The sequence below is a fragment of the Rhinichthys klamathensis genome, unplaced genomic scaffold (assembly GCF_029890125.1).
Source record: "Rhinichthys klamathensis goyatoka isolate OS25496 unplaced genomic scaffold, OSU_Roscu_1.1 h1tg000134l_1, whole genome shotgun sequence".
Lineage (NCBI taxonomy): Eukaryota > Metazoa > Chordata > Actinopteri > Cypriniformes > Leuciscidae > Rhinichthys > Rhinichthys klamathensis.
In genome coordinates this window covers 262005-332572 of record NW_026606669.1, presented here as the reverse complement: position 1 = coordinate 332572, position 70568 = coordinate 262005, and the positions used below count along the sequence as shown (strand labels likewise).

Below are 70568 nucleotides of genomic sequence, written 5' to 3'. Positions count from 1 at the left end.
AAGGTCTGGATTATTGTGCGTTGTGTTTTTTGTTTTCTTTTGAAGCATTTTATGAATTTGTGACATAGAGATGTCTCAATGAATTGTAAACTAATAATACCGTACAAATGCTAATTTGCAGTAAAATGCTCACCAAGGCTGCATTAATTTGATCAAAAATAGAGTAAAACAGTAATATTGTGAAATATTATTAAAATTGAAAATGTCTATTTTTTTACGTTTTAAAATGTAATTTATTCCTGTGATGCAAAGCTGAATTTTCAGCATCATTACTCCAGTCTTAAGTGTCACATGATCCTTCAGAAATCATTCTAATATGCTGATATGATGCTCAAAAAAACATTCATCATTATTATTAATGTTGAAAACAGTTATGTACAATTTGTTTTTCAGGATTCTTTCATGAATAGAAAGTTCTATTTCATTTATTTGAAATAGAATATTTTGTAACATTATAAATGTCTTTACTGTAACTTTTGATCAATTTAATGCATCCTTGCTGAATAAAAGTATTTAAGATTTTTAACTTTTAATTTAAGATAACCCCTTCCCCTAAAAAATATATATATTGGCTTGAATTTTATAAATATATATAAAAATTCACAGATGCAGCAGTAGAGAAAATCCCTCTTATCCCTGGGAGAGGTGAAATCATCATCGCAGACAACATTATCAAGTAAGTTACGTACAAACTAAACAAAACATCAGTCAAGCCATCATAGTTAGCTACTTAGCATTTATGCGTTTGTGTAATCCTCAGTACCAAAGACCTATTTGTTTATTTTTCTGAATGTGGATGTCGTGTCTGACCAGCGTATCATCGGTGTTTCAAGTTGAGCTGTATCCTTTCATCCACAGGTTTGAACACATACCTTTAGCGACGCCCAATGGAGACATTCTCATCCGTGACTTGTCTTTTGAGGTAACTGCTCCATAAATAAAATGTTTTTTAGTCTAAATTTGTTTTTTAGATTGTATAACAGGGTTTTGCGATCTGGTTTTGGTAATTGCCATCTTCCCTCCTTGCATTAAGGTGTCATCTGGGACAAATGTGTTGGTCTGTGGGCCCAACGGCTGTGGGAAGAGTTCCCTCTTCAGGGTTCTGGGAGAGGTCAGAGCTGTTCTTCAGCAGAATTATGTGTCTTTACAAACCTCAGTGTTTTTTATTGTTGTTGTTGTTGACTTACATTGTCTTTCTTTGCTTCCCAAGCTGTGGCCTTTGTATGGAGGACAGCTCACAAAACCAGAGAGAGGGAAGCTCTTCTATGTTCCTCAGGTGGGCATTTTCACACTGAGGTCTTTCATGCCAGCAGGTTAAATGTGAAAATGTTCTCCTATATATTTTCCAGGTTCATTTGTTTGTATTTTTCTTCAGAGGCCCTACATGACACTGGGTTCCCTCAGAGATCAGGTGATTTATCCAGACACACATGAAGACCAAAAGAAGAAAGGAATATCTGATCGGGTGAGTTTTATAATCAAATGGACAGCAAAATTAGATGTTATGTGATAAAGGGATAGTTCACCCATAAATGAAAATTCTGTCATCATTTACTCACCCTGATGTTGTTCAAAATCCAGACGACTTTTGTTTATCTTCAAAATACAAAAAAATACATTTCTGTCCGTCCACTGAAAGTCCATTCCATCAAAACTTTGTTGCTTTAAAGAGATTATTAAAGAAAATAGATGACAAAAGAAATCCATATAAATCAAACGGTTTAATCCAAGTCTTCAAAAGTGACATGATGAACAAATTTAATTAACTTTTATTCACATATAAACATTGATGAACAGTGCACAAACATAGAGAACGGAAGCTCAAATGTACTTGCTTGACGTGTGAGAACCGATGAGGTTTGTTCTCATTTGAACTCCTGTTGACCATGTTTGATGTGCTCTAGGTACGTATGTGCGTTGATCAGTTGTTTATATATTAAATCTATTCATCATATAAAACGATCGTGTCTTCACTTGCTTTGGTCCGGACCAAATAATTTTTTTTTTTTTGGTACGGTTCGCTTTCACACTGCTCTTTTTGCAAGTGAACCAAAATTTGTGAACAAAACCACACGTGTGCTAAGGTCGTCCATTCCTTGGACAAGGATTCTCAAGTAGGGAAATCAGGAAGTGCAAAAAAGGCTTAACGTAAATTAGCGCAGCATCATCCTGGTATTGTAACTATCGTTACATTAAATGAACTGCAAATGTTTTTGTTTTTTTTGCATCTATGTGCGATTAGACTAAAGAGAACGCTCTGTATGTGAATGTCCTGATGCACACACTCATTCATTCATCCATTCCAATGATGCACACACGACGCGCAGAAAGACGCGCAACGGATGTAATGTATTAGGCTACAACAGATCACTTTCCCATAACACAACTCCGACTACGGAAAGCCTGTTAACTCAAAGGCGCAGTGCTTTCTTGCAATTGGGTCGGTTCATGTTCACACCGTAAACGAACCGTACCAGAGTTCGTTTGGAACCGTACCGAGACCACCTCTTCAGCTGGGTCTCGGTTCGGTTGTTTGGTCCGCACCCGAGTTCGATTGCTGTATTCACACCTGCCCAAAAGGTCCGCACCAAGGGGGGAAACGAACTAGAGTTCGATTCAATCGAACCAAACAAGGCAGGTGTGAATACACCCTTAAACTGCTCGATTCATATAGACTACTTTTACGATCTCCTTATGAACTTTTCGTAGAGTAAAAAGTTTTGGAGTAATAGACCTTCAATGGAGGGAAGGAAATCTCCCAGATTTCATTAAAAATATCTTCATTTGTGTTTTGAAAATGAACAAAAGACTTACGGGTTTAGACTTTAGATTTTTTGGTGAACTATCACTTTAAAACAGTAACGTACTTAAAAATGAAAGTTCTGTCATTATTTATTCACCCACATGTTGATTGAAGCTCCAAAAAGTACAGAAAGCAGCATAAAATGTGTGCATGTTACTTGTATGTTAAGTTTGCTTCTCAAACAACACTATCATATGAATTCAGAAAGACTTGGAATATAATGCAAAAACCATATAGACTATTTTTATTATGTTCTTTTTTTGGAGCTTGACAGTCAACTTTCGTTTTATGAAACCGAACAATGAATTTAGACATTCTGCTAAATGTCTCACTGTGTTTCACAGAAGGAAAAAAGGTTTTGAGTGAATAAACATTGAGGAAAATTGTAATTATTGGGTGAACTGTTCCTTAAGTAATGTACTTGATTAGTAAACTGTAGTGTTACTGTTATTATATATTGTGTAATTGTGGTCAGGTGCTTAAGGAATATCTGGACAATGTCCAGCTGGGACATATCCTGGACAGAGAGGGCAGCTGGGAGAGTGTGCAGGACTGGATGGATGTCCTCAGTGGCGGAGAAAAGCAGAGGATGGCTGTAAGCTCTAATTCTTGTATTATCTCTTTTTTAAAGTAGGCATGAAATGGAAGTTGCCATAGTCGTTTCTCTCTTCTTCCTTATTGTGATGTATATTCGAGTGAAACGGCTTTTCGAACAACAAAAAATGTAGGGCGGGACTTGATTTTTGTCCATTGGGAATTGATTGGATGGTTGTGGTTTGCTATTGCTCTGATGTCATGTGAGTGACAGGTTGTCCCGCCCTCACACCAGTAAACATCATCAGAGAAGAGAAGAGATGATTTGTTGCTGCAAGAGGGAGGGGAAGTTATTTTGATTAAAGATTATGAGGACACATGCATAAAAAAAGAAATCTGTGAAATATAAATAATCTATAATAAAAACAAGAATTGTCCATTTTGATATCATGGTGACTTTAAACCTGAAACATCACTCTCTTTAGGGTGAGACAGAGACAGATATTAATGTGGCCTGTATAAGATCAGAAAGCCCAAATGTTCATATCTTGAGGAACTTAACTCTATATTGAATTGCACAGATGGCTCGTCTGTTCTACCACAAGCCCCAGTTTGCTATTCTGGATGAGTGCACCAGTGCTGTAAGCGTTGATGTGGAGGACTTCATCTACAGCCACTGTCGAAAGGTAGTCAGGTGTCATCGTCTTATTCACAATGAATGCAAAAATGTTTGGTGGGGGGGAGAGAAGTTATGTACAGTGAGCCAGCAAGTGGTCACCCCACCATGCTCATTTTCTGTGACAGAAGTGAGGAAGTCAGGAATGTATTCCATATACAGGAACATCTGTCTCCCTGAGCTCAGCTGGAATCATCTGTTTTCTCCTTTAGGTTGGCATCACACTGTTCACAGTCTCCCATAGGAAATCTCTATGGAAGCACCACGAGGTACAATCTTGTCTTCCATCATAAAGTTGGCAGGATTCATTAGAAAACTGAAAGTACTAAAATAAAGTAAAACTGAAAAAGTAATGTGCGGTGAAGTCTTAAACCTCATGGTTTCTCTTTTCTACAGTATTATTTGCAGATGGATGGAAGAGGAAACTACGAGTTTAAATCCATCTCAAAGGAAACAGTGGAGTTTGGATCATAATAATAACTTTGGGCCTTATTCATGAGCAAATCATTAAAGTTTTTTCAGTTAAATTTCTGCAAGAATGGTTTTACGCAGAGATTTGCTCTGCTCGTGTTATGAATGAGGCCTATTGGTACTAAATGTGGATCTGAAGCAATATTCTGGAGTTCTCTTTATATTATAAGATGTTAAATATAACTGCTTTTCTTCGTCTGAGGGAAAGGATTGTAACTCTGTGGATAAAGATCTCTCAGGGAGAGGTTATCTGTGGTAAGGAATAAAACTGGGTTTGATATTCTTTTAAAAATCAAGCATTTGTATTATAAAGTAGTGATATTTGTTGTTGGTACTTGATTTATGTTTGTAAATAACACTGTTGCATGCCACTGGTACAATAATGAGTTCATCATAACACCATGGAAACTGTATTATTTAAGTGTAATGAGCTGTCTTTCTGAATTTAATTTTATGGAAAATTAATTTTAAGATATAATGAAGCTTAATAATATATGTTTGAGAACCTATTGGATATTTATATACGTGTATACATAGTGCCTTACAGACATGTTTTACTGAATTACAAAACATACAATCAAATCTGTGTGATTATTTGAAAAGAAACCTGGAATTAATTTTAATCCCACATTGTTTTGTACAAGATTTTTTTTTTTTTTTATACTTATTTGGTTTTGACATTCACATATGCACATTTGTTTGCATTTCACTTTATTTCTTGTTTAAGGTCAAAGTCTTTAATAGAAAAATACAAGACTTTTCTCATCCTTACTGTAGCTGACCACAAGGGTGAGCTACTGAGACGAGAATGCAAGAATATTAAGTGTCTCTGCTCCATTTAATTGTCAGATAGTGTTGCACAAGCTTTCCTTGTCATTTGGGTTTTTTGTTTAAACAAAAAGTATCCTTTTAATTCTCAAATTGTGTTTCACAATCTGAACAAGTTTTTTTTTTTGTAGTTATTGGGGATTTTTGTTTAAACAAAAATGGAAAAGAAAAAAGGAATCACTCCCCCAAAAGAGCATATTCTGCTGCATTCTTCCTCATTTTTGATTGCGTAACTCCTTTTACACAAGTCATTACACAGCATAACTCAATGATGCCACTAAATCCTGGAGTTTTGTTTTGCTACCTCTTAAAAAAAACACACTTAATAACTTAATAATTTATTTAAAGTTCAATGAAGTATCAGTTACATTTAAAAAATATATTATGCACATTAAATATTTTCCATCTAGATATAAATATATATATATACACACACACACACACACAGCAGCTAATACCCATGTATTTCTAAAGAAAATAATAAATATGGCAGTTTAATAAACTAATACACTGTTCTATTAGTTTATAAAAAATAAAATAAAAGCAAAAGTCTGATATGTATAACATATCGTGTAGAGTTAGTGTTTCATAGAAACCAGTCCAGTGCTGCACTGCAGGTGTGCTACGCACACACCGGTCCCTCCCAGAGCAAAAACGGTTACAGTCCAGCTGTGCGTCCCGTTTTGAGCTTGATCAGCAGAAATGGTGGATTCCTCTCTAGACTATGGCTTCCTTGGCCGTAATTTTTTGTCTTTGTGCTCGTTTACAGCACACCACAATCAGAACGATTACAGCAATTACAAAAGCCAGAATAATGACTGCTCCTCCTCCAATCACAGCAGGTTCATACTCTATGAAGAAAGAAAAAAGGAATTTTATTCATCATAGATATTACAACTACAGAGTATATAATGAATAATAGTGGAAAGCTTAGCTATATGGCATTTTGGCCATTTTAAATGCCAATCTGACACAGAATTTAAGTTATTGCTCAAATCCAGTTCATGTAACGGTTCTGTGCTAGTTTGTATAAAGGTCCAGTGATAAATAAGTTCATCAACTATTTGTATTGTTAGTTTCAATGGTTTGGATTTTTTTATTTTAAATACCATTCAACAAAACTTTCAATTTAATGACTTTATAAAATGTTTTTAAATTATATATATATATATATACACTAATCTAAATCATGAATTAATTTTTTTTTTATTAATTCATAGATAAAACATCAACCTTGAATCATTGGTTTTATTTTTGAATTGTGAAATATATATATATATATTTTAAATTTAAATGAATCTTTAAAAATATATAGATTTTATATATTTAATTTAGTCCCACACAACTAGATGAAGTCAGTTGAGCCCAGCTGTCTTTCCCTGGTCAGTTTCTGAGTAATGTCAGAGTGCATCATCCTCCCTCCTCTACTCTCCAAGCTAACCCTGAGCTGGCCTCTTCATGCTTAACAACCTTCCTGTTTTCCAAAACACAGGAATTCTAGACAACTAAATCTTTGAGCAAAACTTGAATCATTTAGAATACTTGGATGCCCCTTTGTCGCCTTCCTCTGTCTCTCAAATGAATGCAACATCCCAGTAAAATTCAGTAAGGCAAAATTGTGAAGTCTTGTTTAAACTTACCCTCAAAAAGGGTCTTGTGCTCCTGTGCCGAGCACTTGGGGAGGCTCCACTCTCCGAACATCTTGTCTCCTTTACGGGAAGGGATATATGCAGCCACGCTGAAGCAGTAACTCTGACCCTCATCTAGCCTAAAATCTGCTCTGCTCTCATCCACAGTTCGTATTTTCTGTAAACAAACAAAACAATGTGAGAATTGCAAAGTCGGAGGGCATTTAAAGAAGAAACGCATGCCATTAAATCTTTATTAGTTTCTTTGGCTGGTAAACGTGCCAACACTCACTTTTCCCGTGCTTCCAGCCTTGTTGTACGTAATCTGGTACTTGAGATTTTTCTTAAAGATGTCACGGATGTTCAGAGATTTGCCATTTTTGTGCAGAGCTGTGATGAGGTCATGTATGATCAGCACAATCTTCTTGTCCTCACTCATCGTCAACGTGAACTTGGGTCTTCCAATTAAAGCTACAGGAACAGATCAAAATTATTAGAACAACTGCCCTTTAAATCAATATTTGTTGAATTTCGATGAATGAAGTAATATTTTTGAACTCTAGCATATTCTGGTATGCAGGTTGAGAATGCATGGTTGGACACTCACTGTCATTATAAGGGCAGAATGTCTTCGACCTGGTGAATGGAGGCTCCACATGGTCAGAAGTCATCCCGCGCAGGGACTCTGAGAGCACTTCAGCGGTATAAACCCCCTTTATGTCTAATTCATTGGTCAGGTCGCACTCGGTCTCAGTGGTTTTGATGCAGTGAGGGTTTCTCTGTTTGTCCTTACCAACTCTGAAGAGAAAAAACATGTTGGTTAGGATCACATGCCATAGGGTTTCATTCATGTGTACACATACACATTTATATTATTTTGTGTTGAATGTTGATCACAAAAGAATATTAATAGAAACACCAAAGCAAAGTCATGGTGGTTAAATATTAGTGTACTTGCCTTGAAAATTCAACTGTATATGTGTAATTGACAGGTTTAGGTCCCCATGATAGGATTGTTTTAAAATTGTACGATGACCACGACACATTTTTGGCTTTGGTAAGCTTGCCCACTTGCACTGATGCTAAATGAGACAGAGGAGATCAGTCAGAACAATACATTATGAAACACATCATTCTGCTTTCTCTGGTTTTCATTACAACCAAACCTTGAGATACAACAAAACTAACGTTACTCATCTGAAGTTCACAGATAGGCTACTATAAGTTACTGCGCCATGCATGCTGTACTGTACAATACTATACTACAGACTGCCATACTAGTAACTTAAACAGTAACTTACAAGTAAACGGTTTACATTTGTATTCGTTTACAGTTGTTGATGTTTTTTTTTTTTTTTTAAATAAACATCCATAAAACCCAGATTTCTTACCTGGGGATCCGTTTACGACGGTAAACCAGGCAAAAAGTGCCGAAAATATTACAGTCATGCTGTCCATCGTTAGTGATAGCAATTTAGGCGTAAAATATTGAATCCAATGAATCCCTCTGAGGAGCGTTGGTCAATCAAATCTTCCACTAATGAGCCGTTTTTATAGTGAGTGGGAACTCTCAGTAGTGATGGCCGGTTCGTGAACGAATCGTTCTTTTGAACCGGTTCTTTTTAGTGAACCGGTCGAACCAGTACACTAAATCGGACTGAATCGTTCGAAACAGTTCGCGTCTTGCGTCAGTGTTGATACACACTAAGGTTACTCACTTTCAGACATGCCTGACAGTCCCTCTGACTCGAAATAAACCATTATCCCGGAGTATATTTCACTCCAGTAAATCCAACAGTTTGAAACGTGTTGTTTTTGAGAGAAGTGATGAGCACGAGCAGCTGATACTGCGCATGCGCGTACTACCGAACGCACATGTACAGCGGTTATCGGATCACAGTACAGAACCGAGAACTGTTTCTTTCGGACACGTTCGACATAATGAGAACAACTGATCGATGAGCTGAGCATGCGTGCAATTTTTTTCTGAGGGAGGAAATGTACCTTTCTTAAGTATTTATTTAGTTGAACGTCAGTAAGTGTAATAAAAAAAACATGTTGGGAACATGTTTATCACATAATTACTGTATTATCACTGTATTATTTTAAAGTTTGGAAACACAATGAATGGATTGTAAAACTGTCAAACTAAACATTTATTAAAATAATATTTTCAGGAACAGCTCATTTAATTTCTAAGTAAGTTGATATAAATAGTTGATGTAAACTCTTGCCAAAGTTTTAATGGTGCACACTGCACACTACTGCTTAGTAAATGTTTATAATGTGTTAAAACATAACGTATTAAACATATTGGAGAAGAAAGACATACATCGATTTTTTTAGTTTTGTCGACTGTATATTCAGGTTTCAGCAGTTCTCAGCTCAGCACACAGGCCTATGCTACGGTTCTCGAGTCAAGAACTGGTTGTTGCAGTTCTTGAATCACCAGTACAGAACTGTTTCTTTCGGACATGTTCGATACGGAGAACCGATGAGCTGGAGATACTGAGCATGCGTGATAGCACCGTCTTTAAACAGAACTTTCATTTGGCCAACTGATGATGTGCTGATGAGCACGCAGCACGGGTGAACCGAGGACTTAAATGAGGGGCCGTATTCGGCGAAATGTAAGTTTATTACAAATAAAATGATGAAGACCACTTATGCACTTTTTTAAAGACATGTTAAACATCCGCGTTTGCACATCGCCTGTAGACTACAGGGTTCGTTTGCAAGATGTAAATGTAAGACACTTATCCAAGAGGATTATGACGATGAGTACTATTATTTAAGTGAAGTTATGATTACAAATGCCTTTAATTTAAAGTATTTTTATCCGCCGGGATGATATAATTGACGTCATTACGCGAGGACGTAAAAGAACTGGTGAACCGGTTTTTTGAACCGGTTCATTGAAACGAACTGTCCGAAAGAACCGGTTCGCGGAAAAGAACCGAACTTCCCATCACTAACTCTCAGCTCTAGTGCTGTTGCCAGCCACAGAGGACACACACTCGTCATGAGTCACGAATGTAGCTCCGCCCCTTTCTTAACTTTGGGGTTTTGTCACTGGCTGGGCATCTAGCGTAACGCGCACCTTATAACCATATATGGTTATCCGGGTACCGGTTTCATGAAGATAATCCAAAATCCAAGCTCACGTCTTTTAGAACTTTTGACAAACGCTAATAGACGTCTGCATCTAGGCTATGCTAGTTTTTTTTTTTGTTGCTATATCAGCGGTTAATTTAGTCATTGCACATTTCTGTGTTGTTTTAACAGCATTTAGGCTGTGAATTAAGATTACAATCTTAATTCAGTTTAGTTGTGTTTAGCTAACAATCACCCAAACAGATTTATTTGCAATGTATTTTCAGTTGTAGCCTAATATAAATCATTTAAATAAATGAATACATGTGATTCTTAATAGTATGATCTGACTATGTGAAGTGAAAATACTTTAGGCCTATTTATAGTATCTGCACAAATTATGCAAATAATAATTTTCCCCATTTTTAAATTTCCATGAGAAGCAGGTCTTCTCAAAAAGGCTTTTCTTTCAGTCAGAAGTTCCACTCGTGTGTCCTTCCAGGGAAGATTGAGTCTTAAGTAACTCTGTGGCAAAGAACATCACCAACTGAGGAAGATTTGTAACCACAGTTCTGTTAGCCTTGGCTTGTTCATGTGCCTCTCTGACTTCAGTTCATCGCATATGTCTATGAGAAAACAACTTCTAGTCAACCCCAATAGGCAATAAATATTTGATTTTGTGTCAACCCCGTTACTTGAATTTACAAGACCAAGGACAAAATATTTGCTGGTGGACCCTTTCTTCCCTCATAAGTGGCTTAGACGGACTGCCCGGCTGCTGGGAAACCCACCTAGGCTGTACCTTAATTCCTTACTGATCAAAATCCCAAATAAGTTTTATTAACCTTCTTTTCAAAACATTTCCTTTTCAAGCTTTGGTAAGGAGATAAAAATGCAGCAAAACTGGGCCCGATTTGATGGATTTTTTTTGTGGATAATTTGTCAGATCTTAAACATTTATTAATATCATGTATCAACTTGCTCACATGTGCCAAATAGTCATCTATTCAGCATTAAGGTTTAGAAGCAAACCACTATGGCATTTCTTACTGATCATTTTAATCTCTGATAATGCATAGCCTATCACTGATTAAAATTGTCATGAAATGGAAGTTGCCATTTCTTCCATATATTCCGAGTGAAACGGCTTCTAGAACAGGAAAAAATGCAGGACGGGGCTTGATTTTGTCCATCGGTAATTGATTGATTGGATGATTTTGGTTTGCTATTGGTTGATCTCATGTGAGTGACAGGTTGTCCCGCCCTCACGCCAGTAAACACTTCATTGGAGAAGAGACGGCACTGAAGGGAGGGGAAGTTAGTTATTTTGATTAAAGATTAAAAGGGCACATGAATTTTACAAAAATAATGATGTACATAGATTTATAATAAACACTGCAATATTCCATAAAAAATTGTCAATTCTAATTTCATAGTGACTTTAAGCTCTGATTATTATGAGGCTGCAAAGATAAACTCACTGGTTTAATAGTTGAAAGACGGTTACGTCTGGTGACCTGAATTCAAGTGTTTAGAGTAGAATGTGCATTTGCAGTGTCACTTTGTTTATTTAGTGGTTAACATCTGAAATACTTCAAACTGTTTGGGTAATATTGGAATTTGCATCCTGTGACTGTTTAATTCAAATTTAAGTGGAAGTCCAGTCATGCATGCAGCGTGACATGTAGCATAAGATTGAGGTAACCTAGTTGACAGTCAGGCACAGAGTCTAAATAGTGTGGGATAAACTTTCATGCATGTATTGCCATCATTTGAGATGATAAATGATTGTAAATCAGATTTGGGGCTTATAATGGGCTTAATATTGGTGAACTGGAAAGCCAAGAAATGTAATACACAAACTGAAGTTAACATTTACCCATAAGTTGACATCATCAAGCTCAACAAGCTTTCAGTTTCATAAACGTAAATTTGTCACAGCAATGACTCTGCTAGAAAATATCTCGTCACATGCGTGATCAATGTTTTTTAATGATTATGTAACTTTTCCTCAGTTACTTAATTGTTGCATCAAGAAATAATAAAAGTCGTTTTCCGGTAAACTGGAAGTGGTTGGTGTCGCAAAATATCTTATGTTTATACTTAAAGTTCATTTTTATATGTCATTTTCTTGAATCTAAACTTATTCATTGGTACTAAGTAAGAGGTAAAGCATGATTATGAGGTGGTGGTTGTTAGCATATGAATATGAAGCTACCTTGCTGATTAATCATTTTAATCTAGATTGATATATATATACTCTGTTTTCAATGGAATATAGGAACAATGTTGCCAGAATGAGGCAACTATGGCGGATGTCTGTTACACTGTTTGCATAATGGAAATAACAGTTCCTTTTAATAGGGTGCTTTACAATTTGTCTGATACCACATTAAAAAGGAACTGGAGGCAATAATCAAATTCATAAAACAGCATCACAACGAAAGAAAACATTATGAAATTCAACTGTGATGACAGAGGGTACTGTGGTGAAACATTGCTTCTGGTTGGATGGGTGACACTAAAACGAACAACAATCAGTCTGAAAAAAGAATGTTTTCAAAAAAGTACTGTAATTCCCTCATGGTTGTACTGGATTTTTGTTTTTACAGCTGCTACTAATAGCAGACTTATTATGTCCAAAATGTTTCTTTGTGTGAGAGATTTCAGCGATGCCCTTACAATCATCATACTTTAAATACTTATAATATTTCATACTAATTTGGATCATTTTTATGACCAATTGATGAGTTGAATGGTTTCAATCTAACATTACATGTACATTACATCTATATAACAGAATAAGATTTTACTTAAATATAAAGGTTTAGGTTGAAAGTACAATAAGCAAGACATCTTCAAAATCTGTATTTGAAAATTCATTCAAACAGTTTTCCATTCCTGGAGACGCAATAATGTACAAGTGTGGCAGACGTGTGGTGTACAATTTCCATGACTTTACCGTCCTCAAAGTATGGTCTCAATTATTTGTAAGGAGTAAGAATACCAGCCTTCATGGGCCGTCTGAATTCCATTTATGGTCATGAGCCTTATATGGAACTCTTATGTGACGTGCTTCTGTACAACAGTGTCGCCTGCAGTTTGAATCAACATCAGCATATCTACAGTATCGATGCGAGTGTTCCATTCCACACTGCTTAGATCCAACAGATTTATACTAAAGCAAGGGCTTGAGCCAGATCTACAGGCTGTCTTTTTTTTTTCGAGACCGCAACCAATGCCCTATCAAACATCCAGACATCCTAGCAACTGCATATGCAACACAGTGAAAAGTTTTCCAGACTCAAGTACCACTTGTATATTTTTTCAAAATCATGGAAAAATATACTGTGTAGTACATATTTTTACTGTTAAAACAGACTAGAGGAGAACCAATTCTCTTAAAGGCCAATGTTACGTCAAACCCACAGTTTACTCAAAGTCATGTGATAAAACTGAAGCCTTTGGGGTGGGGAAATATTGTGCTCTGAGATTAAAGGTAAAGCCTTTGGCAATTGGCATGACAGAAAAAAATGGCCCTAACTCAGGTTTAACAAATGAGTCTTTCATTGTGCAGAAAGAGAACGTTCTTGAATAAAAATAGAAATGAAACATTTCAGTGTGTTAGAATTTGGAGTTTTACAAGCGACTGGCTGTGAAAAATGCATGTGGGTGAGTACCACACATGTCTGAGACCACTACAGATTACAGAAAATTGTTAAGGTACTTTCTACTTTACAACTGTGTTTAATTTGCATATCAGAATTAGTAATAAAGAGTACAATAACCTAGAAAGAACACAAAGGTCAACACAGTAACACCCAGGTCAATATGTAGGGGGGGTTGCAAAGTTCAGAAGGTATAGCCATATATTTTAAGGCTTATTCTTGAGGAAATAATGTGTCAAAATGTGATGTGTCATCACCATTCATTTTCTTGAATGAATCTCCTGACTAACAACTTACTTGGTAACTTGTCACAATCTGAGAAGTGTCATACGTTTCTTCAGAATGTATCTAATCAAGCCTGTGGTGATGACTGCAGGTCAAATGAAGGTCTGACTAAACGTTATATTTAGAAAGCTGTGAGTTCCTCAACCCTTCCACTGCCTTGTCCTTCCGCTGTGTCCTTTTGACTGCCTCGGGAGGTTGAGCCACAAAGTCTACTCCAATACTGACTAAAAAATAACTAGAGCTCGATTTCTATTGTGTCATTTCACGCTGAGTTTGTCTCAACAGACGGCTCACATGACAGCTCAATAGAACATTCTCAGACACCCGCTGACGCCCCCACTCCCAATCCCACCCCAGGAGACAGGCCTGCTTAACACAATTCCTAAGTAGAGGAATTTAACAGTGGAGGGAGGAAATTTCTCCCGGAATCCCAGATGTCCCCCAGACTCCAACAAGTCGGCCTCCTATCCAGTATAAACATGCTATCACCACTCACACAAGTATAATGATCAGGCTAAAGGATCTCCATCCCTGGTTCAGACCATTGTTACAGGTTACAGTAGTCATATAGTGACTGTAGGAGGTCTCCGTTTAGGATAACAGGAAACAGGGAACACGTGAGCATTAGTTCAAATTCAGAGACACTGAGCGGTTGCCTGTCCTCTTCTGGCTCCAGGATATTACTGATTATTCCTGTCAACAGTACCAGTCTGTTCTCAGTTTTCCTCTTTCCTCTGGATAGGGATACAGCCGGCTGGTGACTGTCTCTACGTCATTTAGCTGTCCATTGCATGATAAAACGTGGTAAGAGTCTACGGTTTTGTGCCATTCAGAATTGAATTGAGAATGCCTTTAAATTCCAAATCAATTCTTGAAGCAAACTGAATGCAGCACTGTAATTAAGATAAATGGATGGAAGTATGATGGAAAGACTGAAAGATAGATGGATGGATGGATGGATGGATGGATGGATGGATGGATGGATGGATGGAGGAATGGATGCATGATGGAAAGACTGAAAGATGGATGGATTGAGATGAATGGATGGATGAATAGAAAGACTGAATGATGGATGAAAAGACTAAAAGATGGATGGAGGAATGGAGAAATGGGTGGTTGGATGGATGGTGGAAAGACTGAAAGACGGACGGACGGACAGACAGACAGACAGACAGACAGACAGACAGACAGACAGACAGACAGACAGACAGACAGACAGACAGACAGATAGATAGATAGATAGATAGATAGATAGATAGATAGATAGATAGATAGATAGATAGATAGATAGATCAACAGACAGACAGACAGACAGACAGATAGATAGATAGATAGATAGATAGATAGATAGATAGATAGATAGATAGATAGATAGATAGATAGATAGATAGATAGATAGATAGATAGATAGATAGATAGAACTTTCTGGTAAAACTCTCTGCCAATGGCCACTAAGGAGTCTTAAAATCAATCCTTGCAGAAAATGAACTGTTTTTTTTTTCTCTTCAAATACTTACTGGAATTATCATCAATCATTCAGCTCCACACCCTTCTTGATTAATAATCTCACATTTTTCTAACACATTTTGTTCACCCATGTAATGTGTAGTTCCAGTAAGCCTCCAACAAATTGGAAATGAAAATACACTGATTTGAGTACAAAACTCTTTTAATTTATATTTAACATACAACTTTTTGTAGGACCGTCTGTCCTGGCTAGATGGATAAAAACAACATTTACAAAATATTGCAGTCTAAGAAAGTCCCTTTCCGAATTTCCCATGCTCTCATGTAGATCTATCCCACCCCTGCAGGCTGGGAATCATTCCCATTTTACTAACGCCATTATCCATTCACTCGAGGGACTGTTCTTTTAATAGAAAAGGTTACATGCAAGGGTAGAGAAAACTTTGCCTTTTCACTTGATTTTTCTGTATTATCTCTGAACCTGCTAATTATTCTCAGTATACAACAGCTGTTATGAGATGGGAGTCACTGGTGAACACTGTCCGGTACAACCTCCACATTCCTCAGCATTCCTGCTGACTGAAGAACTCTAGTCTCCATCATCATCAACATTCAGATGAATCAATGTGCTGAAGTAAAAACACTCATTGATTACCAATGCACATTGTTAAGTTAACGTAAAGAGAATGCCATGCGGTTTGCATTAAGTAATGTATGAGTTTTATCACTTGACTTGGTCACTTCCTTGTGACCCTCACACATCACGCAGAGTTTGGTAAGCAGATCTATAGCCCTCATTAATAAGCTACAAATGCTGATGCTTAAGTACAATACCACTTCCTCTTTCCCTTGAATTGGTAAACATTTTTTTGAGATTATTAAGAAAAGACGAATATATAAATATAAAATATTAGGGGCTTTCGCATCAGGTAGTTCTAGTTCAAGTGCCATCTAAAATTTTATTCTAGAATGATCATTTTTATCAAGCTCATAATATTTAAGTTCAGTAATCTCACTTAACATTGAGCATTACCCATTAATTGTCATTTAAGTGAAATTACTGAACTTAAATATACTAGCTTGATAAAAATTATCATTCTAGAAGAAAATTTCAGATGGCACTTAGAGGCTTTTGCATCTGAACTCTTATATATATATATATATGATGGCATTGGTTTTTTTCAGACTTTACACTATTGCGTCTCATAACCAATTCAGGTGATAAAGTGCGTCACAAAAGACATGAAATATGGAAACTTTATTAGACTTATAGATTTATAGCAGGACTTCTAGCTGCTGAGATGCAATGAAAGTGGATGGTGGAGTCAAGCTAAAACATCACCGTGAAGTATAATACAATTTAATTTGAATTTATTGCTTTACAGATCCCAGACGCTTTCATGGACATTCTGCTATAATAACTCACTTTGTTTTAGGTGAGATTAAAAGTTTGCATAACTTTCAAAGTTGGTATAGACATAATCTGCACTTGAACTAGATTTACAAAAGATTTCATTCCAAGCTAGCTTTAAGTAAACACGTGATGCACATGTTGTGGTTCACTCTGAGCAGAGCTGGTATTGTGCAGAGCAGATGTGCTCGCTGTGTTTTCTCATTCTGAAGTGATGAAATCCCATTTTGCCTGGAATGTTCAGGACTGATTACTCTCACAGTTATCAGCAGTTTTGTGCTGGCTTTACTGATAAGTTTAATGTTATTAGTGGCTTCTACTCTTCCTCAACAACTGGAAATCATCCCGTAAGCAAAACATGGTTATCTCTTTCAGTTACGCTTAAATCTTTCAAAGAGCCTTTATTTTGCTATGTGAGTGCCACCTTCTGGTTGTTATGTATGGTATACGCTCATCTGTGCCATGTCTCTCACCAACTGATATGGTTATTTTAATGGCAGGCTACAGAGATGATAATCATAGATGGTTAATTTCGGAATATTCACGGCATGAAGTGCGGAGCTCAGAGGATGTGTAATGAGTCTGGGCAGGACCAGGGCAGGACACTCGGGAGGGTGTATTTCTGCGACTAGTCAGCAGGCGTCTCTGCAGATTCCCAAAATGATTCCCACTTGTTTTTAAAACAAATAATATTTATCTATTTCCCCTTTTCTCGTCACTTAAATTAAATCACTCGAAAAGCACTTTGCCGTGCTGATGGAGTTGTTTTTTAAAAAAGTTTATGAAAGAAACTTTTGGGAACACTTTAGTTTAGGGTCCACATTCTGACTATTAATTAACTATATGCTTATTAGCATGCATATTACTAGAACATTGGCTTTTTATTAGTAGGCCTACCTATAAAGCACATGTTAATGCCTTATTCTCTATATGACCATATTCAACATCCCTTAATCCAATCCAATAAACTCAACAACTACCTTACTAACTATCCATAAGCAGTAATTATGAGTTTATTAAGGCAAAAGAAAAGTCATAGTTAAAGCTGCAGTAGGGAGTTTTGAGAAAACGTTGACTTGGCCTGAAAATTTGAACAAGCACAACTTACAGGTCCCACCCCCTTGCTCTCTACAGCCCTCCCTCCACAGCTCATCCTCCACAGTGGAGCCTGTCGTGAACGCGCAGGCTAGTAAACAGGGCCACCGATAACAGCGGATAAAAAGTTATATGGCACATTCACTAATAGGGACTAAACGTCAATAATATGCTTTACATTGACTATGGCCTGCCCATACTTTGACTACAAACTTGGCCCTCAAATCATTATGTATTTTGCAATACATGTAACTTTATAACGTTGCACTCTTTCTATAAGTTATAGCTAGTAAGATAACGTTAATATAACGGTAACTAACGTTACAGTATGTAAGTAATTATTCTAGCGATATAGAATGCTAGATAAGGTGTGCTAGTACATTATTTCAGAAACATGACAAACCAGTGAATTAGCAGGTTTCAATTGTTGCTTAGCAGAGTGCGTGACATTTTATCTACATGTTATGCGGCTAGAGTTTTGACACCGAGTCAATGGGCTCTGTGTAATTCTTTCTTTTTCGCTTGTTTATCGTCATCGGTCTTTTTCCTTTACCTCTTTGTTTTATGAGCAGGTGTCACTCGAGAATTGGCAGTTTAGGTTGTTTCTCCGTCGTAAGCACAGCTGCAGCACGCCGGCAATCTTGAGTTTGAACGACGATACGCCGCGCGCTGTGCAAGAGAGGGGGTGTGATCAGCGCGTACACGAGCGTGATTGACACTGCTAAGACATTCCTCCTGGCTCTGATTGGTTGTTTCTGACCGGGAGCGTATATTTCTGCAAATGGCAATAGGACCACTGGGAGGAGCCAGAGGAGCTTGATTTTTTTTCACAGATTATCTGTCTCATATTCTACTGTCAGGACATAATGAAAGTTTTAAAAATATTTTTAGAAAAGTTACCTACAGCAGCTTTAATAGTTAATTAATAGTGAGAGTTGGACCCTAATCTAAAGTGTGACCAAACTTTTATACAAGCTTTAGTTACATCACAATCATGAACCATAATTAGCTAATTGCTAGTCGTTTGTATAGGCGGTATTGGGGGAGGAACATTCTCATTTTAAAGAGCAACTGATTGGACAGAACCTGCAGTTCGGGATAAGTCAACAGTATGTTTGGTCTGTTTCTTTATAATACAATTTGAAAGGCAAAACAGTAGTTGGTCAACATAGGAGTATGCTAGCATACAGTACCGGCCAAAGGTTGGGAGTAGGTTTTTTCTTAAAGACAATACTTTTATTAAGCAAGGGTGCATTAAAATGATTAAAAAAATGACAGTTAAGACATCTATAATGTTACTAAAGATTTCTAAAAAGCTGTAGGGGCCTACTTTTTTATTTATTTTTTATTAAAGAATCCAGAAAAAAAATTATCACAGTTTCCACAGAAATATTAAGCAGCATAACTGTTTTCAACATTGGTAATAAAAATAATAAAAGTTTTTTGAGCAGCAAATCTTCATATTATGGAAAGAAGCGTAAATGGATGGACAAGCATATAATTTAGGCCTACTGTAAAGCTACGTCTTAGTGTTGCTTATCTTGGCGAAAGCCGAGTACAAATCAGCATGAAGTTTTAACATCTACTCTCGTGTAATGGAAATCTTAGAATGATTTCTGAAGGATCGTGACTGAAGACTGTGGTAATTATGCTGAAAATTCATCTTTGCATCACAGGAATAAATTACATTTAAAAATATATTCAGATATAGTTATTTTAAATCGTAATATTTCGCAACATTACTGTTTTTACAGTTTTTTTAATCAAATAAACGCAGCCCTGATGAGAATGAGACTTCTTTCAAAAATATTTTTTTTTAAATCTTAACGACCCCAAAAGGTTTGAATGGTATAACGTACAGATTAAAACTCACAAAAACAAATCTTTTTTTTTTTTACTGAGGTCTGCATTAAAAATAAAATATTAAAATACTTTAGAGTTGTGACAACTAGCAAGCCATTTGTTTGTGCATTTAATCCCACAAAAAGTGTAAAGCAACACTTCAAAACATCACTTTGTTTATTTGAGCATTTTGTCCAGTTCTCAACCACTGGTGTTGGGTTTAAGGTGGAACTATCTTGTCTGACCAATGGAAGATAAGGGGAGTGTTTAGGAAACATGTTAAAAAACAACCATTGATGCTCTTCCATTTAGAGACACTAGCATCACAGAGATTTGGAATTAATTTAGGGAAAAACAGACCACACAGACATGGACAATGTACTATTCCCACATCTGACAATTCAGCGCCAAAGGTCGAATAGAATAGAATAGAATAGAATAGAATAGAATAGAATAGAATAGAATAAAATTGAATAGAATAGAATAGCACTTTATTGTCCAGCCAAGGCTGGAAAATTGTCTTTGAAAATATATGAAATATTATAGTTTTAAGCAAACAGTGCAAGCTGTCCTGCACTCACGGAAATCCTACCCTGACTTTCAGTCATCTCGGTATAGAGGCGACACAGAGAAAGAGGAGTGACAAACATTTTCCAGCCTCGTTCCCTCGGCAGCTGCCTTGTCCAGCTGAACGCTGAGAGGAACTCTCTTTGAGCCACGAGTGGAAAGTATTCAACAACAACAACAAAATAACAATCCAACCATTTACTTGTATCCATGCCTGCTGTGATGTAAGTATTCACATACTGTGTGTGCGTAAAGCTTGAATGCGAAGACTCCTTGAAAGGCCTGGAGATTGCAGAACGGTTGGCAAATGTACAGTCCAGCTTTTGTAACTGAAGAGGAACAGCGCATGCCACAGGCATTAACATTTTTCAAGTTTAAAGTTACCTCAGTGTTTTCACAGACTGATCTTGAGGTTTGTGGTGCAAAATCATAGGCGTCATTTACGGGGGGGACGGGTGGGACATGTCCCCACCACTTTTTGCCAGGGTCGATATTGTCCCCACCACTTTTGAAACATCTCGCTACATGTATTGGATGTACCAATACAAATAAAACATCTCCAGTTAACTAGCAGCATTCGTTTCATTCATTTGTTAAATAAGACGCGATCTAGCGCTGAAATGTGTTGTCTTCACTCGGACGCGCGCTTCAATCCGTTGCAGAGATTCTATTCGTTCCAGAGAAATCACAATTCAAAATGCACACAAACGTGTCCCTGCTTCTCTGGGTTCTAATCCGCACTCGTATAGTTTTTTTTCCCCTCATCAAAACCGATAATGTTTATCAGTGATAAAGTATATCAAGATTCAAGATTCTTGATATACAACCACTGATAAACATTATCGGTTATGATGAGGGAAAAAAAAACTATACCGAGTGCGGACTAGAACCCTCAACCTCCGACACGCTTGGCAAAAATTCTGCCACTGGACTATCACAATACATATGCAACGCAGGCGGATCTATGTATTTATTCACGTATCTCATTTTACGACCCATTAAACCCGAAGTACCATCACATTTTTGGTCGGACATCATACATTTTTATTTATTTCAATCAGTAAGCTACAGGACATCGTCTTTCAAACCATGACCTGCGCGAAAGAGAAAAAAGAATGAATGCGTCATTGTACCCAGCACTTTTGAAAATGCCCTTCCGAATGCGTCTCTGTCCCCACCACATTTCAAACCAAACTGACGCCCATGTGCAAAATGATAGTGTTTTCTTTGAGACTAACATATTCAGGCATACATGAGCTCACAGCCTACCTTTATTTCCCTTTCGAACGGTCACTTCGTATTGCGTAGCTATACGCAGTGGGGAAACTCCTTTTCCTCGATTTACTGAAGCCTATATTTAAAACGCATTTGCAGCTGCACAGCTAGCACACTGAGCGTCTGACCCGCTCATAGGCTGTGCTGCAGCAACTGCACATCCAATGGCGCGGGCGAATCTGACGCACGACCAATGAGCTAGCCCAACATCAGAGCCCGTCGAGGGGGCGTGGCCCAGCCTATATAGACCCCCGAATTCGCCATTATAGCAGATTTTTACTCCTTCAGCGACAGTACACATGTCCCTGAGCTTTTTACTGTTGTATTCGCCGTCGAACAAGCCTTTCAGCCTGAGCGAGCTATCTCTTCAGCAGACTTCGCCTGCACGTCGATTGTCTCCTGACGCCGTCTCACCTGTGGCTATCCGGCGACATCCTATAACCTTTGCATTATTATTTTGTGAATTCTTTTCAGTATGCCTCGTTCATCCTGCGCCACGTGCGGAGGCCGTCTGCACGAGGCAGACCAGCACACGAGCTGCATTTCCTGCCTGGGTGTCGACCACGCAGAGAATGCTCTCTCTGCCGGTGGATGTGAGGCCTGCGACAGCATGCCTATCTCCGTGCTGCGCAATCGGCTAGCTCTCTCCCGGGACGGCGAGGCCGCTTCAACCACGCTTTCCATTCCGAGGAAGAAGAAGTGTCGCAGCCAAAGGCAACCGGAGGGTATGGAGATTTGTGAACGCACGCCGGCCGCGTCCCCGCGTGCTTCACTTTCTCCGACTCAAACGCCATCACCGGTCCTGTTCGCAGGAGACCAGCGCCTAAATATGAAGAAGCCAGTGAATGACGCACTAATCTAATGTAAAACATCTCCCTGAAGTACAAGTAACGTCACAAGCGTTCGTTTTTAAACAATAACTTAATCTATACTGTGTCTTAAGTATATAAAGTATTAGCCAATAGATATTAACAAAAATTACTATGGTAAACTGATAATAAGATACAATTAAAGTAAGCATTTAATACTTCTTTGATACGGCCAAATCATTCACAAAATCGTACATAAAGGAATGCGCATGCTCAGACCTGAATCGTTTACACCAATAAGATTGCGGTATTATAAACCAATTAAATTGGGGGTGGGCGGAGCGACACGTGTCGCCCCGCCTAAAAGTGTCGCCCCGCCCCATCGTCCAGACTGCACTCTGGGGTACTACAAATGTCGCGGACCTCGACCTCGAGTGGGCCTCGCCCGAGGAGCCGCCTCGTAGTCGGCTGGATGGATGGTTTCTGGAGGGGCGCCAGCAGGCCCCGCGTCACAAACCGGCGCCATTTTTCCCCGAGGTCCACGAGGAGCTAACCAAGGCCTGGCGCGCTCCATACTCAGCACGTGTGGGATCCGCAGTTTCCGCGACGCTCTCCTCCGTGGATGGCGCAGCGTAAAAGGGTTATGAGTCTTTGCCGCCCCTCAAAGAGGCCGTGGCAGCTCATCTTTGCCCGAACACTGCAGCTAGCTGGCGAGCTAGAGCTGCTCATCCCACGACGCCCCGGTGTCCAGCTCCGGTCTCTTCGGCCCGGCGGTGAAGGGATTCTCGGAGAGGTACACGGAGGCACAGAAAGCGTCCCAGGCCATGCGAGACTTCCTGCCGAAACGTTCGAGCTCCGCGTCCAGCAAGCCCAAGCCGCCGCCTTCGCCTCATCCAGCCAAGCCGGCGAAACAGGCCTCTCAGCCCCGCCCTGCGGCTGATAGCCAGCGCCAGTCAAGGCCCGCGAAGCGCTACCCGCTCCCCAGGCGTCAAGGCCCTCGACCCAGCGCCGTGGCCGACCAGGCGCCTCCGAAGTCGTCCTAGCACGGAGGGGAAAGAGAGAGGGCTCGTGTCTCGCGCTTGCCGGACCACCCTCGAAGAAACCAGCAAAACTTCCCACAGCTCCCTGTTCAGTTCAGGCGGCTGGGGATTTTATTATTGTAAACAGGCCCGCAGCAATGAGCGCGTCTCTGCAAACAAACGCTGTTTTCACGGCGACCCAAATAAAGCACAAAAAGAGCATGTTTCACAATCACAACACACGGGTTCACGGTCCCCCTTCACTAGGCGACCCCCGCCCTGTTGTAACACTGACTTCCCCCCGGGCAAAAGCCTATACAGTCAGTCAAACACTCAGTATGTGCACAAATCACATTATAAGGGTATCAGGTCCCCCTATGTTAGGCGGTCCCCCCCATTCAGTGTGTCACGCCCTAGCCACACGAGTGATGGCCTGGCAAGCCATCCCTGGTGTGTCGAGTTGGGTCATAAACACTATAAAGCGAGGCTACTCGCTCCAATTCGCTCGCAGACCCCCGAAATTCCAGGCGGTTATCGAGACATCGGTGAGAAGCGGCGTGAATCACGTGCTTCGCACCGAAGTTCAGGAATTATTAGCAAAAGGAGCGATAGAGTCAGTCCCTCCCGCGCTAATGTATTCGGGGTTTTACAGCCGCTATTTTCTAATTCCAAAGAAAGACGGCGGGCTCAGACCCATACTAGATCTGAGGCGTTTGAACAGGGCTCTCATGAAGCGGCCTTTCAAAATGTTAACACTCAAACAAATTCTCACGCAGGTTCGCCCGGGGGACTGGTTTGTTTCAATGGATCTGAAAGATGCATACTTTCATATTCAGATCGACCCTCGTCACAGGCCATTTTTGAGATTCGCCTTCGAGGGGAGGGCATATCAATACACCGTTCTGCCGTTCGGTCTGGCTCTGGCACCCTGTACATTCACGAAATGTATGGATGCAGCGCTCTCCCCGCTGAAAAGCCAGGGAGTGCGTGTGCTGAATTATCTCGACGACTGGCTGGTGCTAGCGCAGTCGAGAGACGAACTAATAGTTCACAGGGATTTGATTCTCAGCCATTTAAAGTGCCTGGGTCTCACAATCAATGTTGCCAAAAGCAAACTGAACCCCAGCCAGACTGTGGTCTTTCTGGGCACGGTTTTAGACTCGGTGACAATGAAAGCTCGGTGACAATGAAATCACTCAAGAGCGCGCGCTCTCTGTGCAGACACTGGTAGCTGCATTCAGGGCGCGCGAGCGCGCGCCTCTGAAGAGGTTTCAGAGACTGCTGGGTCTAATGGCAGCTGCATCATCAGTACTCCACATGGGATTACTGCACATGCGCCCGCTGCAGCACTGGCTGAAACGCCGTGTGCCAACCCATGCATGGCAGTCAGGCAGCCTGCGCATTATGGTGAATCAGGGGTGTTTGAGAACACTGATTCCCTGGCGGGCTCAGGACTGGTACCGCAAGGGGGTGACCATGGGGATAGTTTCCAGGAGGAAAATGGTTTTTACAGATGCATCCAACATGGGTTGGGGAGCGCTGCACGAGAGCAAGCCTGCCTCCGGCCTCTGGTCGAGCACGGAGCAGAGCTTACATATCAACTGTCTGGAAATGAAAGCAGTTGGTTTGGCCCTGAAAGCTTTTCTGTCAAACCTCAGGGGTCACCACGTCTTGGTCCGTACAGACAACGTGTCTGTGGTGGCCTACATAAATCGCCAGGGTGGCATCAGGTCAGGCAACCTGTACGCTATGGCGAGGGACCTCCTCATGTGGGCACAAGCCAATCTGAGCTCTCTGAGAGCAGCGCATGTCCCGGGCGTCCAGAATGTGGGTGCGGATATGCTCTCAAGAGGCAACACTCCCCTAGGCGAGTGGTCCCTGAACCCTCAGACGGTCAGACTAATATGGGAGAGGTTCGGCGAGGCCGAAGTCGACCTTTTCGCCTTGAGAGCCAACACCCACTGCAGGGTGTTTTTCTCGAAAAACAGGGATGCGCTGGCTCATCTCTGGCCCAGCCGCCCCCTTTACGCGTTTCCCCCCGTCTCGATGATCCCACAGGTTATCGAGCGGGTCAGGGAGAGCGGATGCCCAGTCCTTCTGGTGGCTCCTCTCTGGAAATCCAGACCTTTGTTTCCGGAACTGGTTCAGTTGTCAGACACGACCCCCTGGCCTGTTCCGATGAGGAAGGATCTCCTCACACAGGCCAACGGAACGATGTGGCATCCCCGACCCGATATATGGGCCCTCCATGTGTGGCCCCTAAACGGGTATCCGGGGACCTTCCTGACAGGGTCTTAAGCACTATCTCTGAAGCAAGGGCCCCGTCTACTCGGCGCCTTTATGCTTTAAAGTGGTCGGGTTTTTCCAGCTGGTGCTCGAGAAATCGTATTGACCCAGAGTCATGTGAGGTTTTGGTGGTGCTCTCCTTCCTGCAGGAGCTACTGGACGCGGGCCGCACCCCGTCCACGCTCAAAGTGTATGTGGCAGCCATCGCAGCGCATCATGCTCTGGTGGCTGGCCAATCATTAGGAAGGAATGACCTTGTGGTAAAGTTTCTGAAGGGTGCTAGGAGGATTAACCCCTCCAGGCCCCCTTCGGTGCCGCCTTGGGACCTCTCCACGGTCCTTAGGGCCCTGAGGGGACCACTTTTTGAGCCGCTCCAGTCGATTGATCTAAAACCACTTTCGCTAAAGACTAGGGTTGGGTATCGGTTGGGTTTTATCCGATACCAGTACCTACTCGGTATTTTTTAAACGGTTCCGGTGCTTAAACGGTTCTTGAAACGGTACTTAAGAAAACGAAACCGCACACACTTTATCAAAAAATAATACCCTTTTATTTACAAGGCCAAACTGGACACAATATTAACTTAAATCTTTAAACAATATAAATACAAATAATAATAAAACCAATATAAAATAAAAATTCACATTTACATAATATCAAATAAAACAATATTGTATCAAACAATGTAATAATACTGGAGATTAATAGAGATTACTAGCAGGCAGAGCTGCCAACTCTCACGCATTGACCATGAGACTCACGCAAATGACCCTTTTCACACGCTCTCACGCACGCCACACACATCCATTTTCTCACGCAGAGAAAAATCGCGGACAAAGAGTTCACTGACACCGACAGACAAGGTTACTTTTGATATGGAACAAATCCACAGCTGTCAGATTCTGTCAATATTTTTACGAGATTCACACAATAAATAACGTTTTGGCTCTTTGAAATGTGACAGATCGCTGTAGCGCGTCAGTTCAAACGGCACGTGATACAGCAGCCTATACAAATCCACTGCTTCTTAGCTACGCAGCGTTAAGTGAACCTATGAAAGAGAACATCTCTGGTTACTGGTGTAACCTATGTTCTCTCAATAGGGAACGAGACGCTGCCAAGCTCCTCGCGCTGCCGACCAGCTTCCTTTTTCGGCAAAGAAATCTGAGGAGCAGATGGCTCGCGCGCGCCAACATAATATGACGACGTTAGTGCGTCGAGGCGGCGCCCGCGCCATCAGCCAATGCATTGGCTTGATTCTATATGGATTCAGACTATCGGCACACCCAGAGGGCGTTCTGACGCGTAATTTTACACGTGAAATGCAGCCAAACCTTGCGAGCAAGAGCGCGCATGCGAGACAGAAGAGACTGTGCATGTGTGTGTGTGCGTGTGTGCCTAATTAAGTCAGGCACCGAAATCAGGCACCGAAATTGTCGTTCTTATTCGGTCTGGTTACTACCGTTTACGTCGGAACCGGTTCCCTATTGGCACCGAGTTTCGGTACCCAACCCTACTAAAGACTGCTCTCCTGTTGGCATTGGCATCTATCAAGCGAGTGGGAGATCTGCAGGCCCTCTCAGTGAGTCCTGCATGTTTGGAGTTTGGATTGGATGACTCCAGAGTCATTCTCAAACCCAGGCATGGTTATGTACCCAAGGTGCTCTCAACGCCGTTTAGAGCACAAGTTATTACGCTATTAGCCCTTCCCCCTTCTGCCGAGGATGGGGAGGTTAATCGTCTCTGCCCTGTCAGGGCGTTGAGAATCTATTTGGAGCGTTCTGCGTCTTTTAGACAATCAGAACAGCTGTTTGTCTGCTTTGGGGGCCGATCTAAGGGTGATCCAGTCACTAAGCAAAGACTGTCTAGATGGATAGTGGATGCCATCTCTTTGGCTTACACCGCAGTGGGTCAGGTTTGCCCCATAGGTGTCAAGGCCCATTCGACCAGAGGTATGGCCTCGTCGTGGGCTTGGTCATCTGGTTTTCCCATTCAAGATATTTGTGATGCGGCCGGCTGGTCCTCGCCTTCCACATTTATGAAGTTCTATAATATGGAGGTACCTTCCCTGCAGGCGAAGGTGCTTTCGGGTATGATTGAGACCTGACAGTGGCTGGTCTTATCTACAAAAATTACTGTGCATAATCACATACATATTATATAAACCCGCTTCGGCCGGTAGTAAGGTTATACTAATAATCCCGACGGTGTCTGGTTTTGTTAGTATATTCTGTTAGTTGTTACTGACTTATATATATATTATTCAGACCCGACTGTGTCTGGTCTGTTATATATACATGTATATGCATATGTTATTGGGTTCTGGCTTGTTCTGTTAGCTCAGGGGTCCTGAGTGGCAGGGCAACCAGTTACTCAGGGTGCTGCGTTTTGCATGGTGTCCCCACTGCGTATAGCTACGCAATACGAAGTGACCGTTCGAAAGGGAACTACTCGGTTACTATCGTAACCTCAGTTCCCTGAGATAGGGAACGAGTATTGCGTAGCCGGCCGCACTATGGTAACTAGTGAAGTTGTCGCTTCAGTCGTATAAACCTGCTATAATGGCGAATTCGGGGGTCTATATAGGCTGGGCCACGCCCCCTCGACGGGCTCTGACGTTGGGCTAGCTCATTGGTCGTGCGTCAGATTCGCCCGCGCCATTGGATGTGCAGTTGCTGCAGCACAGCCTATGAGCGGGTCAGACGCTCAGTGTGCTAGCTGTGCAGCTGCAAATGCGTTTTAAATATAGGCTTCAGTAAATCTAGGAAAAGGAGTTTCCCCACTGCGTATAGCTACGCAATACTCGTTCCCTATCTCAGGGAACTGAGGTTACGATAGTAACCGAGTAGATTTTTCATCTTTGACATTTATCTGCTTCATGTTTCACAGCACAAAAAAACAGCGTTCATGTAAAAATCCTCTAATGAAAGTTAAAGAAATTGTCTTCTGCTAAATGCTTTTCCATACAATAAAAAAAGAGAAGATCTATCAGGTTCTGTTGATGTCTTCAGCAGATGCCTGCAGGATGGTCTTATGAATTTTCTGAATTTCATTCTTAATCTTCATTTGAAATCGATTTCACTTCACTAAGTTTTTTTTTTATTGGAGTCACTTGGATACCATATGCACTCATGACAAATCATAATTCAAATGAAATGGTAATATCATATGAACAGGTAAGACATGTATAGGATTTTTTCTATTTCATGGTTATGTTTAGGTTTATGTTATCTTATGACATATTTTTCCAGTCTAATTTCACCATATTGTATGAACTCAGGTTTGTCTATACATTTAGTGAATTAAATGAGATTATTAGACTTTTTAGCTCCATTCATTACGTGAGAATAGCATAAAGTGATCTTTCCTTAGTATGCAATGTTGTAAGTGGTATTTACCAAGATAACATTACTAAAACGTTTTTGTACAATAAAAACAGCAGGATACAACCAAGTGATTAGCTATAAACAAAGGCATAAGGATAGTTCAGCCATTAATACAAATTCTGTCATTTACTCACCTTCATGTTTCAAACCCATCTTTCTGTGAAACACAAAAGATATTTTGAATGTTGAGAAACAATGTTTTGGAAAACCACTGAGGGATAGACATTTCTCTAAATACTTTCTTTAAATTCAACAGAAAAAAGTCAAGAGGTTTGGAATGACATGAGGGTGAGTAAATGATGACAGAATTTTTATTGGGTGAACCGTCCCTTTAAGGACAGGGAGCACAACAGCAGTACATTTCTGTAGAAATTCCTACCAGAACACACTTGGAAAACTACTAACTTACTCTTCCCAACGCAAGGTAGAAGCTTTCGAGCTGCTTATAGAGTAACATTTGATACAAAGGGAGCGTTGCTAGGAGAAACCTGTGCTGTTCTGTCAGACTGTCTAATTGAGTGCTGCATTATCAGAGCCAAATTCCACAGGCACACAAAGCAGGGATTATTCCCCGTCAGGGTGTTTGCGGGAAGAGGTGGGGGTTTGGTGCTTTTCTCACGAACCCTTTATACCGGCCAGTCCTTGTCCTCCAAGCTTCACTACTGCTCTGAGATCAGACAGACTGCTGGATGTGTTTTTTACTTTACAGCTCTGTTTCCCTTTCCCTTCTGACACAAGGCAGCATTTAGACTCCCTCATTCCCGCTTGTCCAAACGCGAGGGCGCATCATTTCCAGAATGGTTCAGCAAAGATAAGATTCCCTCATGGTGGAGCGGATCATAAAATGACAGGTTTTCATCAGATTTTTTTTTTCTATTGAGAAACCCAAAAAGTTTTTCCATTTAACCAGAATGACAACAGAAAATTAAAAACTTTATTCATTTAAAAGACAAAACAAAAGAGCCATTCAACAGAATTGCAGTCTCTATTGAGTATTACTGGCAATAAATACAAGATGATTGGGAAGAGGGGAAGGGTAAAAGGAGATATGAGTTGGTCCTAACATATACAAGGGACTATGGCACAATTTAGCAATGTCTTGTTTGGTCAAATGAATTAAACACAGGAAGTAAAAAATACACTTAAAAAAAAAACTCTTAAAAAGCAACAATGCTTAAATTGGCCTGGGAATTGTTGAATCTTTCTGGGTGTCTTTTTTTGTACTGCAGTCAGTTTGTGAACTAGAAATCTGTATAAAATAAATGCTAGAAATTCCATTGCTAAACCAAATCATACACATCGGAGCCTGATGCTCAAAATGAGTTTAAATCTAGGGATACAGATTGTGGTTAATATGTCATGAATGACATTTGGCGAATACTTTCACTTCTCTAACACATCTCAACTTTTAAAAGGACCAAACCTTTAAAACTATAGTCTATTGTCTATCTACCTAATAAAATACTGTATAATCAATAGAGGAATGATGATATAGAAACACTCCTCTAAACATCCGTTTCTTGTCATATAAAAAAAGGCCAGCGAGGGGAAAAAACAACTCGCTTTGTTGATGCAAAGATCCAAAAATATTCATCTGTGCTGTACGCCTGCAGTTTAATAGTCAATCCCATGGTCATAGGGGGCTCTGTATTCACTGTGGTAGTCTGCCTGGTATTCATCCTGATACTCCCCTTGGTATTCAGCCTGGTAGTCGCTGTCGCTGATCTCGGAGTCGTTGGTGCCTGTGCCCTGGCTGCCATTGCTGTGGATGGTGGGCTCAGTGGGGGAGGAGCAGTATTTGGGATCGTACACCTGCCTGCCCAGCCCGTACACGCTCATGCCCTTCTGAGAGGCCACCTTGTTGGTGCCCATTTGCAGTGAGATGGTGGAGTTGTCTAGAGGCTGGACAGCCACTTTCTGGTCGAAAATGTCCCTCCTGGTGCCGGGGGCCGACATGCCAGCCTGAAAGAGAAGAAAGGGTGAATAAAGTCAAAACTGACAAGTCCTAGGATGTTTTAATTGACAATTTTTTTTTTTATGGAATATTGCAGTACCGTATTTATTATAAAGGATTTATCCATGCACATATTTTGTTTAAAGGTGCATTGCGCAACTTTTCATGTTAAAAATACCTGTTTTTCTATCCTATACATGCTTAAAGAACTGCCTGATGGGCTGAATGAGCCCTTCTCTGCGCACTGAGATTGCCTCTATAATCCTGTACAGTAAAATATATAAGAGGAATTCGGGCTCGAATTTGAGACTGGGCGTGACGTCACGCTCAACAGGCTATGTCTCGCAGGTTTGTGTATTCGCCGGCGCCGCCATTCTCCGCATCAGCGAAGACAACTCCTGCGTCAAAGGTAGAAGATGGATTCAAAGAGACCGGCTTGTAGTCCATTCCAAACCCCAACGCAAACTCCACGTAAAGTAAAGAAAAGAAAAATTTTGTCTAGTGCCACCAAAAGGTCCAAATTGGAGTCAGACAGGCGTCGGAGTAAGACGAGAGTCAACCTCGGGAAGGCATTCAACAAATGGAGAGATCTCCGGTCTGCTCTTGGTCTCAAACAGGATCCTCAGTTGGCTTTTTTCTTGATAAAACGGTAAGATATAGCCCAGTCTCTAATGTTTGATACGGCCAATCTATGTATGACAACAAATGACGATGCGTAAAATGTGTGATGCTTTAGTGTAAGCTAGATACATGTACAATCAGAATTGGTTTTACTACCATTGTTAGTGAACAGTTTCATAAACTAGGAATTGTGTTCGGAAGAATAGTACAACATGAAACATAAAACATATCCAATAAAAGATGCGTGTGGTCCATGAGCGTGCACAACTCTAGTTGCAGTTTCGCTTGTCACCAGAGGGGGCGTAGTTCTGCAAAAACTCAGAGACTTGCGTTTTGCACATTTAAATTCAAGTGCCCTTGTAATCTTTAATCAAAATAACTTCCCCTCCCTCTTGCAGCGACATCTCTTCTCAGATGACGAGTTTTTCGGCACGAGAGCAGGACAACCTGTCACCCGTGTGAGATTGAAAAATAGCAGACCACAACCATCCAAACCATCAATTCCTGATGGACAAAATCAAGTCCCGCCGTACATTCATTTTTACTTGTTCAATAAGCAGTTTCACTTGGATATACATCACAACAGGGAAGAAAAGATTATTGTAACTTCCGTTTCATGCTGACTTTAAAGCAGGGGTGTCCAATCCTGCCCCTGGAGGTCCACAGTGCTGCAGGGTTTAGTTCCAATCCAATTAAACACACCTGAACCAACTAATCAAGTCTTGATGATCACTAGAAACTAGGCGTGTGTCTCAATCAGCTCCCTAATTTAGTAATCAGGGCACTGACCAGGGAGTCGGTCATTTTAAGGGCTGTCTCAATCGCAAAATCCTTCCAGTGCACTGACATGTTCGCTCAACGCACAGTGAAAACCAGGGACCATCAATGCTCACTGTGTTCCCTTAAAGGAGAACTCACAAAAATCAGCCAATAGAAATAACGGTTATCCAGGTTTACATGCAAACCAATAACCAGACAATGCAAGTAAACCACGTTTACAAGACTTTATTAATAAATCAGGTTATTTCCTGGTAGTGACGTCAAAATGTAATAATTTGCGTCTGAGTTTGTAATATATTTCCTCCTCCCTTATTGCAAAATGCTCGCTCTGTCTGGATGCGCTTCCTGTCACACATGCCCACTTCAATAAGCCAATAATGCGTTTACATGCTGGGCGAAATCAGCGCAAGGGGCAAAAATCTAGCTGTGATGATCAGTTTATGCTTAAACTGTTCATGACCTTACTCCGAAAATGGAAAAGGGGTTAAAGCGTTTACATGATCATGTGCATGTCAGCTTATTAAGCATAATCGGGTTAAGAACGTGCATGTAAACGCACTCAATGTCAGAACGATATCAGTTCTGGTGTTGTTCATAAATACCAGTAGTGATGTCGTACAAGGAGGATGTTGTCATGTCGCCAGTAGTAGTATCATCCGTGTCTTAATGTGTAGTGAGCCAGCGACCTTTACTATCCTTAGCAGAGCCCAATTCGTGTACATGATATACTGATTCACGCCCTTGGAAGTTAGGGAGCTGTTTGAGACGTAACCTAGTATGTTTGGGGCAGGTTGGAGCTGAACTCTGCAGGACATTGGCCCTACGGGAGCAGGATTGGACGCCCATGTCTTAAGGCCTGATCCCATTAGCGTAACGTCAGCAAGTAGATCCATTGTCAATATATTAGCGATGCAATGTATCCAAAACAGGCAGCTTTATATTGGTAAATGTGGCAAATTTGTGTGCTAAATGTTCAAATAAACTTAAATCTGACGTGAAATACACATGGGAAGTTTTTCCCCTCATGTGATATTACGGATTGTGTGGATTCCTATTGAGATGACAGCATTATGCCCGCAGGATTCTGATGTACAAAGGTATGTGACCACACTTAAAAAAGGGATAGTTCACCCAAAAACGAAAATTCTGTCATTTACTGTATTCATTTTCTGTCCCTTCATTGAAAGTCCAGATAAGTAAAACTTAAAAAGATCCAAAAATGTAATAAAGGCATATTAAAACAAATCTATGCGAATCAGTAGAATTAAGTTAAATCCAAGTCTTGTAAACTAAGAGACAAGATCACTTTGTGTGCTACAGGCTTAATTTAGGCTTTTATTTACGTCTAAAAAGTGATTGACACACATTCATAGAGCACATAACATATGGTAAACACAGAAGCTCAAATGTATGCGTGTATGTGACGCATAACCAATGAGGTTTTGGTTATATCAATGGAGGCACTGAAAACTCAGTTTGCAAATACATTCATATCAGATTCAAAGATAAGTAAATGATAGATTTGTCTCACCTGGCTTGCTCCTTTATTAGTTCCCATCTGCAGGCTGATTGTGGTTTGGTCAAAAGGCTTGTCTGCTTGAGTCTTTGGGTCATACAGATGTCTCCTGGTGCCATATGCGGTCATTCCAGCCTGACTTGCGCATTTATTTGTCCCCATCTAGCCAAGAAAATAAAGGATATATATAAATATACAAAGCATGATTGAGGTAAACTTACAGAAGATAATCCACCCCGACCAAAAATAAAAAAAGTTACAGCAACAAGTTTTTGGTTTCCCAAAGCCACAACAAATATGAACCAACTGAAGTCACACCTGCAGTCCAATCACACATTGACCAGCCTTCAGTTTCTCATCATCAAATTTGGGGTACTGCTTGTCCGCATACTTTACACCAATGTCGACTTTTGTGTCCATACCTTTAGTTTTTGCCTTTGAAAAAGAAAAAAAGAAAAGAATGAAAGTGGCATTATTACAACAACTCCAAATAAAAACTTTTATCATCTCCACAACGATGTTTTGCACAGAACTCACCATGTTGGCCAGGGCAAGAAGTGTGGTCTGAACTTGAGTCAAATTCCCATTTTCGAACAGATCATTAGCCTCAAAGATGTCGTTAGGCTTCAGGCCATAAGCAAGAATGGCTTTGATGAAGTTCCCCAGGTTCTCAAGCTTCAGTGAAAAGAATAAGAAAAGTGATTTTGCTAAAAAAAAAACCCGACTTGAAACGATAAGAAAAATCCATATAACAACATTGAAACAATGCTATACATAAACAGTTTTCCCCTCACCTTGTGCCAGTTAAGTTTGGAGTGGTTGGTTTTCTTAATGGATCCTGGCTGAAGTTTATTAATAAGCCTATGAGAAAGACAAATATTACATCTTATATGAGACACTCAACTTACATGGTCTGATGTTTCAAAAGTGTAAGGTCAGCAACTTTTTTTTTAAAGAAAGCAATCCTTTTTTTAAGCAAGGACACATTACATTGATCAAACAGTAAAAACATTTATAATGTTATAAATGATTTACATTTCAAATAAAAGCTGATCTTTTGAACTTTCTATTCATCAAAGAATCCTGAAAAAAAATAACAACAGTTTCCACAAAAAAATTAAGCAGCATAACTGTTTTCAACACTGATAAGAAATATTTTTTTTATTCACTTTGGTACCGTTTTCACAAGTGATGTGTACATATATAAAATTATACTTAAAACTCAAAAATACAAACTGATCACACTTTCAAATCAGCATATCAGAATGATTTCTGAAGGATCATGTGACATTGAAGACTGGAGTAATGATGCTGAAAATTCTGCTTTAATGACACAGGAATAAATAACATTTTAAAATATATTAAAATAGAAAAAATATTTTAAATTGTAAAAATATTCCACAATATTACCGTTTCAAACTTCATTTTCAATCAAATACATTCTGCCTTTGTAAGCATAAGAGACTTCTTTCAAAAACATAAAAAAATGTAATGGTAGTGTATACCAAGATAACATTAGACAGAACGTTTCTGTCTAAAAAGTTTTTTTAGGGCAACAGCAAACAAAAGAAGTTGTGAACGCCAGACTAGATGGTTATAATATGAACAACACATGGTTTGAGCTTGGCACAAGGTTTTTTTGGGGGGTCTCAGGTCTGAACATTTTAATCACTTCATAATTTGGTGTGTTGTAGGGATACAATAACAAGACAAAAGGTTACAGGTGGGGCTGAGAAGAGCCAAACAAACACAAACAAGCACAGCCATCTGTGCTCCAATCTTTTGAGTTCCTAATCAAACTGAAATGCACATGATGGTTTCCATCATGCTCATAGACTCACTCGCACAGTATGACACCATCCTTCAATCCCATCTGGAAGTTTTCTCCGATTGGCATGCCCGTTACATCCTCAATCCAGTACTTCAGCTCCTCCTCCTTCTGCAGGTCGTACTTCTGAGCGATCTACAGGGACCAGAGAGAGAGAGAGATACTGAAAACTCCATATGTAATCCAAGGCCTGCCACACAAAAAGACATTCATTGCAACTGATAGGGTGCCAATAAAGTATGGTAAGGTTAGGTAGCAACAGTTTCCCTGGTGAACCTAAATAACTGGAACTGAGAACACGTGCATGGAAACTTTCAATTCATAAATTCATAAACTTCCAAAACAACGGGTTTTTGAGCGTGCATGTGCCGTCATGTTTTGAGGTTAGTTTTGGAAAACCGTCTCATCTTCATCTCTGGGTAGTTTGTGCGGGACTGGAGCCAAGCACAGTAAGATGGACAGGAAATTACAGAGCGTTGCCCCATCTGTGAACTCTGGCTTCAGGAGCAGCTCCAGACGCCTGTCAGGCCCCATTACTGCCATTCAGCAAACAGAAAAGTATTGAAAGGACTTATCTTGCCTACAAAAAAAAGCCTCTATAGACTTTCAAATAGATTAGCTTGTTAACTGTCAGTAGGTGCGTTTACATGGAGCATTGTATTCCAATTACAATCTGTGTATAAAAACCCAATCCGGACTCTCATCTGAAGACTGATTTTAACTGCTTGATTAATATAAGCATCATGGCACAAAGCTTTGTGTGCTTGCCATCTCCTAATTACGACCAAAAATATAAATATTTAAATAAATATACTGCTTTTTAAAACAATGATTAGCATGTGACAACAGTGATTTCTGTGTATGTCAAAAGATTAAATCCGATTTGATGTTTGTCACATCAACCCGATCACTTTATTTAGCGTTCATGTAAACACTACGTTCGGACTGATCAAACAGAATGATTTAAAAAAAAAAAAATGGGGGTAACGGTTAACAGGTTAAATTATGCACAAGTTTTGTATCAATTAAATCAAGTCACTTCATGTTTGAGAGGTAGTCCTTACGTCCAATGTCACTTTAAATGCCTTCAACTAGTCTGGTCTTGAAAATCACTTGTAAATGATTTGTAAAACATATTCTATCAACCAAACAATAGCAGTTTGGTTCTTAACTTCAGCTGAATGAAATGTGTGAGGTTCCAAAGAGGTGACAAGCTAAAACATGTCCGCTTCTAGGGACAACTCTTTTGTCCCCTTCAAGAAATAAATAGCAATTGAGAAACTTTCCTTTTACCTTGTATAACAATTTAAGGCCTTAACATTCATATAAAAAAAGACACTTTCAAAAGACATAAAACTTTGTCTGTTTCTTTAAGAAGTCCTTCATTATGAGAGGACAATTGGAGCAGAACATTGACCGCCCCTTTGGTTCAAGAAATATTTCCCCCATTCATTTTCCCCACAGGCATTTCAAACAATTCTTCCATTTCTCAATAAACATTTCAAAGCCTTGACCCAAACCAAACAACTAGGCTATAAGATGAACCACAACTCAAACTTCTTTAGGGAAATGAGAACATTAAAGGGGAGGGGGGGATATATTGGCTGATAAATCTAAATCCACATTTTTATATAACTTTTGCAAGCCTAATTATTACAAAAACAAGTCTCACCATTAGAAGCCATGTTCAGTCCTAAGCACTTCTGCATAAATCAAACATATACAGTAGCCTATTTGAACCAGTGTAAGTTTTAAAATTAAAAATTAAAAGCATCCTATGATATAAAACCGATATACTGTACACAAAATAAATATATTACAACTTATAATTGCACAAAACAAAAGGCTGTCAATGCACAAGCCTTATAGTCAAAGGTTTAACTCTGTTGTGGATGTGCTCTTCCCGTAACGACATGGTAAACTACGGGCGTACAACGAATTAACAACATTTTACAGTAGTGTTATTATAATTTTATGTAGACTTGCGCTGCACATGTTGCACTTAACTTTATGAAGTGATTCCAATCATATTTCAAGCAATTCAAAACCATCATGGTGAACAGTGTGTATCTAAGCGTCTCAGCTGAAGGAAATAATCCATTATTTATGAGCTTTGATATATCAGCCAAATTTTCTTATTGGGTCATAAACTATATCATTACAAATTATCATATATTGGCCGATACAAATATGGTGGCCGATATATCGTGATGTGTATCCCTAGATGTTACTGCAGAACTTAGTCATTGTTTTAAATGAATAAAACAATTGATAAATAATCAAATAATAAATAAATAAATATTTTAGATTTCCCATGTAGTTCTTGACTGGGATTTCAGCGATTTTAAGTGCTGAAAATCCCCCTGACATACATAAAACCTAAAAGCTCATGGCAGGTCTATTCTAAAAGATTTATACATTCTCACTCAAAATATCTCTAAAAAAATAAAAATGAAAGGGATTTTCACTTTGGGAACACAACTGTTGTGCTCTATAAACTGTTGTGGTCTTTTACTTCAGCTATGTGTCAGCATTAGTTCAACAGGAAATGAGTCTGACAAAAACAACAGCAAAACAAACAAACAGAGGACCTTCCATGTGTCACCATGAGTATACAGCAGGCATCACTCCTAGTGTCTTCTGGTTGGGGTGAAGGAATGACAGTGATGAATGACAAGCAGAACTTGAATTGAGACCATATACCCTATTATTAAAGTGTTATTGTCAAGTCTCCTTAAACACAAGAAAAGGAGATAATCATCACTTATCACACAATGCCTGAGGTGTTTGTCACACTTAATGTGGATCCTAAAACACTAAAACAAACAACACAATGTACACTAAAAAATAAACCTCATCAGAGCAAGATAAAGCTGAAAAACCTTGTTTCCACCCAATTCACAACACACATTTACCCTTGAGAAAGCTGACAGACATCCTGTTCCAATACATGTTGCTTTTCACAGCGGCCCCAAAAATTTATTTTGTAATCCACAATACTACGATTTCCAAATATCACCTGTGTGAATTATTTGCCATTGAATTTAATTATAACTTCTGATTGTTGCATTTAAAGCAATTTATGATGGTGTAAAAAAAAAGCAAATCAAGTTACTTTTGCACATAAAAACGAGAGATGTTCAAGAGATACATACATATCAACCGATATTAGAGTCTTTCATTTTAGTCAATATTGAATAATCATTCATGATAATTTCCCCTATTTTTACATTTAGATTTATTTTGCTTCACCTGACATTCACTTGCAGTTTTAAAACACTATTATTTAATATCACTTTTAAATGTAATCTTCAGAAAAATCTCAAAATGTATATTTATCTTCCATTGCACTGTACATTATAACTGTGATGCTTAAATTCACCAGGTGAATATTTAATAGGCTACACCAGATTTTTGTTTATAGCATTTTATGTTTCATTTATTTAGATAAAATGTTATTAAAACATGAAAGTAATTATTGGTGTTGGCACAGATGTTTAATAGGTGCCTCCCTACTAAAAATCATAGTACTCAGAGAGGTCAGAGGATTAAAGCACCAGCACCGTTACAATGGAAGAGAGAAATTCCTACTAAAGCAACAGTAAGCAAACATTTAGGCCTTGCATAGAGCATTCGCCAAAAAACAACAACTGATCTTTCTACCCAACTTGAAAAAGTCCCAATAAAGAGCCAGTATAGGCCCAAAAGAAGATTCAAATAGCACACGCAGCAGCTAAAGGCTGATGAGAGCAACACGATCTCCCTCTGAATCCTTCTCATAGCCCATATCAGACTCCTTTATCACCATCTTATACCGCTCTGCAACTAGGACATCAGTAGAGTCTTCACATCCAGCTGTCCACTTGCCATTTTCCACACAATAGAGCTTGTGTTCCTACTAGAGCATTTAAGGAAAAGGAAGAAAAAACATGTAGGAGAGCATTGATACATGTTTCCAGACAGAGTCCCTCGACCCAGAGCAGAGAGTGAAGTTCCTGAAGACTGAGAAAACTGGGAGAACATCTGTATGTGGCCCTGTGAGAACAACATGTTGGGAGTTCTGCTGGCCTCATGGACAAAACCAATCATGTGGGGGTCAAAAACCGAGCATAATAAAAAAGAAACACTTGCAGGAAGTACTTAAGGAATCCAGCCAGAGCTACACAGAGGGAAAGGATCCTGCCTACAATGCGGTTATTTGCTGGAGGGAAGAGCTTTAACAAAGATCGAATGCTGTGAAAGAACTTGGTGAAAAGCACAGCAGTTTCTGCTGATCAATAATTCACTCCGTTGCTCTGGAAATGTCTACCAGACTAAATGTGGCAGCAAGGTCTGTGGTGTATATACAGACTACAAGATGCGTTCGCGCATAACAATTGGTTTATATGAAAATTCTTTGCATCACAGGAACACATTATTTTTCAAAATATATTCAAATAGAAAATATTTCACAATAATACTGCTTTTACTGCATTTGATGAAATAATCTCTTGCTAGGTGAGCATAAAGGCCCTGATATACTCAGAGCAAAGTTCTTTTTAGGTTTTCGTTTCAGGCTAAAAAGAAGTTCGAAATACATGACCAGTGGTATACTGTTAGTGAACATTGTGATGCCGATGCCACCCACACTGCTGAGCGGTGTTTAGATAAATATGGAAATATGTGCCGTGCCGTGCGTTTTCCTCTCAATAACAAAACAACAAAATTGAGAAAACAGCAAGCATTTTTTTTAAATAAAAGCATCTGATCATAGTAACGTGGATATGTTTGCACGGGCTATGCAATTCGGCACTCTACAGTCACGTCACGTTTATTTACGGTTCACTTTATACAATGGATTGCTTACAATTAAGAAGCTTTACCGTAATTAACATGAAAAACGGACCCCAAATGAAGTTCGTTTTGGCCTGATTTTGTTCGAAATGTCGTCACATCAGTTCATTCTTCGATGTAACTTGAAGTATATCGGGGCCTTAAGACAGCATCTGATCATAGCGTTGAGGACATTTGCACAAGCTCTGCAATTCAGCAATCCAGTCAAACCATGTCACGTTTATAAACCACTTTGTACAATGCAGCCTATTGCAAACAGCTTTACAGTACTAAACATAAGTGTCAGCGTCTCTTTCAATTAGAATTACAACTTCATTTTCTACAATAAAGCGGCTCTCCAGTGTGTTCATGTTTTTACTCGCGGACGTCTGACCTCGATGGACTAAACAGAAGAAATTAACCAGTTTGTTCTCCGATTCCACTTGAAGTATTGGGGCCTTAAAATACTTTTTTTTTTTTTTTAAACAGACTTTTAAAAAAGACTGGTAAATATTGTGATGTTGCGTGCTGTAGTCATGGCCAGCTTCGCTGTGCAGCAAGAGGTGCGGTGTGTTTCCGTCACCAGTTTTGACGTTATCATTGCGTTACACGTAAAGAGAGACGCAAAAGACCATTTGAAATCCTATTTGAGCGGCCAGAGGATCCAGACTGGGACGCATCTGTAAAAATCTGAATTGTATTTCAAACCACCACCAAATTTCCTATTAGTAATGGAGTTTCCTACAGTAAGTTCTCTCCAGATATTTGCATGGCATCCCAACAAAGTGCTAATGAAAGTCAGCTGGGGGCAAGTGGCCTCACACCTCTGCAGATGGCAAAGGACTCAAGAAAGCATCACCCCACTGTGGTTTACATTGTTTGCCCACCCTCCCACTCATTCTGACTAAACACACGCACGTACACAATTAATGAGATACATGGTGTGTGTGATGGGAATACTGTTGAAAAGCACTAAAATGACCAACCACAGACACTAGGGGTGCGTCGTCTTTGTGTGATTTTCAAATGTGATAAGCAATTAAGACAACAAAGAAGATTGTAGCCTAATGGTTAAAGGTCTTAGCCGCTAACAAAAAGTCTGCAGGTTCTAACCCAGGTGTGTGAATGTGGAATTGATCCCTTGAGCAAGAAAGTTAATCCCAGGTGCACCAGATGGACCATCATTAGTGCAGGACTAGGTCATTTTGCATGCAAGAAAATAAGCATATGGGACATAAATAAAAACAATAGTTAGGAGCAATGGTTTAGCTGAACTATTCGTTTAGGTCTAGTTTTCAGACCTTTGATTAAATAAATCAAATAACATTTTATGGTATATTTATGTGCAGAGAAAACAAGAAACATTACGAAATAAAAATAAAAAAAACAGTCGCTTGGCAATTTAGCAGAAAAGCCAGTGTGATTAAGTGACGCTTTAACCTTTTCCTGAACACCCCCTCCCAAAACAATTAAATAAAACTCAAACAAGGTTGAACTTAAATGGATTGTTTTACAAATTAAAAAAAAAATCCAAAAGGAGCGCCTACAAATATGTTAACTACAAAAGTACGGAAAATTATGCCACACAACATGTTTAAATATCAAGTCCTTTAAAAACGAAAGAAAACTCCGGTTTAAAATGAGATGCTGCCTGCACGCGCATCACCTCGGCCAAAGTTCCCATAACACATTTCCACACAAACCAGAAGAAATGACATCGTTAATCTCACTAAACCTTTATTATACACGCATTGACGCGTATTTGGACTAATAATGTCATCATTTATTGGTTTTATTAGTGTTTGTGAGTTTATCTGCAGAGAGCATGCGGCAGCCTCGTTTCTTTCTCTCAAACTGGAGCTCCACCCAGAACTCAACAAAAGACCCCATGATGACCCACCAACACATCAGGTTACAGCAGGCAAGCTTTACCAACCTTTACTAACAGAATAAAACCTGAAATGTCAAGGTTTGCGTCTTGCAAATGACAAACAGCATCTCAACATGTCGAGAAAAGCAAATCACGTCGCGTGCGTAAAAAGTTTCATTCATTGAAAGTAGGGTTGTGCGACATGAAACACGGACTATTTATTCTTTCTACGTACAAAAGTATGAGGAATTGTGCTTTATAAACAAAACAAAAAAATCAATTAGTAGTAAAACAAAGATGGCAACGACCCTAAAATCAAAATCTCAGTACAAACAAATCAAAGGAACCAGGTGAAAATGAAACACAAAGGCTTTATCTCAAAACCTAACGTTAACTGTTACAGGGACAGCGCCTTCGGCTATCCTAAGCACGCTTAGTACTAAATTATACGACATTTTTTGATTCTGAACATGTCTGTGATGCCTGAAAAGCTGACTCTAGGTAAGCATTTTTGGTTTGAGACAGTTACACTTTCATACCTATAAACATTTGCAATGCAAAGACACATTACAAACTAATCAGCTGACGTTAAAGTACACTGTAAAAGCATTCAAACCTTACCTTACTTCTCACTTCAGCTGATAAACCATATGCAGGGCCCTTGTTGAACTGAGTCATTGTGTTTTATTTCACGTCGCACCAAAGAAATGATCAGAAATCTCACGATTTCTTACTTGGCTTTCCTTGTTCGAGAAAAGATCTTTTGCACAACTTTAAAAAAAGCAACAAATACGTGAGTTTAGGCTAGTCAAAAATGACTGCCGATTTGTCCCAGCTGAGCGGATGCACTAAACTCTCTCTGCTCAGCAAAGTAATTAAAGAAGAGCAGAAGGTCTGCTGCTGAGCGTAAGCGAATTTACGAAATCTACTACGGTGAAGGCTTGAGTTGGGAATATTAATCAGTTTGCGTGACGCAACACAGTGTCGCTTCCTGATTGGCTGAAACGCAGACGTTGGTTTGTGGCGCTTGTGAAATGGCTACGGTGGAAGTTTAGCTCATAAATATTAATAGATTTGCGTGCTTGGACGATATCGGGCTGATTTTCTCGAAAGCATCTTGAGGAAAGTTGATCGTAGAGAGGTTTGGTGGCAATGGTTTTACGATGCTTTTGGGAAACGCAGGCCTGGACGCCACGGTGGACGCTACAAGACCGTTCACCAAGCAACGTCAGCAGACTATAAATATTTAAAACGTAAGCCCACGCTCTAGTACGAGATCTTTTTTATTATTATTAATAGTAGGCTATAATGTATTGTTTCAAAATGTCTAATATTAAAACATAAATAGGCCTACAAAATACAAATCATTGTAGCATAATGTAGGCCTAACTCATAATACAGAAAATAGAGAAAAGTATTAAAAAAATACCTTTGAGCAAAACAATAGACGATTTCATTGTTCATTTATTTTTACCGATTGCATATTTAGACTGTTTAACGTACGCTTGTGGTTGTGGGACATCCTACTCCTACATGTGGAGTTCAGCCCCCTCTCAACATGTGTTTCCTGAGCCTCGCTATCAGGAGACACTATTGTCCAGGAAACACCAATAAAGAGTCAAGGCCAGAAATAATTCATCCCAGACATAAAGAGATTTCTCTCACCTTTTGAATTCCTCCTCGGAAATGTTTGGGTTCAGCATTCAATGCCACGTCGTGTAATGCTATAATGACTTTTTTTTTTAACATCATCAGATGTCTATCACTTCTGAAGATGAAACATGCCATAGCATTATGGTTTTCAGCCCCTGATTTATAATAAAAATGGAAAGTACCATCGTGCCTAGACATGCAATTAATTAAGGACAAGACAAAACTTGCATTCTAATGATATAGCGGGCGCGTGTTTAGCCCATCACTATAGTGATGAAACAAAGAGTCTGTCGGGAAACAAGGTGTGTTTGCCATTGTAAGTGATTGTTCCCAGACAGGACAAACACAAGACCCACCACTGTGTAAAATTGTAACATTAATACTGGCATATGAGTTTGTCCCATTTAAATCAGTAAAGTAGCTATTTAAGGCAATTTCTGCCATGCAAGAAATTAATGCTTTGGTAAATCATAATTCTGACATAAAAAGCCAAATTTATGACATAAAAAGTGGAAAATATTATAAAATGTCATAATTATGACTTTTGTGTCACGATTGATAAAATGTTTAAACTACTTAAATTCCAAGTTTCTTTTCCTTTATCATGCATGTTTGCAGTTTTCCAGTAAATCAACAGGTTACACAAAACCCATGAATATTTCACTCAACAAGACATGAAAAGGAATGTTTAGTCAGCAACAGAATTTCCCCCTTTTCCGTCTCCAGTAAACCTGTTTTGAGTATTCATTTCAGCCAGCATCTAGTTTGCTATAAGTTTCCACTATTCTGTTATATAACACAGAGCTAATAAAGTAAAAATATATAGGCCACATTTGGGCACAACATCACTTTAATTTTCCATGAGCAGAACTCTTCTGGGGGAGAACGGTTCATCAAACAGGAATGCCTTGTTGCTCCATGATCCCTGAGGCACAGCATGCAGAGGGACTCAACAACAACAACAACAACAACTGTGCTTTAGAGGTGGATGGGATGTTATTACCTGAAGATGCAGGGCAAGACTAACCGCTCCATTATGGCTCTAAATACAAGAAGACTCAGTTTTACCTTTGGAGTGATTTGGGTTTATTTTGTTTGGTTAAGTCTGATAATTTAGGGCGAGGATTCAGGAAATTGAGGACGACAGGGCAACCCTAGCTAAATATACAACATTCATTCATTCATTCATTCACCAATAGTGTCATTGTTCGGACAGTAGGCTAGTACCAACCACCCCCTCCTGGTCTAACACATTTGCCTGAAGCTCATTTGCTATCAAGGAGAGAAAAAAGTTGGATGTCTTGCTCCATCTAGTGGTTCCTCTATGCAATGAAGTTAATTTAGGATAGATATAAAATTACACTGGACAACTGCATAGAAGAGAAAGCACTTGCTGAGTGAATATGGAGAATAGAGAGAGAGAAGGTCACTTAAACCCTGCGTTCATCCCCGTGTCCAGCTGTGTTCACCTCATGAACATGCTCCATGGCCAGTTCAAAATGGGTCTTTCATAACGGAAAGGGTAAGTCTGATCATGCATTATTTTGACTTCATTTAATCTTTTAGTCGCCAAAAAGAAGGACTGCTAGAGAAAATGAATTGCAAAAGAAAGTGAATGAATGATTGAACCGAAGAATCCGACACAGAAAATGATAAAGACAGCATGACCTACAGCATTTTGTTTCCTGATTATTTGGCTGTTTTTTTGTTGTGTTTTACTCCTGTATGTTCAGTGCACTTACACACTCACATTATTCTCTACATTTCTCCTCTTTAGCTTGCTTCTTTAGCATTGTTTATTATATTGTCGGCTCCTTGGTTTTGTTCTTCTTTTGTAAGTTGCTTTGGATAAAAGGATCTCCTAAATGCATAAATGTACATGTGAGACAATCAGTAGAATTCAAATCTGACAAGGTCATGCCGGCTTGACTTCCTCCTATACTACTATCAATTACCAAAAACACTGAAGCTTGATGCCTTTTTCAAGGGTACGAGGACAAAACAAGGGAGTGGTCCTGTCCCAGTAGACCATAACAATGCAACATTGATCACACGCATTGATTTCCAGCTGTTTCATTTCGATCGCTGTCCATACTGCAGGACACGCTCCCCTCAGCCAGGATAGAAGTTTGTGTATGCAGCACAAACCCAACACACAATCAGCTGTTTCTTTTGGGACGCCAGGATCTCTGCGACCCGAATGCATTTCAGACTGGACAAAAGCCACTCGTGGCTCCATAAATCACGGATGAAGCAATCTGAGACGTGTTGGAGTCGCCTGACCTCTTGATGTCTGTGTCAGCACATATGCAAATGCTTATTTATACCGGGGGATTTGGCAGGAGAGAGGTACTGCGGCAGCTCAGGTGATGACTGGGGCTTTTATGTTCGCAACCGGTCTGGAGTAAGAAACATTTTGTTTTGTTAAAGAGGCGGGTGATTAATGTGTGTTGGGCTGGGGTTTTGCTGAACGTTCGCCGCTGTCTCTCTCTCTCTCTCTCTCTCTCTCTCTCTCTCTCTCTCTCTCTAGGGCTCAGCTGGCATGGAGCCTCTCAGCCTGCAGGTGCTGGTGGTTGTAACATGGAGCTTCCTGGGCTTCCAGTGGCTGTTCCATAGAGGTAGCCCTTGGGTGTCTCAGCACCTCTCCAAAGGCTTCCTCGGGCTCAGCCCTACACAAAGGACGGAGTGGAACTCCAGGTGTCAGATTTTATCTTCTAAATGCATGTTTTTATATAGCGAATTTGACTAAAGTTGGAAGGTCTCTCTTTTTCCTCAAAGGACCGTCTCAACAGTGCACGCCCTGGTTGTGGGACTTTTCTGCCTCTACATATATATCTTTGATGAACCTATCCAGAAAGACCCAGTCTGGTGAGGATTTATAGATCTAATCCATTACAAATGTGGTGGCACAACTTCTTATGCAACATTGTTTCTGTCCAAACAGTACAGTCTGAACTTGAACACTCAAACCTCTAAGAATTTGTGATTACAGGGGAGATGCCACACTGGTGAAACTAAATGTGGCCATTACCTCAGGCTACCTCATCTCTGGTGAGTGAAGGGTTAATGATGTGATGCTATATCTATTCATTTATGCAAAAATAGATAGAAAAATGCAGTTCATAATGATTTAAATACATTTCTTCTATGATGAGCATTGTTCAATTTCTGAATTTTAATTTATTAACTTTTATTATTATTTTTTAGAAAAACAAATTGTTTAACAAAACTGCTTAATTGGTTTTTAATATTTAATAAAAAAAAATAATGTAGGCTAAAAAAAAAATTGTCCGTAACATTTTTTTTAAATGTATTTTAAAAAGCGCATTTGTGATATACATATGTGCAATTTATATTCGATTATTGAATACACCTTAGCACATTTTTAATTTCTGAATTAAAACAATTTTGATAATTTTGGGGGGCATTATGTAAAAAAAATGTCTTGATATAATAAAGAAAAAAGTGAAAAGAAACCCGTATTTAGTACTTTTATTATTTCTTATAGGAAAAAATATTTTAACAAATGTTTTACTTTTTAAAATATTTTTTCACTTAATTAATGATAGCCTATACGGTATTTGTAAAAATTACTTTTTACTTTGAAAAAATATATATTTTTAGGAATAATGATTAATATTACATTAATGTATTGAAGGTGTATGGAAAATATGTTTCTGCTTTTTACTTGATGTTACTCTCGCAAAGAACATTCTCTGTTCCTCTTCAGATCTCCTGCTCATGTTTACTTCATGGGAGTCAATTGGAGAGAAATACTTTGTCATACATCATTTTGCTGCTCTCTATGCATACTACTATGTGCTGGTAAGTTGTGTTTCCAGCCGGTCTGCTCTGGTGTCTCTAACTTCCACAAGACTTCCAATGCCATTTTGTGCTTTTTCTTTTTCTGTAGAGTCAAGGGATATTGCCTTACTTTGCTAATTTCCGTCTGCTCTCAGAATTCTCCACCCCCTTTGTCAACCAGCGGTGAGTAATATGTAAAAATATAGATGTAAAACCATACAATGAAGCACATTTTCTAATTGCATTTTTTTAACGTCTTCCAGTTGGTTTTTTCACATGTTGGGCTACCACAAACTTTCCAAACCGAGTTTGGTTAATGGTGTTGCCATGGCATTTGCATTCTTCTTGGTGAGGATCGCAGTCATTCCAGGCTACTACAGCCATATGTACTCGGTCTTTGGCACAGATGACTTCTACAAGTTACCTCTGGGAGGCCGCAGTGCCTGGGTTATTTCTAGCGTGTCTTTGGATGTTATGAACCTCATGTGGATGCGCAGAATCATCCGTGGATGTCTCAAAGTCCTTCACTCAGCCTGGTCGAGAAAAGCAGGAACTGAGATGGAAACTAGAAAGACAGACTGACATGACATGGAGATACAAACAGAAACTGAATACATCAGCACACAAACCATCCATCTAGTATCATGTCCTATGCTGGAGTGCATATGTTTGTATTACTTCCTGCTGCTGTAATGCCGTGACAGCAGTTTTGAGTTTCAAACCAACAAATCGAGAGCTTAGAAAGCCAGTCGTTGTATTAATGATGACTTACATGATGTCATCTTCAAATATGGACTCAACTGGAGGAATTAAATCACAAACGCTCTTTCAGTTTAAAAAAATCAGGTGATTAAGTGGCAAGAGTCTGATCAAATATACAATCAGGACAATAGTTGTGGTTGCACTATTTATTATAAAGCTGCTATTAAGATCAACCAACTTGCCTTTATCAATGCAATCAACAAAGCGACAGCACATCTGAACTTCCACAAGGATTCACAGTGTGTGTCTGTAGACCACGATAAACAACTTTTTGACTACAATATGGATAAGGTTATATATAGAGAGAAATATATGACATTATAAATGTATAGTGGAAATGTGGGTTACATGTATAGGTGAAAGTTCCTGGTTTTGCAGGATTTGTACTCGAGAAACCATGCATGTCTGCGTATAATTATTGCATATATGGAGAGTATTATGTATGTCTGGAATGGAAAACATCAGGTGGGACTATGTTATATAATATGTGTTTCTATAACGTGATGCAGCCATGTATAAGCTTTTTGTAGTATGTGGCTTGCCAGTTGGATTTGGAATAATAATGACAATTATGTAAGCTTCAATAAGATAAGGCTTTTCAGGTTATTTATCATTATTTACTTCACCGTTAGGTAGGCCTATGCGGTTAAACATCAGCAATGATATGACTTGAAAAAGGTAGGCCTATATGAGCTATTCCAACTGGAATGAATTTCTATTAGCCTATACTGTGATGTCAAAAATGCTCATGTAATGGACTGGATGTGTGTTTCTGTGGTGTGACAATGAATAAACTGCTCAGTTTTACACTTTACAGTGTGAGGTCACATGAGTACATTTAGCCAATTTTATTATGTTAGTTATTACAAAACTGTATAATTCACTTAGAAACATGCAGTGTTGCTCACGAGTGGTGTTTTGCTTGTTACTCTCAAAATCTCAAATCTTTTAAGTAAGCAAATAATTGGTGTGACTGACTTGTTCAACCGAGTTCCTCTCTTTTAAAACTCTAAAAAAGTAACGTGTTTCGGTCATAAACAACTTAGTGTTTAACTGAAGGCATATTTTAGTGATAGGATTTTACAATATTTGAGATCCATAACTTACCACAGCAAAAACCTTTTCTTTTTAAAATGCTCTTTTGAAATGCTCTCCCCATGAAACAATTGATGGAATTGATGGTTCAGAATATTCAGTGAGTAAAATAATATAATAAAAATGATTATTACCATTTTAAAATAATTGTATTTTTAAACTAGATCGTCATTTAAATAAAATAAAAATACAAACTCCAATCCTCTAGGGGGCAGTATGCATCTGGATGCCCATGCGTGCCACACACACGGCGTGATGCAATGACCCAGAGCATCTTGGGATATGAGGCATATTTTTGGTGAACGACATTGACAGTAGAGGTGTGAGGTAAGTGTTACTGTTATATAGCGGTTAGTATTTTATCAGAGATATTTTGCGCATGTACAGTAGTTTTAACAGTGTAATTTGAACAATACGAGCTGTTAATGCCGCCACCTGGACAGACTAGTACATGCTTTTATCTTATGCATGTGTAACTTGTTACATACCGTTCTATAAGAGAGGAGTCTTGTATAACATTTGTTGCACAACTTCCCAAAAGCATAAGTTTGTAGTAAATTCTGCAGATATCAATAACATTTGATCTTGAAGTCCACGGACTGGGATAGAGAAAGGAAGACACGTGTAAAGATTTTCAATGTTTATTCATAGTGACACAGCAGCCAATCAGATGTACAGTTTGACAACTATAAGGCAAAAACACTTTATATCTCTTCTTAATTTCTAATGTAGATACTCCCCAGTGTACTTTGGCTTGATATGTGGGAATACTAGTAATATATGTTGTTATTTCTTGTATGTTGAATTTGCATCAATCATAATATTATTAATAAAAACTATATTAAAAAAATGAAGACAAGGTATGTTCTCAAAAGTCTCTGATTCACAAAATCCTGCATGTATCAAGCAAGAACACAATAGTTGAGTTCAGATGTTATTAAAGCATTTTATGCATGCATGCCATGTACTGTATATATAGCCTAACAGCAGTAATATGCTAAATGTAAAGACTTACTGTGTTATTTTGTCTTTTTTTGTCTGTGAAGCTGATGGGAGACACTATGTCCAGCCCTACAGGCACCGTGAAGGCAGAGGGCATCATGGTGCCACCAAAGGGCTGTCCGATGCATCAAGATGTTATTAAAAGTGAGAAGGTTACTCCAGTACTTCAGCAATTATAATAATCAGTTATCTAGAAAAATCCAGGGGTTTTTTTTGTGTGTGTTTTTTTTACATGTACAGCAGGGCTGCAGCAACTAACAATTATTTTCTTAATCGATTAATTTGTCCATTATATACTCGACTAATCGGAAGAAAAAAATCTAACAAAGACTCCTTATTTAAAAATAATAATTGTAGGCAATATAGCGAACGTATCTATAGGCTCTAGGCTGTGCCATAAATTATGTGCATGATTATCATCCACCAGTCACGTCACTTTAACAATGCATTTCTATGACAAAATGCATTCTAACATTATTAATATTTTTAATTTAGCTTTAACTTCTACTTTAAAAAGTAGATGGTAAACAATCATTTGTTTTGTGTGTTTAGAACGTAGTTTATATTTTAACCCGTTTTTCCATGCACAGCGCACAGACAATAAATCATTAATTAAATTTGCTGTAGATTATTTTCATTATCGATTATGATCGATTGTATTGATCAGTTGTTGCAGCCCTTATATACAGAATTACAGAATACACAGGTTTAATCTCAATGTTCTCCTCAGTTTTCCTTCTTAACATCCCCAACAGGTGCCCCTCCGCCAGAATGTCCAATGCATCAGGTGTCTGCTCCTGCTAGCGATCAGCTAGAGAAAGCACCCGATGTACCAACACATCAGGCCAGGGCTTATGAATTTGTAGAGTGCCCTATGAGAGCTGCTGACGGGGCTAAACCCACATTGTCTGACATTAATCCAGCAAACATGGTACTTTGCCCCTTTGAAATTGGTTACCTGGATGTTTAGATGTACTGAGACTCCTTTCTACCATTCAGCCTTATTTATTTTCTGTTCTCTATAGATGCCACCACCTAACCAGCAACCTACACCTGGTCAACCGTTCCCCCTGTCTGTTAAAAGAGAGGAATCTACCATCCCTCGTGGTGGATCTGAGCAGAACTGGGTTTATCCCTCAGAGCAGATGTTCTGGAATGCCATGCTGAGAAAAGGGTGAGTTCCCGAGGGAGGAAAAAGCAATGTGCATCTAATTAGCATAATCACCTTCATTGCTTATGACTCAAACTTCCACCAGGTGGCGCTGGAACAAAGATGATATCAAAGAAAAAGATATGACAAACATCATCAGGATTCACAACCAGAATAATGAGCAAGCCTGGCAGGAAATCCTGAGATGGGAAAAGCTCCATTCCAAGTAGGTCACATGTTAAAGGCAGCTGTGTATCCTCAGATGTCTCAGAGTAGAAGATTCCTGATGTTCTGCTGTTGTTCTCCACAGAGAATGCCCATGTGGACCTTCTCTTCTAAGGTTTGGTGGCAAAGCAAAAGACTTTTCACCCAGAGCCAGATTTCGCCACTGGATGGGGTAAGTAACGGTATCCCTTAAAGGATTAGTTCACTTTTTAAAAAACTTTTGCTGATAATTTACTCACCCCCATGTCATCCAAGATGTCCATGTCTTTCTTTCTTCAGTCGAAAAGAAATTAAGGTTTTTGATGAAAACATTCCAGGATTTTTCTCCATATAATGGTTTTCAATGGTAGCCAAACGGTTCAAGGTCTAAATGACCGTTTCAGTTCAGCTTCAAAGGGCTTTAAACGATACCAGACGATGAATAAGGGTCTTATCTAGAGAAACGATCTGTCATTTCAAAAATAAATAAAAAAGTTAAATTGTTATAGGCACAAATGCTCGCCTTGCGAACTCTCCTGTTCGAACTCGTACATCAAAATGAACGAATCTTTTTTAGAGTCATTGACTCGTTCATCAAAATGAACGAATCTTTTTTAGAGTAATTGACTCGAAAAAAGATTTGTTCATTTTGATGAACGAGTTCGAACAGGAGAGTTCGCAAGGCGAGCATTTGTGCCTATAACACTTTAACTTTTTTATTTATTTTTGAAATGACCGATCGTTTCGCTAGATAAGACCCTTATTCATCGTCTGGTATCGTTTAAAGCCCTTTGAAGCTGAACTGAAACGGTCATTTAGACCTTGAACCGTTTGGCTACCATTGAAGTGCATTATATGGAGAAAAATCCTGGAATGTTTTCATCAAAAACATTAATTTCTTTTCGACTGAAGAAAGAAAGACATGGACATCTTGGATGACATGGGGGTGAGTAAATTATCAGCAAAAGTTTTTTTAAAAGTGAACTAATCCTTTAAAACTGGTGTCCGGGGACTCCCATGGGGCCACAAGGGAGTGCTGGGGGACAGTGGAGAAGTTTCGAGAAAAGCAATGTGTACAAAAATAAATTAAATTAAAATAAATAAATGTGATTTTAAAAGAATATAAATAAGTTATTATTTAAATGAATATCAAAAACATTTCAATAAAATAAATATAATACTAAATGTATACATTTGATTAATTAATTTAAATTAAAAAATAGGAAAAGCAGTGTAAAAAAAAAAATGATAAAAATATGATTTAACTAAATAAATTGATTCAAATAAAAATATATTAAATGAAATTTGATTTAAATAAATAAATAATCAATTAATACATTTAATTCAAAATAACTTGATAAAAATAACTTGCATATAGTAGGTAGTTCAGTACTACAGTGAGTAGAAAAAGAATACATTGACTAAATATTTTACACATGTATAATATATATATATTTTTTAAACTTTATACATGAAAATATATAGCTGCCTTTTACATTTTAGGATGGAAATTCCTCGCAGAAAGATGATCATTGGGGGTCTGTGGCATCTAAAAGATTGAAAATCCCTGCCTTAATAAAATTGATTTGATATTTTTGCTTGAATGCTTCTCTCTCTCTCTCTCTCTCTCTCTCTCTCTCTCTCTCTCTCTCTCTCTCTCTCTCTCTCTCTCTCTCTCTCTCTCTCTCTCTCTCTCTCTCTCTCTCTCTCTCTCTCTCTCTCTCTCTCTCTCTCTCTCTCTCTCTCTCTCTCTCTCTCTCTCTCTCTCTCTCTCTCTCTCTCTCTCTCTCAAAAAAACCCCATCTGTGATCATCTTCAGGAAAATTTCAATGTCATCGTCAGATATAATAAGGTTCTTTTGGTCCTGTGTTGTAGGCATGAGCTACCGTTTGACAGGCATGACTGGATTATTGACCGGTGTGGAAAAGATGTCAGATATGTGATAGACTACTACGATGGAGGCCAGGTGTCTAAGCATACTATCCTTGACGTGCGTCCTGCCTTCGATTCCTTAGGAGCTGTTTGGGACCGTATGAAAGTGGCCTGGTGGCGTTGGACCGCCACATGAATATTCTCCACACTGAGTCTTGTGTGATCTATAGGATATAAAGGAACTCATATTTATATAATGTTTTTTTTTTTTTTTTTTTTTTGCAAATAGAATCAGATTGACCTTCTTAGGCATTCTGGCATGCAAATATTCTGTTTTATGAATAATAAATCCAGCTACTGTGTAAATACTCTGATACATACTTTTTAGTTTTTCTTCATTTACTGCTGTTTTCTTGCTTATCAACTGTATTTATTTCTGCCATAAAGTCAGTTGTTAAAGGAATCTATTATAATGTTCATTAAAATGCTCTCTTGCAGTGTTTTTTTTTATTTGCTACTGACATGATGTTCAAAACAAAATATGAAGGTGAAATATTTCAATCTACAGAACAAATATAAAATACTTTGTTTAGATGCTGTCAAACAAGAGGATCGTTTATAGGCATACTGGTGTACAATGGTGTACAATTTCATTTTCTTTAGATATTATCATTTGTATGAGCATTCTAGGGATTGCAATTTTGTGCAACGCTGTTTTACAATAAAACGACCTATTAACAAGTATTTATTAGCAGTTTCAATCTACGTATAACTATGTTGAAAATTATAACATTATGTCAGTCGGAACTGGTTTTCTGTTCTAGTGTTTCTACACGGAATATGACCGTGTACCTACACAATCCGGACGTAACCGTTAGCGATCTACACACGTTAATAATTCATAATGTGGCATTTCGCACGGGTGCAAACATGTCAAAAGAAGCGTTTGATGAAATGTCAGTTTTATCCTCCATATACTGCGAGCAGGGCGAATTCGAGGTATTAGAAGAGTCACGTGAGTTCTTCTGAATGCATTTTAGTATTACTGTAACTTAATTACCCGTGTTTTTTCTTTTCTTTATTGAACACAAAATGTAATGATGACCATAGTGGTAACCCCTGTTTCCACCAAATACCATAGTTAATAATAATAATAATAATGTTGTTTTTGCAGTAAAGCTGATTAAAATAATACTGAAAGATTCAGAAAGCCAGGCTCTGATACAGTTTGAAAGAGATCCACATTCATTATTATAATGGATTAACAGTAGCAATAATAACTGTTGTAACTATAGTCTTTTGATATGAAATAAGTTTGCACCATGAATTTTGAATCAGTTAAATGGGTTTAGAACTTTTCTTATTGATAAATAGATCATTATCCACACAATAAATGTTAAGATATTAACACAAATTCACCAATAAATAGAATGAGATACAGAATTATATGTTGTTTCACAAAAATGAATTAAATTCACAAAGAATAAAAAAAAAAAAAAAATTAAATTAGGTGGACTCCGCCCACCATCTATTCAAGCCAGGCTGATCAATTGTAGCACTATCCAAAAATTGTAAAATATCTTTTATTTGCTAATCTCATTTTATTTATTTGATTTTTTTTGTTAAAATCCTAACATTTATGTTGTGGATCTCATTCTATTTATCTGTGAATAAGTTTAATTTTTGTTAATATCATTACTTTTATTTGTGGATCATTGTCTATTTATCTGAACATACAAACTCTACGAATACAACATAATTGCAATTTCATTTTTAAATGCAGCTGAGAGGGGAATCGTGTACCGCATACACACACTGACAGAGAGGGACAACGAGAAGACTCCGCTAGGCCTTATTTTCCACATCTCTCCCAGCTACCCCCACACTCCTCCAGATATCAGCATCAGTTCCAGCCACTTATCGAGGAAAGAGTGTCATGACCTGAGACAGCAATTACTGGACACAGCACGATCACTTCCACCAGAGCCCATGATCCATGGCTTAATGCTGTGGCTTCAGGAAAACTTCTCTGACTTGATCAAAACATCAAGCTGCCATTCAGCAGAGGTCAGAGCAGAAACGACTGAAGAAACATGGACCGCTTTACTACATTTAGATCACATGAGATCCAAAGCAAAATACACAAAACTGATTGAAAAATGGGCTTCAGAGCTGCGTCTCACTGGAAGACTCTTTACGGGCAAACCGATATTGATTCTGCTGCAAGGAACGAAGGAAAATATTAAAGTATGACTCTAAAATCATAGTATGAACATTTATTGTCATTTTCCCAGACATTTGATTCAATAACATATTATACATTAATACCGTGTTCTGGACATCTTTATAGCATATACTTTCCTGACTTTTCCTTTCCTGACTCCTGACTAACTAGAGTTTTTATTGGATTTGGTTTGTGTCATTTGTGTATGTATTCTTGTGACGTAAGAATATACATTCTAAACTGACTCTCTATAGGAATACATACACCTTCAGAAGACTGTAAAAGTGGATGTTGATTCTTCAGGGAAACGCTGCAAGGAAAAGATGATGAGCGTCCTTTGTGAGATTCCACAACCAGAGGAGAGGAGAATGTAAGCATATACAATGCATACACTTTTGTGTGATATATTGCTAACTATATATACTTCACTGGCCATTGTTTAAATATCACAGCTGGCTTTTTCATTATTTAGGATGTCTACATTTGAAGTGAAAGACGTTTTATCACTTGATGACCTCAAAAGGGAGTTTGATCTTGTTGGACTAACTGAGCTTTATGACCAGTTTGTGCCCTCATTCATCTGACAGGACAGCTGCTGTGTAACACACACTCTCTCCACTGGGTGGGGCCGCACTCAACAACTCTGATGGATTCCCATAATAAAAAACGTCATGTAATTTTCTTTAATAGCTTATAATGCAAAATATGCTGTTTTATAATATTCCCAGTTAAACTGTTTATAACTATATGTCAGTGCCAGGTCTAAAATACAGGACATGTATCCTTACGGAGTTGGACTGGTAAAAATGTTCATAAATTGCAGGAAATTGTAAACACAAGATCAAAACAACATCAAAATAAAAAAGGGTAGTGAAACTATTTACTGTTGTCATCCCTGAAGTGTTACGTACATAATTAATTTAAACTTAAATTATATTAACCCTTTTATGCATGAATAATGATAACCACAGTCAGAGTTTTTATGACTCTCAGGGCATGAAAAAGCAGATTCAAACTTTTTTTCCTTCTTTTTTTTTTTTTACCCATATTTTACATTGATTTTCAGATGTCCACTTGAGTGGACAGTATGCGTTCATGTTTTTAACTGAAGAGATACTGTATTAAACATAATACAGTAATAGCACTTAATACTGTGTAACAAACCAATGAATAAAATCATGTGAAAACTATCAAATATATACAAAAAATGATATAATACAGCTTCAATTATTGCAAACGCAATTGAGTTTGTTCCTTTTCATTCAGCAGACAGAGAAGAAATTGATAAATGTTGGACTTTTTGCGTGTCTTTTGATATCGGAACACGAGGATGTGATTCCATCAAAGATCTGGTGGAGGTACAACTCTGTTGAAAATGCTGATGCTTCCTCCAGTCTACCAGAGTACGTCGATTTACCCTTATTTCTGATTATACCTGATTATGTTCAAAATTTACAAATTTAGCTCTTCTCTCTTGAAAAACAGACTGAAATCTACATTGATCTATTGATGTTTTCACACTTTGGAAAAATGAGCGATCAGGTGTTTTCAAATCTCATCTGAAATGTGCAGTGTTGGGAGTAACACATTAGAAGAGTAACGTTACATTACGTAATCAGATTACTTTTTGGATGTTACGAGTAAAGTAACATTACAAATAACATGCATTATGTAATCAGATTACTTTTTTTAAGTTTCGAGTTAAGTAACACATTACAAGTAACATGCATTATGTAATCAGATTACTTTTTTAATGTTACGAGTAAAGTAACACATTAAAAGTAACATTCATTATGTAATCAGATTACTTTTTGGATGTTACGAGTAAAGTAACATTACAAATAACATGCATTATGTAATCAGATTACTTTTTTAAGTTTCGAGTTAAGTAACACATTACAAGTAACATGCATTATGTAATCAGATTACTTTTTTAATGTTACAAGTAAAGTAACACATTAAAAGTAACATTCATTATGTAATCAGATTACTTTTTGGATGTTACGAGTAAAGTAACATTACAAATAACATGCATTATGTAATCAGATTACTTTTTTAAGTTTCGAGTTAAGTAACACATTACAAGTAACATGCATTATGTAATCAGATTACTTTTTTAATGTTACGAGTAAAGTAACACATTACAAGTAACATTCATTATGTAATCAGATTACTTTTTGGACGTTACGAGTAAAGTAACATTACAAATAATATTCAGTATGTAATCAGATTACTTTTTTAGTTCGAGTTAAGTAACACATTACAAGTAACATGCATTATGTAATCAGATTACTTTTTTAATGTTACGAGTAAAGTAACTTTACAAGTAATATGCATTACATAATCAGTTTACTTTTTTGATCCCACGAGTAAAGTGACATTACAAGTAACATGCATTATGTAATCAGATTACTTTTTTGCTGTTACGAGAAATAATTGGATTACATTTATATAGCATTTTTCACGGCACTCAAAGCGCTTTACATGGAAAGGGGGAATCTCCTCAACCACCACCAATGTGCAGCATCCACAGATGATGCGACAGCAGTCATAGTGCATCAGAACGCCCACCACACACCAGTAAAGTAACAAAGTACAAGTAACATGCATTACGTAATCAGATTTTTTTATGTTACGAGTAAAGTAACACATTACAAGTAACATGCATTACATAATCAGATTATGTTTTGATGTTACGAGTAAAGTAACACATTACAAGTAACATGCATTACGTAATCAGATTATGTTTTGATGTTACGAGTAAAGTAACACTACAAGTAACATGCATTACATAATCAGATTATGTTTTGATGTTACGAGTAAAGTAACACATTACAAGTAACATGCATTACGTAATCAGATTACTATTTTGACGTAACTGCAAATTACAATCTAATAACATAATTACATTTATTTACAGCTAAAAAATGACTGCAGATGAAGTATTTTCAAGAAAAACATAATAGTATGAATTGTAGCTGAAATATAGCTAGTGATGCATGATGTCCAAGTTAGTGGACAGATGATTAATCAGAATTTCCTCCTAATCTAAAATCAATACTTGGCAAAGTTTAACAATGATGACATGAAAGGGTTAAACTGACTTAAAAAATCTCGAGTTTAATTCTCATATAACATTTTTTATTTGAGAAACGTGCATGAATTTAGTCACAACAGCACTCGAGCTGCATGCATTTTAGAAGTTTGTAGCAGGTGCTTTGTTTGACTTGAAGTGGTGCTGCGCAGAAGTCAAGTCGAACACACCTACTGTCAAACCTGACGATCATGTTCTCCGGTGTGATTTCACAGATGATACAAAGAGTTTCAATGGAAGAACAACTTACCATCTGTAAAAGGGGGTCACATGATCAACGTCACAAATTTACTTCTTTGATTAGTGACATACAAATCTAACTATTTATAATTCATTAGTCATAATGTTTTTATTATATTATTTTTAAATCTCATATTTTCAATGGGAGTGCACCCGAATGTAGTGACATGGGCTGCATCCGGAATCACATACTTCCCTAATATAAAGTAAGTGAAAAACAGTATGTGACAATAGAAGAATGTCCAAATTCACAGTACTCATAAAAGAGTAACTTAGGCAAAAAGCCGGATGACCTACTTCCGGCGAGATTCTGAAGTGTGCATAAGATGGACATTTTACATCCCATGAGGCCACGGGAGAGCATTTTTGAATGCCAGTAGGTCACATGATAATGACAACATAGCGAATGTAGTAGGTCCATACTATATAGAACATACATTTTTTAGCAATTAAGTAATTAATTACTGATTCAAAATATGCGGAAATTTGCGATTTCTGACGGAGCCATAGCTGGGATTTGAATCGTAATGACACAGTTAGAGCACTAGAGGGCAAACACAAGCCGTAGTTCCTGCTTCAGTTTATTTAAGGAAAAATTAATGATCTTATCTGCTACACGCCACAAGAACAAACACTATGTACAAAGTTTTCCTCTTAATGTTGAGAATAACTCAGTGTGTTTCTTTAAAACAATTAAAACAAAGTAAATCTTTGTTGAGCGGTTGATGTGAAGATGCTCTTTAAATTAAACTTGTAAATTGAATTTGGCACACTCACTGACCTTACAGACAGCGTTTGCACTTCAAACAAATTAAGACTCTTCTTTTATTTTATGCGTATTTTTCTACAGGTTAATAAGCACTCTATTTTATAAGAGATTGGTTTTTAAACATCAACTTTAATTAGGCAAAAGGTAGGAAGCAATTCTGTTTTTAGCTCTGTGTTTCATACTCCCACATACACACGTTGTATATAGCTAGCTGTCATATTATGTTTACCTTATGCACATTGTGAAGACAGCTGCTGCCTAGGAGGGTCCAGGAGCAATAGACATGAAATTTCTTTTTTTAAACATAATTAACAAGGCTTAATGAAAATCACCTCCTCGCCCTTTACAATGATCCACTCTGAACTATAAATTCACCTTGCCTGACCTTTTCCCTGACATGTTCTTACAAAACAACACTGCTTGTTAAATGTCATCCACTCAGTGGCATTTACTTGTATAAAACGGGGCTTTGATCCAGAGGAGAAGCACACTTTCCTACCTTTACTAGGCCACGAGGCCACGCTAGCCGACCCCTTGCGCCTGCTACCTGTTGAACATTTTAATTACGCCCCATTAAAATGTACAAAGGTTAGATTGAACCTAAAATTTATTGCCCAAATGACATTTTAATTTGGCAAATTAACGCTACATCAATGACATTTGTTCCTTGCTTTTCCTGATCCAACTAAAAGCGGCGATCTGGAATTCCATCCGACTGCTGAAGATTGCCTAAATCAATGCAGAAGCACGACTGAGACGAACCGCGGCGGCCCACCGTGTCCAACTCTATCCAGGTCGATGCAACTCTGGCACAAGATTGCCCTCGACTGCCAGATCTGTTGTCACCCAAACCTTACGATTAGCCTCAGTCTGAAGGATCATGCAAGTTTAATTCCAAACGATACGTAATCACAGCAACAGATAAGAGGTCATTCCTCATCATACAGCATATGCTTTAATTTATTGTCAAGTCACCTTATATGGTAATGCTTTATACAATTTCAAAGCAGTTTCAAAGCAGCTTTACAGTGATAACAGAAAAAGATGCACTTCGGCTGTTGTTCAGCTAAAGTCAGTTCAGTGTTGATTCAGTTCCGTTATAAAGATCATCAACTATTAAATTAGTTCAATTCGACTATAAAGCAGCTCTGCGGTAGTGATTTCATCATCCAGCTCAGTTCAGTTCTCATCAAATAGTGTCAGTGCAGTCAGATCAATAATATTGTTGAATATTAAGTGTCCCTAACTAAGCAAGCTAGAGGCAAAAAGGAACCCAAACTCCATTGGTGACAGAATGGAGAAACCATGCAGGCTCAGTCGGGGGGCCAGTTCTGGGGCCAATGAAAGAACATGGCGTGATTATGATTCAGGCTCCATCGCAAGTCAGAATTATGATCTGGATCGGTTGCATTTAAATATTCATCCACTTCCTTGGATCACATCCAGATCTGTGCTGATAGCTTGTCGTGTCGACAAGGCCTTCACAGGGGATTGTCTAGTAGATACGGTCTCTGCTTACATTCAGAGCTGCGTTTTGATCGTGTCTAGGTGCAGGTCCACCATCTGATCTGAACTGACTATGGATAAAATATTAGGATCAAATAATGGAGATTGGATCAAATATTACCATTTTTAAATGAATGGAAATAATGTAGTTTTCTTTCATAATAATATTAGCCTATAATTAAGTAAAACACTTGTAGTGATTGAAAAATAACCCCCGCAACTTTTATTTAATTATTTACCATGTCCTCAGGTGCAACTTTTAACAAAACTGACAATTAAATACTCCAGGTGTTTCTTCGTTGTTTTCTTTCATTTTTCCTCCCAAACAAAGGTTTTCTTGAGAACATTGTTTTATGTACTAAATATTTAACAAAAGTCTGATCCTTAATGATGTCATCCTCTTGGAAGTGACATCAATCTTGATGGGGAGGAAAACAACAACACAAACATGAGTGAGTATTGACAATTCATTTAGTGATGTTTTGTTAATTATATCTGCTGTTTTTTCTTAGTTCTGCAAGTATTCCACCCTTGCATCAACAGAAAGTGGTGGGATATAAGAAATTTTTCAAAAGAAGCTTGAAGATATCAAAATCAACTTCTCTAAGCCAACTCCCAGCCCCTCAATGAACAATGGCTAATTTTAGCTCTGTAGGCCTACTTTTCTTACAATTTTGTATAAGTTATAATAAGTTATTTTAAGTGCCTGAGCTTGACCAGAGCATATTTTTGTCCTCCTTTATAAATACGTTTTTTAAGTAGCCTAACAGAGTTGAAACGGTAACAGAAATGACCCGTAAGCTTTAAAGTAGATATTATAAAAGACAACTAAATAGATCAGGCTTAGGGTCAAATTCTCATGTTGATAATCATTTTGGACTCATGTTAATGCTCTGATCCCGTCTGGTTGCAGAGGTGCACATCTGTCTTTACCTGGCATTAGCTGTTGGATTCTCCATTATTGAGCTCATATTCCCAATTATCATAATGGCTGAGATGCACGGGCTTGTTTGCATGCAGAGACACACTCCTGAATAATGTGGCGCGTGAATGCAAGCCCCCTTTTTAATTAAACTAGAGGATGTTTTTTAGGTGAGAGATAAACCTGCTGTTAATTAAGTAAAAAAAGAAAAAAAAAGAAGGAAGACAGAAATGAGAATCTCGGATGTGGAGCGAACACACAGGGAGGCTAAACGCAGGGTAATTTGAGGAATAGCTGGTGTCTGGGCAATTGTAATTAGTTTGGGCTGGGTTAAGACATTTGGGTAAATATTTAAATGTTGAATGTATCGAGAGGAATCATTATTTCATAACATGTTATTTTGTTTTGTGTTTTTGCTTGAGACCGTTTTCTTATATTGCTCCTTCCTTACGGTGATACAGGTGGAAATTGTCAATTAAAATGTTGTGAGCGCGTGTGTGAGGCGTTCCTAAACAGCAGAGGGCGCTGTTGTGCTGTTGATTGCACGCAGATCTCACGAGCGTGATTTGTCTCAGTCAGTCTAGCATTTGACACGGTGACAGACAGCTGGATTATGTTTAACACTCCGGAAGTAAAAGTGAAATAAAATTCCTGCTAAGCCTTTAAACGTTTGCAACCATACACAAGTCCTGTGACCGCCAGTTCGAGCCAGATAAATGTGTAAAATCCTAAAAGTACATGTGTCAGTCAGGTTATGTGATTTTTGTGCTTCTGTGTGTGGCTTCTTCACTCTCCATGTCTCTCTGCTCTTGTGATTAACTGCTAACCTTCTCAAATGCAGTGACGTGTGTGGAAATCACAGAGTCCTGACAAGCCATGCAGTGGAGACTCCAGATGGGCCCCGAGCAAACGTCCCCTTTGGGCTCCGGTGGCGTACCTATGTCTGTGTGCAGGGAATTCAATTAAATCCTTAAATCTCTCCCTCTTCCTGGAAGGTAGACTTGAGGACAAGTCACCTGACAGGGCTAATGTCAGTAGAGAACCTCTGTCCCTGGCTGGCGAAATTTCATTTGATTGAAAACTGCTTGTTATGTAGGTTTTCATTGTACAAGTTTATTGTGAATCTGGCATGACTTGCTGAAGCACTGTAATGTGTTTGACTGAAAGGTCTGTCCTCTTTACTTGTATTTTAGCAGGATGTTTTTCTGTTCGAAGTACCAACTTCAATTGCGTGGCAGTCGTGTGGAGCATCCTGGGTTTAAGAGCCTCGCTCAAGGTCACAGTGGAGATCAGAATAGCCTTTCTGTCAATAATTCTCCAGTTCAATGGTCATGTACTTGTTAAATCTGTGAGAATTAAACTATTTGTTTCACAGAGCTTTAATAAGACATCACCAGTAGTCACATTTGACCAGACCTTTGATATTTCTCCCATTTATATAGCCTATGTACAGTGACTATTAGTTTTTTTTACATGCCATTTAGGGGCTGGTTTATCAGAGAAAAAGTAATAAAATGATAGTCTAGGTGTGAAGAAACTACATTTAAAGATAATAATAAGAAATGTTTCTTGAGCACCAAATCATCAAATTATAATGAATTCAGAAGGAGTATGTGACATTATATTTAAATATAATTATTTTAAAATAAAAACTTTTCCTAAATTGTTATAATTACATAATATTAATCAAATAAATTCAGCCTTAATGAGCATAATAGACTCCCCCCAAACAACATTAAAAAAAAATATTTTAAAAACAATGTAAACACTGCACTTCTGATGCACCATGACTTCTGGAAACTGTGTATAAGTCAGCCAATCAAATGGAAACTGCAGGCTTTCAGATAGTGTTCGCCAGTTTTGTGTGAAACAAGCATCAGATGGTCAGTAAACAGGCTGGTGTGTACGGTCTCTCATACTATAATATACCTGAAACTATTTACTATTTACTACACTATTTACCCTCCATCTGTCCAACTGTGCAGTACACAAATATCCGGCCATTTAGAGGAGTGTCCTTCTTCTAACACTGATGAGGATCTGGATGCTCTGCTGGACAGTGCAGATGGTCACATCGGATGCCTGTGGCTCTCTACACATCATGTCTGCTGGGTGATTATAGGCATTACAGCAGAGGTCAAAGCCTGAATGAGCTCCCGAAGAGGCCCAGGTTAAAAAAGTGCATGCTCTTTGGGGCTTCCACTCGATTGAGACTTGAGGTGAAATAAGGCGGAGCCCCAGAGCTACAAACACCTATTACGTAATTGCCATGGAACAATGGTAATTCAAAGGTGTTTACCAGTCGGAGTAAACTTTTCCAGTTTCGAGCTCCCAAAGCAAACTTCGTTTTGGCCTCATTTTGTTTGAAATTACATCACACCAGACCAGTTCGTTCTTCAAGTATATTGGGGCCTTTTGCGTATGAGTATAGCCGAAGCCGAATCCACAGTCTTTCAAAGTATACTCATTTGATAGTGTGCGCGAACACAGGCACTTAGCACGTGCACTAGAAAGTTTCATCCTCGTCCAGTGCGCTATTTCTCTCCAGAAGTCATCACAGATAAAACATGTCATTGTACTCGTTTAAACTACAGTTGCATTTTTTTATCCCCTCACACAAAGCGCTCGTCAACGTGGGCATCTATTGTTGTCGCCGCCCCCAGTAGTTTGTTATTGTTGTTCTGTCACATCAGTTTCGTTTTCGACTGTGCAACAATGGGCCTGGGCAGTGTTGCCACCTTGTGGACAAACTATTTAGTGCAAAAACACCTGTGTTACTCTTGTCGGCATTGGTCGGTGCCTGGTTTCACTGACTGAACATGTTCCATTGATGTTTGTCAGTACAAGGAAGTGTCTGAGAAGTGATGTGTTCGCCATTGGTCGGTGTTTGTCTGCGCAGTGTGAATTAACTTTAAACTAAACCCTAAAACAACTTTTTTTAGTTAATGATCTGTAAGACTGGGGCTTTATTAATGCTGTTGATTAATTAAAGTACATTTTTTGACATTTGGGTATAAAGTGTTTTAATTTGACAATATATGGTGTAAAAATGTCTGAGTGCTGACCTCTTCAGGTTGAACGGTGGCTACTGCTGTTGAATTTTTTTATTGGATGTTGTGGTACTGCGTGACATGAGCAGGTACCAGCTCACCACGCCCTTGCCTACAGAGAGATGCAGGTCTAAGGTGCACGCCCCTCCACTGGGCTCTGCCCACTTTTTCAGCATTTTTCAAATATTGCCAGTGGGTGGAGTCAGGCTCTGACCAGGGGTTGAGTTACCGCCTTTCCACTGCACACGACATTTGGACACTGTCGGAATTCAAAGTTCAAATTTTGTATGCATCGAAAGCTCAAATCGAATCTGAAAATTCCGCAGATGGTTGGCACCTGTGCGACTCTCCATAGCAAATAAATGACTTCCGGTCCATCGGCTGTCATTTGTCGTGTGCAGTGGACAGGCGGCTTAAAGGTGAACTAAGTAACTTTTTTACCTTAAAGGAGAACTCCGGCGCAAAATGAACCTTTGGTCTAATAAAACATTGGTACCTAGTCAACCGTTCTCTGAGATTTGTTTTAATGATAATCGAATGTAAAGAGTTTTATCTCTAAAAACTGTTTAGCGTATAACGCTAGTAATGGGGGCATTTAATAAGTAAAAAGAAATCGCTAGTTTATACCACTAACAAGACTCAAAATAGCCCCACACGAACACAGTAACATAATGAGGGTCCCTACATGCAAAACGAAGCATTGAGAACTTTGTAAGTGTACAGACCGTTTAATAAGAAGATAAAGATAAAGACAGTCCACTTCGTGTATACCATAGACAGTAAAAGAAATGGACAGAGCGACCCCATTGATTTCAACAGAGAAGACTTGAAGCCCGATTATTGCACTTCCTGTCTGATGTCTGAGCGACGGCGCAGGCTCAAACTGAGCGTGACGACAGTCTGGCAGTTGAAAATCTTATAGTAGCTGTGCCAAGATAAATCTGAAATCACCTAATTCCTCAAAAACGTTGTTGAAATATTTTGTCCCATTGCTTTTATAGACTCTCTATTTATGGGCTTCTACCTTGACTTTGTGCCTCCATGTCCTCCCGATTGCCTCATATACAGTTAAAGATTGCCTGCGAGCTTCTCCTCCTGTCCCTCCAAAAAAAATACCGACTTTATTCAACAATTTCTTCTCTTCCATGTCAGTCTCTGTCTTGACACCGTTCATGTTGTAAACACACTGCAGCCTGTCCGGGTTCTTCCTAACGCCGGCTCAGTATTGGCCGGATCCAGTTTTTTTTTCATGGACTATTTTAACAATGTCTTTACTACCTTTCTGGGCCTTCAAAGTGGTAACAATGTTGCTGCCAAGGGGGATGAGGGGTCAGAAAGCTCTCTGATTTCATCAAAAATATCTTCATTTGTGTTCCGAAGATGAACGAAGGTCTTACGGGTTTGGAACAACATGAGCGTGAGTAATTACTGACAGAAATTTCATTTTTGGGTGAACTAACCCTTTAAGAGCTCAAAGGGCTGTGGTCACAGCAAGAGCGCGGCTATAGCGATGTGCATTTCCTACTCGTGAGCGGTGATGATGACTGAACGGGACCTTCTCTCCATGTTCTTCTGATGAGACTGATCATCATCGATGAGCGCAGACACATTTCCAAACAGAGCTTTCCCCTCCACGTCTCCACGCACAGGTCGGCGTACGCGTCTCACAATAGCATCATTAAATCAGACGGGTTTAGTTTACTAGTGTGCGGCATTCTCCTAAAATGCTGTTTGTTAGCTCTGCATGGTGTGCGGGGGATGGTGTGAAAGTTTTCCTTCTGCCAAGTGCAAATAGGCAGTTTTGTCCGATATTTTCTGTTGGCAGGGTGTAAACAAAAAGCCGATCCACGCTCCACAAGTTGTTAGGGGTGAGCGCCGGAAGTTTGTAGTTTTGTAAAATGTCATTCTCCGGCTTGGAAACAATTTGGGGAAAATTATGCTGGCTGCGGCTGACTCATCCTGCTGGAAAACAAGTGAGAAAACATATTTGCCGATGCCCTTGAAGATGACGATGTGTGCTGCCTAATTGCTGGGAAGAGGATAATTGAGCCACCTGCCAGCTTAATGGCACATTTTCACATGTGTCACCTCATCTCTTTGAGATGCTCAAATACACACAAATTTGTCAGCATGCTGAAATTGCATAGCAGGCAGAACTTAAATAACTGCATACTGTGATCAGAAACAATTACTTTTCGTTCCTGTGCCAGGGTCATTGTGGGAATGCGACGACTTTGATTCCTTTCTATCTGGCAGAATTCTGTGTGTTGGATTTAACGCGCCATCAGACTGGAATACGCCCTGCCCCGCAAATGATTAACACTAACAAACTCCTCAAATCATTATTGTTTCATTATTATCATAAACAGTTTTCACTTCACTTGAGACCTGGACAAGATTGAGCCACATCCAACACAGATGCAACTGACATGTGGAATTTACTCTTTTCTGTAAAGTCTATTTAAACGGTTGTAAAAGCTGTAGCTTTTTATATAAAAAATTTAAATACCTATTATTATTATTTTAAATACTTGGAAACATGTTAACATTATATAAAGCTAAACAAAATCTTTTTATGAGTTAGGAAAGTGACATTCCTCCACTGTAGTTCATTACGGTTTGAGATTTGAACCTTTTGGGAATAGAAACTGTTGACTTTTTGAATAAGACCACTTTCTCCATAGAGAGTGTAATATATTAAATGCAAATACCACATGAAGGTGACTCACTGAGAGTAAATTTCACAGGTGGCAAATTAAAGAAAAAACACACCATTTTCATTTTTTTTTCCCACAACGCCTTTTATGAAATAAAGCTCTCAAAACTTTTCTCTCATACAACTTTTCATTTGGCTTGGATGCTTGAACTCCCTTCCGTGACTGAATTACGTGATGTCACTGCAAGTACAGCAACAATACCATTACAGACATACCTGACAGCTGTTCATTATGTCCAGCCCTTTACGGACAGGCCCAAAACGCATGCAGCGCTTTCGTTGACAGCGTCACACTGTATACGCGCAATGCAAATGTGCTTTTCTCATTACTCATAATGAGTTGGACCCCATGACCTCAGCATCTTTTGAATATTGAATATCCCACAACAGACTGCAGTGTCCATTAATGCTGGATCTGGCTCGTACTGTAGGTGACAGAGCGCACGTGTAGATTTGAATAACAGATGAGAAGTGAGGAACAGATGATGCTCTTTCACTTTCTGGTGTGCTCGGGAGTTTTTTTGGCCGACTGGGAGAGACGAATTTGAATCTGAAAACAGGTAGCACAGACGTCTGGAGGCGTTAACCACATGTTTGACTAAAGCGCTGATGCATACCTAAATTTTAATCATCAGCTACAAACATCCCCCTAGATTTAATTCCGCCTTTATAAGGAGAAAACCTAAGTGATTAACTGGTTTATTCAAGGACCATATAAACGAGGCAAATTATGCCAGCAATTGTCTCAAATAAGACTTCTTGTACACATGATATAGTGACAAATCCTTTTTGTTTGATTGTTTTACAGATTTGACTTGCCGTACTTAAATTCTTAAGAACAAATACTAACGTATCGGTTGAAGGATTATCTGAAAATTAGATGTATTAATTGTGAGATTTGTTATACTGGGAGATAAGACACATTTGTATTTTAAGACCAGTGTCTTTATTATGTAAAATAGTAGATAACTCATTTATCTTCATGTCGTTTTGGTGGATATTAACTGTATTTTTCATAAACCCAACCTGCATTGATTTGGCAAACTGCTTTTGAGGTTAAAAATGCAACTCAAATGGAGTGATCTCATGGTTAAGGATCTGGTTTAGTCTGAAAAAAGGTGATTTAGGAATAAAACCATTACTGAGATTACATTCCTGCTCTATCACCGTTGTGCCTCTGAGCAAGGCACTTCCTTCCACTTCCAGTTCCTCCGAGGGGACTGTCCCTGCAATTAGTGTACTGCAAATTACTTCAGATGAAAGCATCAGCCAAATGGCAAGTGTTTCGGTCTGACCAGGCCATGACTGTCACAACCTTCTCCCCCCACTTTCTTTGAGAAGCACCTACAACAATACAAGCTTTCTTTCAACAACACCAATTTGTGGTTCAGCTGAGTCGACTTTGTCTGTTTGAAAAGATGTTTTTCTTTTCTTTTTTTACTTCCAAGCACTGGTAATCCTTTAGACAGCTCTTTACTGATACATAGATAGATAGATAGATAGATAGATAGATAGATAGATAGATAGATAGATAGATAGATAGATAGATAGATAGATAGATAGATAGATAGATAGATAGATAGATAGATAGATAGATAGATAGATAGATAGATTTTTTGTTATGCGCAGCTTGTCATTAATGTACGGCTCTGTAAACGCTGCTCCACCTGAAACCACTGTGAGTTTGAGTCACTTATAACTTGCATTTTAAAACGAGTGCAACACGAGTCAAATATCTTTCCAAACATGAGAAGCATTTATGAACATCTTGTCCAATAAAAAACTCACTTCATAACGACAGTTGAGCATCCTTCTGTGAGATGATGCCCATGGGGATTTCCTGGAATGACGTGTGTTATCGTACTTCTGCGGCGGGGCATATTTGGCATGTCTGAGTGAGAGCGCCCTCTGGCGTTCAGATGAAGCAGCATTTACTACCGATCAGCCGTGCTGCACTGACAAGCTGCGCATAAAATAATCG

General features: G+C 38.8%; 6 protein-coding genes across 10 annotated transcripts in view; 4 read left to right on the top strand and 2 right to left on the bottom strand.

Annotated features, from left to right (window-relative positions):
* The window catches only part of abcd3b (ATP-binding cassette, sub-family D (ALD), member 3b), a 9677-nt gene extending 5161 nt beyond the window's left edge, over nt 1-4516 (top strand). For both annotated transcript variants that reach the window (XM_056256977.1, XM_056256976.1), the window contains exons 14-23: nt 1-3; nt 607-676; nt 859-922; nt 1034-1111; nt 1211-1276; nt 1376-1465; nt 3279-3398; nt 3919-4023; nt 4226-4282; nt 4410-4516. The exon at nt 1-3 is cut by the window's left edge and continues 89 nt beyond it. In XM_056256977.1, the coding sequence (XP_056112952.1) occupies nt 1-3; nt 607-676; nt 859-922; nt 1034-1111; nt 1211-1276; nt 1376-1465; nt 3279-3398; nt 3919-4023; nt 4226-4282; nt 4410-4487 (731 nt within the window). In that variant the 3' untranslated portion in view covers nt 4488-4516. The remainder of the gene's footprint in view (nt 4-606; nt 677-858; nt 923-1033; nt 1112-1210; nt 1277-1375; nt 1466-3278; nt 3399-3918; nt 4024-4225; nt 4283-4409) is intronic.
* Nucleotides 4517-5634: 1118 nt separating this feature from the next.
* Nucleotides 5635-8494, bottom strand: f3b (coagulation factor IIIb). Its single transcript, XM_056256985.1, has 6 exons — nt 8332-8494; nt 7899-8022; nt 7548-7738; nt 7233-7411; nt 6953-7118; nt 5635-6163 (listed from the first exon to the last, which is right to left on the bottom strand). Exons 1-6 carry the CDS (start codon nt 8396-8398, stop codon nt 6030-6032), a joined length of 861 nt encoding a protein of 286 aa, XP_056112960.1. The 5' UTR covers nt 8399-8494; the 3' UTR covers nt 5635-6029.
* A 21569-nt stretch (nt 8495-30063) lies between these two features.
* Nucleotides 30064-43416, bottom strand: cnn3b (calponin 3, acidic b). Of its 2 annotated transcripts, XM_056256983.1 has the most exons (7): nt 43146-43411; nt 35856-35977; nt 34809-34875; nt 34552-34689; nt 34333-34449; nt 34030-34176; nt 30064-31105 (listed from the first exon to the last, which is right to left on the bottom strand). In XM_056256983.1, the coding sequence occupies exons 1-7, from the start codon at nt 43200-43202 to the stop codon at nt 30758-30760; spliced, it is 996 nt and encodes a 331-aa protein (XP_056112958.1). In that variant the 5' UTR covers nt 43203-43411; the 3' UTR covers nt 30064-30757. The 2 variants fall into 2 exon arrangements, with proteins under 2 accessions (XP_056112958.1, XP_056112957.1); XM_056256982.1 differs by having other exon boundaries at nt 34333-34689; nt 43146-43416.
* A 2026-nt stretch (nt 43417-45442) lies between these two features.
* Nucleotides 45443-49221, top strand: si:dkey-10f21.4 (Transmembrane protein 56-B-like). Of its 3 annotated transcripts, none has more exons than XM_056256989.1 (7): nt 45443-45699; nt 46708-46874; nt 46956-47045; nt 47170-47228; nt 47908-48002; nt 48091-48164; nt 48245-49221. In XM_056256989.1, exons 2-7 carry the CDS (start codon nt 46720-46722, stop codon nt 48561-48563), a joined length of 792 nt encoding a protein of 263 aa, XP_056112964.1. In that variant the 5' UTR covers nt 45443-45699; nt 46708-46719; the 3' UTR covers nt 48564-49221. The 3 variants fall into 3 exon arrangements, with proteins under 3 accessions (XP_056112964.1, XP_056112963.1, XP_056112962.1); XM_056256988.1 differs by lacking the exon at nt 45443-45699 and adding an exon at nt 46071-46543; XM_056256987.1 differs by lacking the exon at nt 45443-45699 and adding an exon at nt 46071-46581.
* Nucleotides 49222-50059: 838 nt separating this feature from the next.
* LOC130089591 (holocytochrome c-type synthase) lies at nt 50060-54278 on the top strand. The gene is made up of 7 exons (XM_056256986.1): nt 50060-50165; nt 50885-50984; nt 51596-51771; nt 51866-52014; nt 52097-52216; nt 52301-52387; nt 54070-54278. The coding sequence occupies exons 2-7, from the start codon at nt 50888-50890 to the stop codon at nt 54260-54262; spliced, it is 822 nt and encodes a 273-aa protein (XP_056112961.1). The 5' UTR covers nt 50060-50165; nt 50885-50887; the 3' UTR covers nt 54263-54278.
* Nucleotides 54279-54928: 650 nt separating this feature from the next.
* rwdd3 (RWD domain containing 3) lies at nt 54929-57169 on the top strand. The gene is made up of 4 exons (XM_056256990.1): nt 54929-55081; nt 55850-56313; nt 56545-56660; nt 56763-57169. Exons 1-4 carry the CDS (start codon nt 54997-54999, stop codon nt 56872-56874), a joined length of 777 nt encoding a protein of 258 aa, XP_056112965.1. The 5' UTR covers nt 54929-54996; the 3' UTR covers nt 56875-57169.
* The last annotated feature ends 13399 nt before the right edge of the window (nt 57170-70568 follow it).

What these genes read in the sequence shown, in the direction of transcription:
- f3b (XM_056256985.1), bottom strand. Translation starts at nt 8,398, where the DNA reads ATGGACAGCATGACTGTAATATTTTCGGCACTTTTTGCCTGGTTTACC. An exon ending in ATTCTGCCCTTATAATGACA is followed by an intron (nt 7,412 to 7,547) that starts GTGAGTGTCCAA and finishes CTGTTCCTGTAG; the next exon opens with CTTTAATTGGAAGACCCAAG. An exon ending in GCACAAGACCCTTTTTGAGG is followed by an intron (nt 6,164 to 6,952) that starts GTAAGTTTAAAC and finishes CTTTCTTCATAG; the next exon opens with AGTATGAACCTGCTGTGATT.
- rwdd3 (XM_056256990.1), top strand. Translation starts at nt 54,997, where the DNA reads ATGTCAAAAGAAGCGTTTGATGAAATGTCAGTTTTATCCTCCATATAC. An exon ending in GAACGAAGGAAAATATTAAA is followed by an intron (nt 56,314 to 56,544) that starts GTATGACTCTAA and finishes GACTCTCTATAG; the next exon opens with GAATACATACACCTTCAGAA. An exon ending in CAACCAGAGGAGAGGAGAAT is followed by an intron (nt 56,661 to 56,762) that starts GTAAGCATATAC and finishes TTCATTATTTAG; the next exon opens with GATGTCTACATTTGAAGTGA.
- LOC130089591 (XM_056256986.1), top strand. Translation starts at nt 50,888, where the DNA reads ATGGGAGACACTATGTCCAGCCCTACAGGCACCGTGAAGGCAGAGGGC. An exon ending in GCATCAAGATGTTATTAAAA is followed by an intron (nt 50,985 to 51,595) that starts GTGAGAAGGTTA and finishes CATCCCCAACAG; the next exon opens with GTGCCCCTCCGCCAGAATGT. An exon ending in ACATTAATCCAGCAAACATG is followed by an intron (nt 51,772 to 51,865) that starts GTACTTTGCCCC and finishes TGTTCTCTATAG; the next exon opens with ATGCCACCACCTAACCAGCA.
- cnn3b (XM_056256982.1), bottom strand. Translation starts at nt 43,202, where the DNA reads ATGACTCAGTTCAACAAGGGCCCTGCATATGGTTTATCAGCTGAAGTG. An exon ending in CCAAACTTAACTGGCACAAG is followed by an intron (nt 34,690 to 34,808) that starts GTGAGGGGAAAA and finishes TTTTCACTGAAG; the next exon opens with CTTGAGAACCTGGGGAACTT. An exon ending in CTAATAAAGGAGCAAGCCAG is followed by an intron (nt 31,106 to 34,029) that starts GTGAGACAAATC and finishes CTTCTCTTTCAG; the next exon opens with GCTGGCATGTCGGCCCCCGG.
- si:dkey-10f21.4 (XM_056256989.1), top strand. Translation starts at nt 46,720, where the DNA reads ATGGAGCCTCTCAGCCTGCAGGTGCTGGTGGTTGTAACATGGAGCTTC. An exon ending in CTCAGGCTACCTCATCTCTG is followed by an intron (nt 47,229 to 47,907) that starts GTGAGTGAAGGG and finishes GTTCCTCTTCAG; the next exon opens with ATCTCCTGCTCATGTTTACT. An exon ending in ACCCCCTTTGTCAACCAGCG is followed by an intron (nt 48,165 to 48,244) that starts GTGAGTAATATG and finishes AACGTCTTCCAG; the next exon opens with TTGGTTTTTTCACATGTTGG.